Genomic DNA, 69,652 nt, shown 5'->3' on the forward strand with positions numbered 1-69,652 from the left:
GCAGTGTTCCCCACGGTTCCACACTTTTTTACAATCTGTACGCCCTGCTCCCTTTGGTTCCCCTCTGTCCTGCAGTGTCCTCCACGGTTCCCCACTTTTTCCAACCTGTACCTCCTGTTCCCTTTGGTTCCCCTCTGTCATGCAGTGTTTTCACAGTTCCCCAATTTTTTCCTATCTGTTCCCCCTGATCCCTTTGGTTCCCCTCTGTCATGCAGTGTGCCCCACGGTTGCCCACTTTTTCCAATCCGTTCCCTCTGCTCCCTTTGGTTCCCCTCTGTTCTGCAGTGTTCCCCACAGTTCTCCACCTTTTCCAATTCATTCCCCCTGCTCCCTTTGGTTCCCCACCTTTCTGCATTTTTCCACACGGTTCCCTACTTTTTCCAATTGGTTCCCCACTTTTTCCAATCTGTTCCCCCTGCTCCCTTTGGTTCTCCTCTGTTCTGCAGTGTTCCTCACGGTTCTCCACATTTTTTCCAACCTGTAGCCCCTGTTCCCTTTGTTTCCCCTCTGTCCTGCAGTGTTCCCCACGGTTCCCCACTTTTTCCAATCTGTTTCCCCTGCTACCTCTGGTTCCCCTCTGTTCTGTATTTTTCTACACTGTTCCCCACTTTTTCCAATCCGATCCCCCTGCTTCCTTTGGTTCACCTCTGTTCTGCAGAACTCCCCACGATTCCCCACTTTTTCCAATCTGTTCCCCCTGCTCCCTTTGGTTCCCCTCTGTTCTGCATTCTTCCACACGGTTCCCCACTTTTCCGAACAGTACCCCCTGCTCCCTTTGGTTCACCTCTGTTCTGCAGTGTTCCAAACGGTTCCCCACTTTTTCCAATCTGTTCCCCCTGCACCCTTTGATTCACCTCTGTTCTGCAGTGTTGCCCACTGTTCTCAACTTTTTCCAATCTGTTCCTCCTGCTCCCTTTGGTTCCTCACTGTTCTGCAGTGTTCCTCACGGTTCTCCACATTTTTTCCAACCTGTAGCCCCTGTTCCCTTTGTTACCCCTCTGTCCTGCAGTGGTCTGCACGATTCCCCACTTTTTCCAATCAGTTCCCCCTGCTCCCTTTGATTCCGCTCTGTCCTCCAGTGTTCCCCATGGGCCCCACTTTTTGCAATCCGTTACCCCTGCTCCTTTGGCTCCATTCTGTTCTGCAGTTTTCCCCATGGTTCCCCACATTATGCAATCCATTCCCCCTGCTCCGTTTGTTTCCCCTCTGTTCTGCAGTGATCCCCACAGTTCCCCACTTTTTCCAATCAGTTCCCCCTGCTCCCTTTGATTCCCCTCTGTCCTGCAGTGTTCCCCATGGGCCCCACTTTTTCCAATCCATTCCCCCTGCTTCCTTTGGTTCACCTCTGTTCTGCAGATCTCTCCACGAATCCCCACTTTTTCCAATCTGTTCCCCCTGCTCCCTTTGGTTCCTCACTGTTCTGCAGTGTTCCTCACGGTTCTCCACATTTTTTCCAACCTGTAGCCCCTGCTCCCTATGGTTCCCCTCTGCACTGCAGTATTCCCCATGGTTCCCCACTTTTACCAATACGTTCCCCCTGCTCCCTTTGGTTCCTCACTGTTCTGCAGGGTTCCTCACGGTTCTCCACATTTTTTCCAACCTGTACCCCCTGCTCCCTTTGCTTCGCCTCTGTTCTGCAGTGTTCTCCAGAGTTCTCTATCCTTTCCAATCCGTTCCCACTGCTCCCTTTGGTTCTTCACTGTTCTGCAGTGTTCCCCATGGTTCTCCAATTTTTTTTTAATCTGTTCCCCCTCCTCCCACTGGTTCGCCTCTGTTCTACATTTTTCCACAAGGTTCCCCAGTTTTTCCAATCCGTTCCCCCTACTTCCTTTTGTCCACCAGTTTTCTGCAGAGTTCCCCACGGTCCACTTTTTATAATTCTTTGCCCCTGATCCCTTTGGGTCCCCACTGTTCTGCAGAACTCCCCACGATTCCCCACTTTTTCCAATCTGTTCCCACTTCTCCCTTTGGTTCCTCTCTGTTCTGCATTGTTCCCCTCGGGTCCGCACTTTTCCGAGCTGTTCCCCCTGCTCCCTTTGGTTCTGCTCTGTTCTGTAGTTTTCCCCACAGTTCTCCAAACTTTTTCTAATCTGTTCTCATGCTCCCTTTGGTTCCCGTCTGCCCTGCAGTGTCCCCCATGGTACCCACTTTTTCCAATCCTTTCCCCCTGCTACCTTTGGTTTCCCTCTGTTCTGCAGTGTTCCCCACCGTTCCCAACTTTTTCCAATCGGTTCCCCCTGCTCCCTTTGATTGCCCTCTGTCATGCAGTGTTCGCCATGGGCCCCACTTTTTGCAATCCGTTTCCCCTGCTCACTTTTGTTCCCATCTGTGCTGCAGTGTTCTCCACGGTTCCCCACTTTTTCCAACCTGTACCTCCTGCTCCCTTTGGTTCCCCTCTGTCATGCAGTGTTCCCCACGGTTCCCCACTTTTTCCAACCTGTACCTCCTGCTCCCTTTGGTGCCCCTCTGTTCTGCAGTGTTGCCCACGGTTCCCCGCTTTTTCCAATCTGTTACCCCTGCTACCTCTGGTTCCCCTCTGTTCTGCATTTTTCTACAATGTTCCCCACTTTTTCCAATCCAATCCTCCTGCTTCCTTTGGTTCACCTCTGTTCTGCAGAACTCCCCTCTATTCCCCACTTTTTCCAATTTGTTTCCCCTGCTCCCTTTGGTTCCTCTCTGTTCTGCATTGTTCCCCACGATTCCCCACTTTTCCGAACTGTACCCCCTGCTCCCTTTGGTTCACCTCTGTTCTGCAGTGTTCCAAACGGTTCCCCACTTTTTCCAATCTGTTCCCCCTGCACCCTTTGATTCACCACTATTCTGCAGTGTTGCCCACTGTTCTCAACTTTTTCCAATCTGTTCCTCCTGCTCCCTTTGGTTCCCCACTGTTCTGCAGTGTTCCACACGGTTCTCCACATTTTTTCCAAACTGTAGCCCCTGCTCCCTATGGTTCCCCTCTGCCCTGCAGTATTCCCCATGGTTCCCCACTTTTTCCAATCAGTTCCCCCTGCTCCCTTTGATTCCGCTCTGTCCTCCAGTGTTCCCGATGGGCCCCACTTTTTCCAATCTGTTCCCCCTGCTCCCTTTGGTTCCCCTCTGTTCTGCATTCTTCCACACGGTTCCCCACTTTTCCGAACAGTACCCCCTGCTCCCTTTGGTTCACCTCTGTTCTGCAGTGTTCCAAACGGTACCCCTCTTTTTCCAATCTGTTCCCCCTGCACCCTTTGATTCACCTCTGTTCTGCAGTGTTGCCCACTGTTCTCAACTTTTTCCAATCTGTTCCTCCTGCTCCCTTTGGTTCCTCACTGTTCTGCAGTGTTCCACACGGTTCTCCACATTTTTTCCAACCTGTAGCCCCTGTTCCCTTTGTTTCCCCTCTGTCCTGCAGTGTTCTGCACGATTCCCCACTTTTTCCAATCAGTTCTCCCTGCTCCCTTTGATTCCGCTCTGTCCTCCAGTGTTCCCCATGTGCCCCACTTTTTGCAATCCGTTCCCCCTACTCCTTTGGCTCCACTCTGTTCTGCAGTTTTCCCCATGGTTCCCCACATTTTGCAATCCATTCCCCCTGCTCCGTTTGTTTCCCCTCTGTTCTGCACTGTTCCCCACAGTTCCCCACTTTTTCCAATCAGTTCCCCATGCTCCATTTGATTCCCCTCTGTCCTGCAGTGTTCCCCATGGGCCCCACTTTTTCCAATCCGTTCCCCCTGCTTCCTTTGGTTCACCTCTGTTCTGCAGATCTCTCCACGAATCCCCACTTTTTCCAATCTGTTCCCCCTGCTCCCTTTGGTTCCCCTCTGTTCTGCATTGTTCCCCACGGTTCCCCACTTTTCCAAACTGTACCCCCAGCTCCCTTTGGTGTCTCTCTGTTCTGCATTTTTCCACACGGTTCCCCACATTTTCCAATCCAATCCTCCTGCTTCCTTTGGTTCACCTCTGTTCTGCAGAACTCACCACGATTCCCCACTTTTTCCATCTGTTTCCCCTGCTCCCTTTGGTTCCCCTCTGTTCTGCATTGTTCCCCACGGTCACCCACTTTTCCGAACTGTACCCCCTGCTCCCTTTGGTTCACCTCTGTTCTGCAGTGTTCCAAACGTTTCCCCACTTTTTCCAATCTGTTCCCCCTGCACCCTTTGATTCACCTCTGTTCTGCAGTGTTGCCGACTGTTCTCAACTTCTTCCAATCTGTTCCTCCTGCTCCCTTTGGTTCCCCACTGTTCTGCATTTTTACACACGGTTCCCCACTTTTTCAAAACTGTTCCCCCTGCTCCCTTTGGTTCCTCACTCTTCTGCAGTTTTCCTCACGGTTCTCCACATTTTTCCAACCTGTACCCCCTGCTCCCTATGGTTCCCCTCTGCCCTGCAGTGTCCCCCATGGTTCCCCACTTTTTCCAATCCGTTCCCCCTGTTCCCTTTGGTTCGCCTCTGTTCTGCAGTGTTCCCGACGCTTCCCCACTTTTTCCAATCCGTTCCCTTTGCTCCCTTTGGTTCCCCTCTATTCTGCAGTGTTCCCCACGATTCTCCACATTCTTTTCCTTCCTGTCCCCCTGCTCCCTTTGGTTCCCCACTGTTGTGCATTTTTGCACACGGTACCCCACTTCTTCTAATCTGTACCTCATGCACCCTTTGTTTCCCCACTGTTGTGCATTTTTACACATGGTACCCCACTTTTTCCAATCCTTTCCCCCTGCTACCTTTGCTTTCCCTCTGTTCTGCAGTGTTTCCCACAGTTCCCAACTTTTTCCAATCGGTTCCCCCTGCTCCCTTTGATTGCCCTCTGTCATGCAGTGTTCGCCATGGGCCCCACTTTTTGCAATCCGTTTCCCCTGCTCACTTTTGTTCCCATCTGTGCTGCAGTGTTCTCCACGGTTCCCCACTTTTTCCAACCTGTACCTCCTGCTCCCTTTGGTTCCCCTCTGTCATGCAGTGTTCCTCACGGTTCCCCACTTTTTCCAACCTGTACCTCCTGCTTCCTTTGGTGCCCCTCCGTTCTGCAGTGTTGCCCACGGTTCCCCACTTTTTCCAATCTGTTACCCCTGCTACCTCTGTTTCCCCTCTGTTCTGCATTTTTCTACACTGTTCCCCACTTGATCCAATCCAATCCCCCTGCTTCCTTTGGTTCCCCTCTGTCATGCAGTGTCCCCCATGGTTCCCCACTTTTTCCAATCCGTTCCCCCGTTCCCTTTGGTTCGCCTCTGTTCTGCAGTGTTCCCGACGCTTCCCCACTTTTTCCAATCCGTTCCCTCTGCTCCCTTTGGTTCCCCTCTATTCTGCAGTGTTCCCCACGATTCTCCACATTCTTTTCCTTCCTGTCCCCCTGCTCCCTTTGGTTCCCCACTGTTGTGCATTTTTGCACACGGTACCCCACTTCTTCTAATCTGTACCTCCTGCACCCTTTGTTTCCCCACTGTTGTGCATTTTTACACACGGTACCCCACTTTTTCCAATCCTTTCCCCCTGCTACCTTTGGTTTCCCTCTGTTCTGCAGTGTTCCCCACAGTTCCCAACTTTTTCCAATCGGTTCCCCCTGCTCCCTTTGATTGCCCTCTGTCATGCAGTGTTCGCCATGGGCCCCACTTTTTGCAATCCGTTTCCCCTGCTCACTTTTGTTCCCATCTGTGCTGCAGTGTTCTCCACGGTTCCCCACTTTTTCCAACCTGTACCTCCTGCTCCCTTTGGTTCCCCTCTGTCATGCAGTGTTCCTCACGGTTCCCCACATTTTCCAACCTGTACCTCCTGCTCCCTTTGGTGCCCCTCCGTTCTGCAGTGTTGCCCACGGTTCTCCACTTTTTCCAATATGTTACCCCTGCTACCTCTGGTTCCCCTCTGTTCTGCATTTTTCTACACTGTTCCCCACTTTATCCAATCCAATCCCCCTGCTTCCTTTGGTTCACCTCTGTTCTGCAGAACTCCCCACGATTCCCCACTTTTTCCAATCTGTTTCCCCTGCTCCCTTTGGTTCCCCTCTGTTCTGCATTGTTCCCCACGATTCCTCACTTTTCTGAACTATACCCCCTGCTCCCTTTGTTTCACTTCTGTTCTGCAGTGTTCCAAACGGTTCCCCACTTTTTCCAATCTGTTCCCCCTGCACCCTTTGGTTCCCCTCTGTCCTGCAGTGTCCTCCACGGTTCCCCACTTTTTCCAACCTGTACCTCCTGTTCCCTTTGGTTCCCCTCTGTCATGCAGTGTTTTCACAGTTCCCCAATTTTTTCCTATCTGTTCCCCCTGCACCCTTTGGTTCCCCTCTGTCATGCAGTGTGCCCCACGGTTGCCCAGTTTTTCCAATCCGTTCCCTCTGCTCCCTTTGGTTCCCCTCTGTTCTGCAGTGTTCCCCACAGTTCTCCATCTTTTCCAATTCATGCCCCCTGCTCCCTTTGGTTCCCCACCTTTCTGCATTTTTCCACACGGTTCCCTACTTTTTCCAATCGGTTCCCCACTTTTTCCAATCTGTTCCCCCTGCTCCCTTTGGTTCTCCTCTGTTCTGCATTGTTCCTCACGGTTCTCCACATTTTTTCCAACCTGTAGCCCCTGTTCCCTTTGTTTCCCCTCTGTCCTGCAGTGTTCTGCACGATTCCCCACTTTTTCCAATCTGTTACCCCTGCTACATTTGGTTCCCCTCTGTTCTGCATTTTTCCACACTGTTCCCCACTTTTTCCAATCCAATCCCCCTGCTTCCTTTGGTTCACCTTTGTTCTGCAGAACTCCCCACGATTCCCCACTTTTTCCAATCTGTTTCCCCTGCTCCCTTTGGTTCCCCTCTGTTCTGCATTGTTCCCCACGATTCCCCACTTTTCCGAACTGTACCCCCTGCTCCCTTTGGTTCACCTCTGTTCTGCAGTGTTCCAAACGGTTCCCCACTTTTTCCAATCTGTTCCCCCTGCACCCTTTGATTCACCTCTGTTCTGCAGTGTTGCCCACTGTTCTCAACTTTTTCCAATCTGTTCCTCCTGCTCCCTTTGGTTCCCCACTGTTCTGCAGTGTTCCACACGGTTCTCCACATTTTTTCCAAACTGTAGCCCCTGCTCCCTATGGTTCCCCTCTGCCCTGCAGTATTCCCCATGGTTCCCCACTTTTTCCAATCAGTTCCCCCTGCTCACTTTGATTCCGCTCTGTCCTCCAGTGTTCCCGATGGGCCCCACTTTTTCCAATCTGTTCCCCCTGCTCCCTTTGGTTCCCCTCTGTTCTGCATTCTTCCACACGGTTCCCCACTTTTCCGAACAGTACCCCCTGCTCCCTTTGGTTCACCTCTGTTCTGCAGTGTTCCAAACGGTTCCCCACTTTTTCCAATCTGTTCCCCCTGCACCCTTTGATTCACCTCTGTTCTGCAGTGTTGCCCACTGTTCTCAACTTTTTCCAATCTGTTCCTCCTGCTCCCTTTGGTTCCTCACTGTTCTGCAGTGTTCCTCACGGTTCTCCACATTTTTTCCAACCTGTAGCCCCTGTTCCCTTTGTTTCCCCTCTGTCCTGCAGTGTTCTGCACGATTCCCCACTTTTTCCAATCAGTTCTCCCTGCTCCCTTTGATTCCGCTCTGTCATCCAGTGTTCCCCATGGGCCCCACTTTTTGCAATCCGTTCCCCCTACTCCTTTGGCTCCACTGTGTTCTGCAGTTTTCCCCATGGTTCGCCACATTTTGCAATCCATTCCCCCTGCTCCGTTTGTTTCCCCTCTGTTCTGCAGTGTTCCCCACAGTTTTCCACTTTTTCCAATCAGTTCCCCATGCTCCATTTGATTCCCCTCTGTCCTGCAGTGTTCCCCATAGGCCCCACTTTTTCCAATCCGTTCCCCCTGCTTCCTTTGGTTCACCACTGTTCTGCAGATCTCTCTACGAATCCCCACTTTTTCCAATCTGTTCCCCCTGATCCCTTTGGTTCCCCTCTGTTCTGCATTGTTCCCCACGGTTCCCCACTTTTCCAAACTGTACCCCCTGCTCCCTTTGGTGTCCCTCTGTTCTGCATTTTTCCACACGGTTCCCCACTTTTTCCAATCCAATCCCCCTGCTTCCTTTGGTTCACCTCTGTTCTGCAGAACTCCCCACGATTTCCCACTTTTTCCATCTGTTTCCCCTGCTCCCTTTGGTTCCCCTCTGTTCTGCATTGTTCCCCATGGTCACCCACTTTTTCCAATCTGTTCCTCCTGCACCCTTTGATTCACCTCTGTTCTGCAGTGTTCCCGACGCCTCCCCACTTTTTCCAATCCGTTCCCTGTGGTCCCTTTGGTTCCCCTCTATTCTGCAGTGTTCTCCACGATTCTCCACATTCTTTTCCTTCCTGTCCCCCTGCTCCCTTTGGTTCCCCACTGTTGTGCATTTTTGCACACGGTACCCCACTTCTTCTAATCTGTACCTCCTGCACCCTTTGTTTCCCCACTGTTGTGCATTTTTACACACGGTACCCCACTTTTTCCAATCCTTTCCCCCTGCTACCTTTGGTTTCCCTCTGTTCTGCAGTGTTCCCCACAGTTCCCAACTTTTTCCAATCGGTTCCCCCTGCTCCCTTTGATTGCCCTCTGTCATGCAGTGTTCGCCATGGGCCCCACTTTTTGCAATCCGTTTCCCCTGCTCACTTTTGTTCCCATCTGTGCTGCAGTGTTCTCCACGGTTCCCCACTTTTTCCAACCTGTACCTCCTGCTCCCTTTGGTTCCCCTCTGTCATGCACTGTTCCTCACGGTTCCCCACTTTTTCCAACCTGTACCTCCTGTTCCCTTTGGTGCCCCTCTGTTCTGCAGTGTTGCCCACGATTCCCCACTTTTTCCAATCTGTTACCCTGCTACCTCTGGTTCCCCTCTGTTCTGCATTTTTCTACACTGTTCCCAACTTTATCCAATCCAATCCCCCTGCTTCCTTTGGTTCACCTCTGTTCTGCAGTGTTCCAAACGGTTCCCCACTTTTTCCAATCTGTTCCCCCTGCACCCTTTGATTCACCTCTGTTCTGCAGTGTTGCCCACTGTTCTCAACTTTTTCCAATCTGTACCCCCTGCTCCCTTTGGTTCTCCTCTGTTCTGCAGGGTTCCTCACGGTTCTCTACATTTTTTCCAACCTGTAGCCCCTGTTCCCTTTGTTTCCCCTCTGTCCTGCAGTGTTCCCCACGGTTACCCACTTCTTCCAATCTGTTTCCCCTGCTACCTCTGGTTCCCCTCTGTTCTGCAGTGTTCCACACGGTTCCCCACTTTTCCGAACAGTACCCCCTGCTCCCTTTAGTTCACCTCTGTTCTGCAGTGTTCCAAACGGTTCCCCACTTTTTCCAATCTGTTCCCCCTGCACCCTTTGATTCACCTCTGTTCTGCAGTGTTGCCCACTGTTCTCAACTTTTTCCAATCTGTTCCTCCTGCTCCCTTTGGTTCCTCACTGTTCTGCAGTGTTCCTCACGATTCTCCACATTTTTTCCAACCTGTAGCCCCTGTTCCCTTTGTTTCCCCTCTGTCCTGCAGTGTTCTGCACGATTCCCCACTTTTTCCAATCAGTTCCCCCTGCTCCCTTTGATTCCGCTCTGTCCTCCAGTGTTCCCCATGGGCCCCACTTTTTGCAATCCGTTCCCCCTGCTCCTTTGGCTCCACTCTGTTCTGCAGTTTTCCCCATGGTTCCCCACATTATGCAATCCATTCCCCCTGCTCCGTTTGTTTCCCCTCTGTTCTGCAGTGTTCCCCACAGTTCCCCACTTTTTCCAATCAGTTCCCCCTGCTCCCTTTGATTCCCCTCTGTCCTGCAGTGTTCCCCATGGGCCCCACTTTTTGCAATCCGTTCCCCCTGCTTCCTTTGGCTCCACTCTGTTCTGCAGTTTTCCCCATGGTTCCCCACATTATGCAATCCATTCCCCCTGCTCCGTTTGTTTCCCCTCTGTTCTGCAGTGTTCCCCACAGTTCCCCACTTTTTCCAATCAGTTCCCCCTGCTCCCTTTGATTCCCCTCTGTCCTGCAGTGTTCCCCATGGGCCCCACTTTTTCCAATCCGTTCCCCCTGCTTCCTTTGGTTCCTCACTGTTCTGCAGTGTTCCTCACAGTTCTCCACATTTTTTCCAACCTGTACCCCCTGCTCCCTTTGCTTCCCCTCTGTTCTGCAGTGTTCCCCAGAGTTCTCTATCTTTTCCAATCCGTTCCCCCTGCTCCCTTTGGTTCCTCACTGTTCTGCATTGTTCCCCATGGTTCTCCAAATTTTTTTTAATCTGTTCCCCCTTCTCCCACTGGTTCGCCTCTGTTCTACATTTTTCCACAAGGTTCCCCAGTTTTTCCAATCCGTTCCACCTGCTTCCTTTTGTCCACCTGTTTTCTGCAGAGTTCCCCACGGTCCACTTTTTATAATTCTTTCCCCCTGATCCCTTTGGGTCCCCACTGTTCTGCAGAACTCCCCACGATTCCCTTCTTTTTCCAATCTGTTCCCACTTCTCCCTTTGATTCCTCTCTGTTCTGAATTGTTCCCCTCGGGTCCGCACTTTTCCGAGCTGTTCCCCCTGATCCCTTTGGTTCTGCTCTGTTCTGCAGTTTTCCCCACGGTTCTCCAAACCTTTTCTAATCTGTTCCCATGCTCCCTTTGGTTCCCGTCTGCCCTGCAGTGTCCCCAATGGTTCCCCACTTTTTCCAATCCTTTCCCCCTGCTACCTTTGGTTTTATACTCTTCTGCAGTGTTCCCCACGGTTCCACACTTTTTTACAATCTGTACGCCCTGCTCCCTTTGGTTCCCCTCTGTCCTGCAGTGTCCTCCACGGTTCCCCACTTTTTCCAACCTGTACCTCCTGTTCCCTTTGGTTCCCCTCTGTCATGCAGTGTTTTCACAGTTCCCCAATTTTTTCCTATCTGTTCCCCCTGATCCCTTTGGTTCCCCTCTGTCATGCAGTGTGCCCCACGGTTGCCCACTTTTTCCAATCCGTTCCCTCTGCTCCCTTTGGTTCCCCTCTGTTCTGCAGTGTTCCCCATAGTTCTCCACCTTTTCCAATTCATTCCCCCTGCTCCCTTTGGTTCCCCACCTTTCTGCATTTTTCCACACGGTTCCCTACTTTTTCCAATTGGTTCCCCACTTTTTCCAATCTGTACCCCCTGCTCCCTTTGGTTCTCCTCTGTTCTGCAGTGTTCCTCACGGTTCTCCACATTTTTTCCAACCTGTAGCCCCTGTTCCCTTTGTTTCCCCTCTGTCCTGCAGTGTTCCCCACGGTTACCCACTTCTTCCAATCTGTTTCCCCTGCTACCTCTGGTTCCCCTCTGTTCTGCATTGTTCCACACGGTTCCCCACTTTTCCGAACAGTACCCCCTGCTCCCTTTGGTTCACCTCTGTTCTGCAGTGTTCCAAACGGTTCCCCACTTTTTCCAATCTGTTCCCCTTGCACCCTTTGATTCACCTCTGTTCTGCAGTGTTGCCCACTGTTCTCAACTTTTTCCAATCTGTTCCTCCTGCTCCCTTTGGTTCCTCACTGTTCTGCAGTGTTCCTCACGATTCTCCACATTTTTTCCAACCTGTAGCCCCTGTTCCCTTTGTTTCCCCTCTGTCCTGCAGTGTTCTGCACGATTCCCCACTTTTTCCAATCAGTTCCCCCTGCTCCCTTTGATTCCGCTCTGTCCTCCAGTGTTCCCCATGGGCCCCACTTTTTGCAATCCGTTCCCCCTGCTCCTTTGGCTCCACTCTGTTCTGCAGTTTTCCCCATGGTTCCCCACATTATGCAATCCATTCCCCCTGCTCCGTTTGTTTCCCCTCTGTTCTGCAGTGTTCCCCACAGTTCCCCACTTTTTCCAATCAGTTCCCCCTGCTCCCTTTGATTCCCCTCTGTCCTGCAGTGTTCCCCATGGGCCCCACTTTTTCCAATCCGTTCCCCCTGCTTCCTTTGGTTCACCTCTGTTCTGCAGATCTCTCCACGAATCCCCACTTTTTCCAATCTGTTCCCCCTGCTCCCTTTGGTTCCTCACTGTTTTGCAGTGTTCCTCACGGTTCTCCACATTTTTTCCAACCTGTACCCCCTGCTCCCTTTGCTTCCCCTCTGTTCTGCAGTGTTCCCCAGAGTTCTCTATCTTTTCCAATCCGTTCCCCCTGCTCCCTTTGGTTCCTCACTGTTCTGCATTGTTCCCCATGGTTCTCCAATTTTTTTTTAATCTGTTCCCCCTTCTCCCACTGGTTCGCCTCTGTTCTACATTTTTCCACAAGGTTCCCCAGTTTTTCCAATCCGTTCCACCTGCTTCCTTTTGTCCACCTGTTTTCTGCAGAGTTCCCCACGGTCCACTTTTTATAATTCTTTCCCCCTGATCCCTTTGGGTCCCCACTGTTCTGCAGAACTCCCCACGATTTCCCACTTTTTCCAATCTGTTCCCACTTCTCCCTTTGATTCCTCTCTGTTCTGAATTGTTCCCCTCGGGTCCGCACTTTTCCGAGCTGTTCCCCCTGCTCCCTTTGGTTCTGCTCTGTTCTGTAGTTTTCCCCACGGTTCTCCAAACTTTTTCTAATCTGTTACCATGCTCCCTTTGGTTCCCGTCTGCCCTGCAGTGTCCCCCATGGTTCCCCACTTTTTCCAATCCTTTCCCCCTGCTACCTTTGGTTTCCCTCTGTTCTGCAGTGTTCCCCACAGTTCCCAACTTTTTCCAATCGGTTCCCCCTGCTCCTTTTGATTGCCCTCTGTCATGCAGTGTTCGCCATGGGCCCCACTTTTTACAATCCGTTTCCCCTGCTCACTTTTGTTCCCATCTGTGCTGCAGTGTTCTCCACGGTTCCCCACTTTTTCCAACCTGTACCTCCTGCTCCCTTTGGTTCCCCTCTGTCATGCAGTGTTCCTCACGGTTCCCCACTTTTTCCAACCTGTACCTCCTGCTCCCTTTGGTGCCCCTCTGTTCTGCAATGTTGCCCACGGTTCCCCGCTTTTTCCAATCTGTTACCCCTGCTACCTCTGGTTCCCCTCTGTTCTGCATTTTTCTACACTGTTCCCCACTTTTTCCAATCCAATCCCCCTGCTTCCTTTGGTTCACCTCTGTTCTGCAGAACTCCCCACGATTCCCCACTTTTCCGAACTGTACCCCCTGCTCCCTTTGGTTCACCTCTGTTCTACAGTGTTCCAAACGGTTCCCCACTTTTTCCAATCTGTTCCCCCTGCACCCTTTGATTCACCACTGTTCTGCAGTGTTGCCCACTGTTCTCAACTTTTTCCAATCTGTTCCTCCTGCTCCCTTTGGTTCCCCACTGTTCTGCAGTATTCCACACGGTTCTCCACATTTTTTCCAAACTTTAGCCCCTGCTCCCTATGGTTCCCCTCTGCCCTGCAGTATTCCCCATGGTTCCCCACGTTTTCCAATCAGTTCCCCCTGCTCCCTTTGATTCCGCTCTGTCCTCCAGTGTTCCCGATGGTCCCCACTTTTTCCAATCTGTTCCCCCTGCTCCCTTTGGTTCCCCTCTGTTCTGCATTCTTCCACACGGTTCCCCACTTTTCCGAACAGTACCCCCTGCTCCCTTTGGTTCACCTCTGTTCTGCAGTGTTCCAAATGGTTCCCCACTTTTTCCAATCTGTTCCCCCTGCACCCTTTGATTCACCTCTGTTCTGCAGTGTTGCCCACTGTTCTCAACTTTTTCCAATCTGTTCCTCCTGCTCCCTTTGGTTCCTCACCTTTCTGCAGTGTTCCACACGGTTCTCCACATTTTTTCCAACCTGTAGCCCCTGTTCCCTTTGTTTCCCCTCTGTCCTGCAGTGTTCTGCACGATTCCCCACTTTTTCCAATCAGTTCTCCCTGCTCCCTTTGATTCCGCTCTGTCCTCCAGTGTTCCCCATGGGCCCCACTTTTTGCAATCCGTTCCCCCTACTCCTTTGGCTCCACTCTGTTCTGCAGTTTTCCCCATGGTTCCCCACATTTTGCAATCCATTCCCCCTGCTCCGTTTGTTTCCCCTCTGTTCTGCACTGTTCCCCACAGTTCCCCACTTTTTCCAATCAGTTCCCCATGCTCCCTTTGATTCCCCTCTGTCCTGCAGTGTTCCCCATGGGCCCCACTTTTTCCAATCCGTTCCCCCTGCTTCCTTTGGTTCACCTCTGTTCTGCAGATCTCTCCACGAATCCCCACTTTTTCCAATCTGTTCCCCCTGCTCCCTTTGGTTCCTCACTGTTCTGCAGTGTTCCTCACGGTTCTCCACATTTTTTCCAACCTGTACCCCCTGCTCCCTTTGCTTCCCCTCTGTTCTGCAGTGTTCCCCAGAGTTCTCTATCTTTTCCAATCCGTTCCCCCTGCTCCCTTTGGTTCCTCACTGTTCTGCATTGTTCCCCATGGTTCTCCAATTTTTTTTTAATCTGTTCCCCCTTCTCCCACTGGTTCGCCTCTGTTCTACATTTTTCCACAAGGTTCCCCAGTTTTTCCAATCCGTTCCACCTGCTTCCTTTTGTCCACCTGTTTTCTGCAGAGTTCCCCACGGTCCACTTTTTATAATTCTTTCCCCCTGATCCCTTTGGGTCCCCACTGTTCTGCAGAACTCCCCACGATTCCCTTCTTTTTCCAATCTGTTCCCACTTCTCCCTTTGATTCCTCTCTGTTCTGCATTGTTCCCCTCGGGTCCGCACTTTTCTGAGCTGTTCCCCCTGCTCCCTTTGGTTCTGCTCTGTTCTGTAGTTTTCCCCACGGTTCTCCAAACTTTTTCTAATCTGTTACCATGCTCCCTTTGGTTCCCGTCTGCCCTGCAGTGTCCCCCATGGTACCCACTTTTTCCAATCCTTTCCCCCTGCTACCTTTGGTTTCCCTCTGTTCTGCAGTGTTCCCCACAGTTCCCAACTTTTTCCAATCGGTTCCCCCTGCTCCCTTTGATTGCCCTCTGTCATGCAGTGTTCGCCATGGGCCCCACTTTTTACAATCCGTTTCCCCTGCTCACTTTTGTTCCCATCTGTGCTGCAGTGTTCTCCACGGTTCCCCACTTTTTCCAACCTGTACCTCCTGCTCCCTTTGGTTCCCCTCTGTCATGCAGTGCTCCTCACGGTTCCCCACTTTTTCCAACCTGTACCTCCTGCTCCCTTTGGTGCCCCTCTGTTCTGCAGTGTTGCCCACGGTTCCCCGCTTTTTCCAATCTGTTACCCCTGCTACCTCTGGTTCCCCTCTGTTCTGCATTTTTCTACACTGTTCCCCACTTTTTCCAATCCAATCCCCCTGCTTCCTTTGGTTCACCTCTGTTCTGCAGAACTCCCCACGATTCCCCAATTTTCCGAACTGTACCCCCTGCTCCCTTTGGTTCACCTCTGTTCTGCAGTGTTCCAAACGGTTCCCCACTTTTTCCAATCTGTTCCCCCTGCACCCTTTGATTCACCACTGTTCTGCAGTGTTGCCCACTGTTCTCAACTTTTTCCAATCTGTTCCTCCTGCTCCCTTTGGTTCCCCACTGTTCTGCAGTGTTCCACACGGTTCTCCACATTTTTTCCAAACTTTAGCCCCTGCTCCCTATGGTTCCCCTCTGCCCTGCAGTATTCCCCATGGTTTCCCACGTTTTCCAATCAGTTCCCCCTGCTCCCTTTGATTCCGCTCTGTCCTCCAGTGTTCCCGATGGTCCCCACTTTTTCCAATCTGTTCCCCCTGCTCCCTTTGGTTCCCCTCTGTTCTGCATTCTTCCACACGGTTCCCCACTTTTCCGAACAGTACCCCCTGCTCCCTTTGGTTCACCTCTGTTCTGCAGTGTTCCAAATGGTTCCCCACTTTTTCCAATCTGTTCCCCCTGCACCCTTTGATTCACCTCTGTTCTGCAGTGTTGCCCACTGTTCTCAACTTTTTCCAATCAGTTCCTCCTGCTCCCTTTGGTTCCTCACCTTTCTGCAGTGTTCCACACGGTTCTCCACATTTTTTCCAACCTGTAGCCCCTGTTCCCTTTGTTTCCCCTCTGTCCTGCAGTGTTCTGCACGATTCCCCACTTTTTCCAATCAGTTCTCCCTGCTCCCTTTGATTCCGCTCTGTCCTCCAGTGTTCCCCATGGGCCCCACTTTTTGCAATCCGTTCCCCCTACTCCTTTGGCTCCACTCTGTTCTGCAGTTTTCCCCATGGTTCCCCACATTTTGCAATCCATTCCCCCTGCTCCGTTTGTTTCCCCTCTGTTCTGCACTGTTCCCCACAGTTCCCCACTTTTTCCAAGCAGTTCCCCATGCTCCATTTGATTTCCTTCTGTCCTGCAGTGTTCCCCATGGGCCCCACTTTTTCCAATCCGTTCCCCCTGCTTCCTTTGGTTCACCTCTGTTCTGCAGATCTCTCCACGAATCCCCACTTTTTCCAATCTGTACCCCCTGCTCCCTTTGGTTCCCCTCTGTTCTGCATTGTTCCCCTCGGTTCCCCACTTTTCCAAACTGTACCCCCAGCTCCCTTTGGTGTCCCTCTGTTCTGCATTTTTCCACACGGTTCCCCACTTTTTCCAATCCAATCCCCCTGCTTCCTTTGGTTCACCTCTGTTCCGCAGAACTCCCCACGATTCCCCACTTTTTCCATCTGTTTCCCCTGCTCCCTTTGGTTCCCCTCTGTTCTGCATTGTTCCCCACGGTCACCCACTTTTCCGAACTGTACCCCCTGCTCCCTGTGGTTCACCTCTGTTCTGCAGTGTTCCAAACGTTTCCCCACTTTTTCCAATCTGTTCCCCCTGCACCCTTTGATTCACCTCTGTTCTGCAGTGTTGCCCACTGTTCTCAACTTCTTCCAATCTGTTCCTCCTGCTCCCTTTGGTTCCCCACTGTTCTGCATTTTTACACACGGTTCCCCACTTTTTCAAAACTGTTCCCCCTGCTCCCTTTGGTTCCTCACTCTTCTGCAGTTTTCCTCACGGTTCTCCACATTTTTCCAACCTGTACCCCCTGCTCCCTATGGTTCCCCTCTGCCCTGCAGTGTCCCCCATGGTTCCCCACTTTTTCCAATCCGTTCCCCCTGTTCCCTTTGTTTCGCCTCTGTTCTGCAGTGTTCCCGACGCTTCCCCACTTTTTCCAATCCGTTCCCTCTGCTCCCTTTGGTTCCCCTCTATTCTGCAGTGTTCCCCACGATTCTCCACATTCTTTTCCTTCCTGTCCCCCTGCTCCCTTTGGTTCCCCACTGTTGTGCATTTTTGCACACGGTACCCCACTTCTTCTAATCTGTACCTCCTGCACCCTTTGTTTCCCCACTGTTGTGCATTTTTACACACGGTACCCCACTTTTTCCAATCCTTTCCCCCTGCTACCTTTGGTTTCCCTCTGTTCTGCAGTGTTCCCCACAGTTCCCAACTTTTTCCAATCGGTTCCCCCTGCTCCCTTTGATTGCTCTCTGTCATGCAGTGTTCGCCATGGGCCCCACTTTTTGCAATCCGTTTCCCCTGCTCACTTTTGTTCCCATCTGTGCTGCAGTGTTCTCCACGGTTCCCCACTTTTTCCAACCTGTACCTCCTGCCTCCTTTGGTTCCCCTCTGTCATGCAGTGTTCCTCACGGTTCCCCACTTTTTCCAACCTGTACCTCCTGCTCCCTTTGGTGCCCCTCCGTTCTGCTGTGTTGCCCACGGTTCCCCACTTTTTCCAATCTGTTACCCCTGCTACCTCTGGTTCCCCTCTGTTCTGCATTTTTCTACACTGTTCCCCACTTTATCCAATCCAATCCCCCTGCTTCCTTTGGTTCACCTCTGTTCTGCAGAACTCCCCACGATTCCCCACTTTTTCCAATCTGTTCCCCCTGCTCCCTTTGGTTCACCTCTGTTCTGCAGTGTTGCGCACTGTTCTCAACTTTTTCCAATCTGTTCCTCCTGCTCCCTTTGGTTCCCCACTGTTCTGCAGTGTTCCACACGGTTCTCCACATTTTTTCCAAACTGTAGCCCCTGCTCCCTATGGTTCCCCTCTGCCCTGCAGTATTCCCCATGGTTCCCCACTTTTTCCAATCAGTTCCCCCTGCTCCCTTTGATTCCGCTCTGTTCTCCAGTGTTCCCGATGTGCCCCACTTTTTCCAATCTGTTCCCCCTGCTCCCTTTGGTTCCCCTCTGTTCTGCATTCTTCCACACAGTTCCCCACTTTTCCGAACAGTACCCCCTGCTCCCTTTGGTTCACCTCTGTTTGCAGTGTTCCAAACTGTTCCCCACTTTTTCCAATCTGTTCCCCCTGCACCCTTTGATTCACCTCTGTTCTGCAGTGTTGCCCACTGTTCTCAACTTTTTCCAATCTGTTCCTCCTGCTCCCTTTGGTTCCTCACTGTTCTGCAGTGTTCCTCACGGTTCTCCACATTTTTTCCAACCTGTCGCCCCTGTTCCCTTTTTTTCCCCTCTGTCCTACAGTGTTCTGCACGATTCCCCACTTTTTCCAATCAGTTCTCCCTGCTCCCTTTGGTTCACCTCTGCCCTGCAGTGTCCCCCATGGTTCCCCACTTTTTCCAATCCGTCCCCCTGTTCCCTTTGGTTCCCCTCTGTTCAGCAGTGTTCCCGACGCTTCCCCACTTTTTCCAATCTGTTCCCCCTGCTCCCTTTGGTTCCCCTCTATTCTGCAGTGTTCCCCACGATTCTCCACATTCTTTTCCTTCCTGTACCCCCTGATCCCTTTGGTTCGCCGCTGTTGTGCATTTTTACACACGGTACCCCACTTTTTCCAATCTGTTCCCCCTGCTCCCTTTGGTTCCTCACTGTTCTGCAGTGTTCCCCACGGTTCCCCACTTTTTTACAATCTGTTCGCCCTGCTTCCTTTGGTTCCCCTCTGTCCTGCAGTGTCCTCCACGGTTCCCCACTTTTTCCAACCTGTACCTCCTGCTCCCTTTGGTTCCCCTCTGTCATGCAGTGTTTTCAAAGTTCCCCAATTTTTTTCCCAGCTGTTCCCCCTGATCCCTTTGGTTCCCCTCTGTCGTGCAGTGTTCCCCACGGTTCCCCACTTTTTTACAAACTGTTTGCCCTGCTCCCTTTGGTTTCCCCTGTTCTGCATTGTCCTCCACGGTTCCAAACATTTTGCAATCCATTCCCCCTGTTCCGTTTTGTTTGCCCTCTGTTCTGTAGTGTCCCCCACTGTTCCCCACTTTTTCCAATCAGTTCTCCCTGCTCCCTTTGATTCCCCTCTGTCCTACAGTATTCCCCATCGTGCAACATTTTACAATCCGTTCCCCCTTCTCCCTTTGGTTCCCCTCTGTCATGCAGTGTTCCCCAAGGTTCCCCACTTTTTACAATGCATTCCCTCTGCTCCCTTTGGTGCCCCTCTGGTCTGCAGTGTTCCCCACGGTTCCCCACTTTTTCCAATCTGTTTCCCCTGCTACCTCTGGTTCCCCTCTGTTCTGCATTTTTCTACACTGTTCCCCACTTTTTCCAATCCGATCCCCCTGCTTCCTTTGGTTCACCTCTGTTCTGCAGAACTCCCCACGATTCCCCACTTTTTCCAATCTGTTCCCCCTGCTCCCTTTGGTTCCCCTCTGTTCTGCATTCTTCCACACGGTTCCCCACTTTTCCGAACAGTACCCCCTGCTCCCTTTGGTTCACCTCTGTTCTGCAGTGTTCCAAACGGTTCCCCACTTTTTCCAATCTGTTTCCCCTGCACCCTTTGATTCACCTCTGTTCTGCAGTGTTGCCTACTGTTCTCAACTTTTTCCAATCTGTTCCTCCTGCTCCCTTTGGTTCCTCACTATTCTGCAGTGTTCCTCACGGTTCTCCACATTTTTTCCAACCTGTAGCCCCTTTTCCCTTTGTTTCCCCTCTGTTCTGCAGTGTTCTGCACGATTCCCCACTTTTTCCAATCAGTTCCCCCTGCTCCATTTGAATCCCCTCTGTCCTGCAGTGTTCCCCATGGGCCCCACTTTTTCCAATCCGTTCCCCCTGCTTCCTTTGGTTCACCTCTGTTCTGCAGATCTCTCCACGAATCCCCACTTTTTCCAATCTGTTTCCCCTGCTCCCTTTGGTTCCCCTCTGTTCTGCATTGTTCCCCACGGTTCCCCACTTTTCCAAACTGTACCCCCTGTTCCCTTTGGTGTCCCTCTGTTCTGCATTTTTCCACACGGTTCCCCACTTTTTCCAATCTGTTCCCCCTGCTCCCTTTGGTTCCCCTCTGTTCTGCATTGTTCCCCATGGTCACCCACTTTTCCGAACTGTACCCCCTGCTCCCTTTGGTTCACCTCTGTTCTGCAGTGTTCCAAACGTTTCCCCACTTTTTCCAATCTGTTCCCCCTGCACCCTTTGATTCACCTCTGTTCTGCAGTGTTGCCCACTGTTCTCAACTTTTTCCAATCTGTTCTTCCTGCCCCCTTTGGTTCCCCACTGTTCTGCATTTTTACACACGGTTCCCCACTTTTTCCAATCTGTTACCCCTGCTCCCTTTGGTTCCTCACTGTTCTGCAGTGTTCCTCACGGTTCTCCACAATTTTTCCTACCTGTACCCCCTGCTCCCTTTGCTTCCGCTCTGTTCTGCAGTATTCCCCAGAGTTCTCTATCTTTTCCAATCCGTTCCCCCTTCTCCCTCTGGTTCGCCTCTGTTCTACATTTTTCTACAAGGTTCCCCATTTTTTTCCAATCCGTTCCCCCTGCTTCCTTTGGTCCACCTGTTTTCTGCAGAGTTCCCCACGATCCACTTTTTCGAATCCTTTCCCCCTGATCCCTTTGGGTCCCCACTGTTCTGCAGAACTCCCCACGATTCCCCACTTTTTCCAATCTGTTCCCCCTTCTCCCTTTGGTTCCTCTCTGTTCTGCATTGTTCACCTCGGGTCTGCACTTTTCCGAGCTGTTCCCCCTGCTCCATTTGGTTCTGCTCTGTTCTGCAGTTTTCTCCACGGTTCTCCAAAATTTTTCTAATCTGTTCCCATGCTCCCTTTGGTTCCCGTCTGCCCTGCAGTGTCCCCCATGGTTCCCCACTTTTTCCAATCCGTTCCCCCTGCTACCTTTGGTTTCCCTCTGTTCTGCAGTGTTCCCCATAGTTCCCAAATTTTTCCAATCGGTTCCCCCTGCTCCCTTTGATTACCCTCTGTCATGCAGTGTTCGCCATGGTCCCCACTTTTTGCAATCCGTTTCCCCTGCTCTCTTTTGTTCCCATCTGTGCTGCAGTGTTCTCCACGGTTCCCCACTTTTTCCAACCTGTACCTCCTGCTCCCTTTGGTGCCCTTCTGTTCTGCAGTGTTGCCCACGGTTCCCCACTTTTTCCAATCTGTTCCCCCTGCACCCTTTGATTCACCTCTGTTCTGCAGTGTTGCCCACTGTTCTCAACTATTTCCAATCTGTTCCTCCGGCTCCCTTTGGTTCCCCACGGTTCTGCATTTTTGAACATGGTTCCCAACTTTTTAAAAACAGTTCCCCCTGCTCACTTTGGTTCCTCACTGTTCTGCAGCTGTCCTCACGGTTCTCCACATTTTTACAACCTGTACCCCCAGCTCCCTATGGTTCCCCTCTGCCCTGCAGTGTCCCCCATGGTTCCCCACTTTTTCCAATCCGTTCCCCCTGTTCCCTTTGGTTCGCCTCTGTTCTGCAGTGTTCCCGACGCTTCCCCACTTTTTCCAATCCGTTCCCCCTGCTCCCTTTGGTTCCCCTCTATTCTGCAGTGTTCCCCACGATTCTCCACATTCTTTTCCTTCCTGTACCCCCTGCTCCCTTTGGTTCCCCACTGTTGTGCATTTTTGCACACGGTACCCCACTTCTTCTAATCTGTTCCTCCTGCACCCTTTGTTTCCCCACTGTTGTGCATTTTTACACACGGTACCCCACTTTTTCCAATCTGTTCCCCCTGCTCCCTTTGGTTCCTCACTGTTCTGAAGTGTTCCCCACGGTTCCCCACTTTTTCCAATGCGTTCCCCTGCTCCCTTTGGTTCCCCTCTGTTCTGCAGTGATCCCCACGGTTCCCCACATTTTCCAAACTGTTCCCCCTGCCTGCTTTGGTTTCATACTGTTCTGCAGTGTCCCCCACTTTTTTACAATCTGTTCGCCCTGCTCCCTTTGGTTCCCCTCTGTCCTGCAGTGTCCTCCACGGTTCCCCACTTTTTCCAACCTGTACCACCTGCTCCCTTTGGTTCCCCTCTGTCATGCAGTGTTTTCACAGTTCCCCAATTTTTTCCTATCTGTTCCCCCTGATCCCTTTGGTTCCCCTCTGTCGTGCAGTATTCCCCACGGTTCCCCACTTTTTCCAATCCGTTCCCTCTGCTCCCTTTGGTTCCCCTCTGTTCTGCAGTGTTCCCCACAGTTCTGCACCTTTTCCAATTCGTTCCCCCTGCTCCCTTTGGTTCCCCACCTTTCTGCATTTTTCCGCACGGTTCCCTACTTTTTCCAATCGGTTCCCCACTTTTTCCAATCTGTTCCCCCTGCTCCGTTTGGTTCTGCTGTGTTCTGCAGTGTTCCCCACAGTTCCCCACTTTTTCCAATCTGTTCCCCCTGCTCCTTTGGCTCCACTCTGTTCTGCAGTTTTCCACACGGTTCCCCACATTTTCCAAACCATTCCCTCGGCTCGCTTTGGTTTCATACTGTTCTGCAGCGTTCCCCACGATTACCAACTATTTTACAATCTATTCGCCTTGCTACCTTTGGTTCCCCTCTGTTCTGCAGTGTCCTCCACGCTTCCCAACTTTTTGCAATCCATTCCCTCTGCTCTGTTTGTTTCCCCACTGTTCTGCATTTTTCCACACGGTTCCCCACTTTTTCCAATCTGTTCCCCCTGCTCCCTTTGGTTCATCAGTGTTCTGCAGTGTTCCTCATGGTTCTCCACATTTTTTCCAACCTGTAGCCCCTGCTCCCTATGGTTCCCCTCTGCCCTGCAGTATTCCCCATGGTTCCCCACTATTTCCAATCCGTTCCCCTTGTTCCCTTTGGTTCCCCTCTGTCCTTCCATGTTCTCCACGGATCCCAACTTTTTGCAATCCGTTGCCCCTGCTCCGTTTGGTTCCCCTCTGTTCTGCAGTGTTCCCCACGGTTCCCCACTTTTTCCAATCTGTTCCCCCTGCTCCTTTGTCTCCACTCTGTCCTGCAGTGTTCCCCACAGTTCCCCACTTTTTCCAATCAGTTCCCCCTGCTCCCTTTGATTCCCCTCTGTCCTACAGTGTTCCCCATCGGTGCAACATTTTACAATCCGTTCCCCCTGCTTCCTTTGGTTCCCCTCTGTCGTGCAGTGTTCCCCACGGTTCCCAACTTTTCCCAATGCATTCCCTCTGCTCCCTTTGGTGCCCCTCTGTTCTGCAGTGTTCCCCACGGTTCCCCACTTTTTCAAATTTGTTTCCCCTGCTACCTCTGGTTCCCCTCTCTTCTGCATTTTTCTACACTGTTCCCCACTTTTTCCAATCCGATCCCCCTGCTTCCTTTGGTTCACCTCTGTTCTGCAAAACTCCCCACGATTCCCCACTTTTTCCAATCTGTTCCCCCTGCTCCCTTTGGTTCCCCTCTGTTCTGCATTGTTCCACACGGTTCCCCACTTTTCTGAACAGTACCCCCTGCTCCCTTTGGTTCACCTCTGTTCTGCAGTGTTCCAAATGGTTCCCCACTTTTTCCAATCTGTTCCCCCTGCACCCTTTGATTCACCTCTGTTCTGCAGTGTTGCCCACTGTTCTCTACTTTTTCCAATCTGTTCCTCCTGCTCCCTTTGGTTCCTCACTGTTCTGCAGTGTTCCTCACGGTTCTCCACATTTTTTCCAACCTGTAGCCCCTGCTCCCTATGGTTCCCCTCTGCCCTGCAGTATTCCCCATGGTTCCCCACTTTTTCCAATCCGTTCCCACTGTTCCCTTTGTTTCCCCTCTGTCCTGCAGTGTTCTGCACGATTCCCCACTTTTTCCAATCAGTTCCCCCTGCTCCCTTTGATTCCGCTCTGTCCTCCAGTGTTCCCCACGGGCCCCACTTTTTGCAATCCGTTACCCCTGCTCCTTTGGCTCCACTCTGTTCTGCAGTTTTCCCCATGGTTCCCCACATTTTGCAATCCATTCCCCCTGCTCCGTTTGTTTCCCCTCTGTTCTGCAGTGTTCCCCACAGTTCCCCACTTTTTCCAATCAGTTCCCCCTGCTCCCTTTGATTCCCCTCTGTCCTGCAGTGTTCCCCATGGGCCCCAATTTTTCCAATCCGTTCCCCCTGATTCCTTTGGTTCTCCTCTGTTCTGCAGATCTCTCCACGAATCCCCACTTTTTCCAATCTGTTCCCCTTCCTCCCTTTGGTTCCCCTCTGTTCTGCATTGTTCCCCACGGTTCCCCACTTTTCCAAACTGTACCCCCTGCTCCCTTTGGTGTCCCTCTGTTCTGCAGTATTCCTCACGGTTCCCCACTTTTTCCAATCTGTTCTTCCTGCCCCCTTTGGTTCCCCACTGTTCTGCATTTTTACACACGGTTCCCCACTTTTTCCAATCTGTTACCCCTGCTCCCTTTGGTTCCTCACTGTTCTGCATTGTTCCTCACGGTTCTCCACATTTTTTCCAACCTGTACCCCCTGCTCCCTTTGCTTCCCTTCTATTATGCAGTGTTCCCCAGAGTACTCTTTCTTTTCCAATCCACACCCCTGCTCCCTTTGGTTCCTCACTGTTCTGCAGTGTTCTCCACAGTTCTCCAAATTTTTTCTAATCCGTTCCCCCTTCTCCCTCTGGTTCGCCTCTGTTCTACATTTTTCTACAAGGTTCCCCATTTTTTTCCAATCCGTTCCCCCTGCTTCCTTTGGTCCACCTGTTTTCTGCAGAGTTCCCCACGGTCCACTTTTTCGAATCCTTTCCCCCTGATCCCTTTGGGTCCCCACTGTTCTGCAGAACTCCCCACGATTCCCCACTTTTTCCAATCTGTTCCCCCTTCTGCCTTTGGTTCCTCTCTGTTCTGCATTGTTCCCCTCGGGTCCACACTTTTCCGAGCTGTTCCCCCTGCTCCCTTTGGTTCTGCTCTGTTCTGCAGTTTTCCCCACGGTTCTCCAAACTTTTTCTAATCTGTTCCCATGCTCCCTTTGGTTCCCGTCTGCCCTGCAGTGTCCCCCATGGTTCCCCACTTTTTCCAATCCGTTCCCCCTGCTACCTTTGGTTTCCCTCTGTTCTGCAGTGTTCCCCACAGTTCCCAACTTTTTCAAATCGGTTCCCCCTGCTCCCTTTGATTACCCTTTGTCATGCAGTGTTCGCCATGGGCCCCACTTTTTGCAATCCGTTTCCCCTGCCCACTTTTGTTCCCATCTGTGCTGCAGTGTTCTCCACGGTTCCCCACTTTTTCCAACCTGTACCTCCTGCTCCCTTTGGTTCCCCTCTGTCATGCAGTGTTCCCCACGGTTCCCCACTTTTTTCAACCTGTACCTCTTGCTCCCTTTGGTGCCCCTCTGTTCTGCAGTGTTGCCCACGGTTCCCCACTTTTTCCAATCTGTTACCCCTGCTTCCTCTGGTTCCCCTCTGTTCTGCATTTTTCTACACTGTTCCCCACTTTTTTCAATCCAATCCCCCTGCTTCCTTTGGTTCACCTCTGTTCTGCAGAACTCCCCACGATTCCCCACTTTTTCCAATCTGTTTCCCCTGCTCCCTTTGGTTCCCCTCTGTTCTGCATTGTTCCCCACGGTTCCCCACTTTTCCGAACTGTACCCCCTTCTCCCTTTGGTTCACCTCTGTTCTGCAGTGTTCCAAACGGTTCTCCACTTTTTCCAATCTGTTCCCCCTGCACCCTTTGATTCACCTCTGTTCTGCAGTGTTGCCCACTGTTCTCAACTTTTTCCAATCTGTTCCTCCTGCTCCCTTTGGTTCCCCACTGTTCTCCATTTTTGCACACAGTTCCCCACTTTTTAAAAACTGTTCCCCCTGCTCACTTTGGTTCCTCACTGTTCTGCAGTTTTCCTCACGGTTCTCCACATTTTTCCAACCTGTACGCCCAGCTCCCTATGGTTCCCCTCTTCCCTGCAGTGTCCCCAATGGTTCCCCACTTTTTCCAATCCGTTCCCCGTGTTCCCTTTGGTTCGCCTCTGTTCTGCAGTGTTCCCGACGCCTCCCCACTTTTTCCAATCCGTTCCCCCTGCTCCCTTTGGTTCCCCTCTATTCTGCAGTGTTCCCCACGATTCTCCACATTCTTTTCCTTCCTGTACCCCCTGCTCCCTTTGGTTCCCCACTGTTGTGCATTTTTGCACATGGTACCCCACTTCTTCTAATCTGTTCCTCCTGCACCCTTTGTTTCCCCACTGTTGTGCATTTTTACACACGGTACCCCACTTTTTCCAATCTGTTCCCCCTGCTCCCTTTGGTTTCTCACTGTTCTGCAGTGTTCCCCACGGTTCCCCACTTTTTCCAATGCGTTCCCCTGCTCCCTTTGGTTCCCATCTGTTCTGCAGTGATCCCCACGGTTCCCCACATTTTCCAAACTGTTCCCCCTGCCTGCTTTGGTTTCATACTGTTCTGCAGTGTTCCCCACGGTTCCCCACTTTTTTACAATCTGTTCGCCCTGCTCCCTTTGGTTCCCCTCTGTCCTGGAGTGTCCTCCACGGTTCCCCACTTTTTCCAACCTGTACCTCCTGCGCCCTTTGGTTCCCCTCTGTCATGCAGTGTTTTCAAAGTTCCCCAATTTTTTCCTATCTGTTCCCCATGATCCCTTTGGTTCCCCTCTGTCGTGCAGTGTTCCCCACGGTTCCCCACTTTTTTTAAACTGTTTGCCCTGCTCCCTTTGGTTTCCCCTGTTCTGCATTGTCCTCCACGGTTCCAAACTTTTTGCAATCGAATTCCCCCTGTTCCGTTTGTTTGCCCTCTGTTCTGCAGTGTCCCCCGCTGTTCCCCACTTTTTCCAATCAGTTCCCCCTGCTCCCTTTGATTCCCCTCTGTCCTACAGTGTTCCCCATCGGTGCAACATTTTACAATCCGTTCCCCCTGCTTCCTTTGGTTCCCCTCTGTCGTGCAGTGTTCCCCACGGTTCCCCACTTTTTCCATCTGTTTCCCCTGCTCCCTTTGGTTCCCCTCTGTTCTGCATTGTTCCCCACGGTCACCCACTTTTCCGAACTGTACCCCCTGCTCCCTTTGGTTCACCTCTGTTCTGCAGTGTTCCAAACGTTTCCCCACTTTTTCCAATCTGTTCCCCCTGCACCCTTTGATTCACCTCTGTTCTGCAGTGTTGCCCACTGTTCTCAACTTCTTCCAATCTGTTCCTCCTGCTCCCTTTGGTTCCCCACTGTTCTGCATTTTTGCACACGGTTCCCCACTTTTTCAAAACTGTTCCCCCTGCTCCCTTTGGTTCCTCACTGTTCTGCAGTTTTCCTCACGGTTCTCCACATTTTTCCAACCTGTACCCCCTGCTCCCTATGGTTCCCCTCTGCCCTGCAGTGTCCCCCATGGTTCCCCACTTTTTCCAATCCGTTCCCCCTGTTCCCTTTGGTTCGCCTCTGTTCTGCAGTGTTCCCGACGCTTCCCCACTTTTTCCAATCCGTTCCCTCTGCTCCCTTTGGTTCCCCTCTATTCTGCAGTGTTCCCCACGATTCTCCACATTCTTTTCCTTCCTGTCCCCCTGCTCCCTTTGGTTCCCCACTGTTGTGCATTTTTGCACACGGTACCCCACTTCTTCTAATCTGTTCCTCCTACACCCTTTGTTTCCCCACTGTTGTGCATTTTTACACACGGTACCCCACTTTTTCCAATCTGTTCCCCCTGCTCCCTTTGGTTCCTCACTGTTCTGCAGTGTTCCCCACGGTTCCCCACTTTTTCCAATGCGTTCCCCTGCTCCCTTTGTTTCCCCTCTGTTCTGCAGTGATCCCCACGGTTCCCCACATTTTCCAAACTGTTCCCCCTGCCTGCTTTGGTTTCATACTGTTCTGCAGTGTTCCCCACGGTTCCACACATTTTTACAATCTGTTCGCCCTGCTCCCTTTGGTTCCCCTCTGTCCTGCAGTGTCCTCCATGGTTCCCCACTTTTTCCACCCTGTACCTCCTGCTCCCTTTGGTTCCTCTCTGTCATGCAGTGTTTTCACAGTTCCCCAATTTTTTCCTGTCTGTTCCCCCTGATCCCTTTGGTTCACCTCTGTCGTGCAGTGTTCCCCACGGTTCCCAACTTTTTCCAATCCGTTCCCTCTGCTCCCTTTGGTTCCCCTCTCTTCTGCAGTGTTCCCCACAGTTCTCCACCTTTTCCAACTCGTTCCCCCTGCTCCCTTTGGTTCCCCACCTTTCTGCATTTTTCCACACGGTTCCCTACTTTTTCCAATCGGTTCCCCACTTTTTCCAATCTGTTCCCCCTGCTCCGTTTGGTTCTGCTCTGTTCTGCAGTGTTCCCCACAGTTCCCCACTTTTTCCAATCTGTTCCCCCTGCTCCTTTGGCTCCACTCTGTTCTGCAGTTTTCCCCACAGTTCCCCACATTTTCCAAACCATTCCCTCGGCTTACTGTTCCCTCATACTGTTCTGCAGCGTTCCCCACGATTACCGACTATTTTACAATCTATTCGCCCTGCTCCCTTTGGTTCCCCTCTGTTCTGCAGTGTCCTCCACGCTTCCCAACTTTTTGCAATCCATTCCCTCTGTTCTGTTTGTTTCCCCACTGTTCTGCATTTTTCCACACGGTTCCCCACTTTTTCCAATCTGTTCCCCCTGCTCCCTTTGGTTCCTCACTGTTCTGCAGTGTTCCTCACGGTTCTCCACATTTTTTCCAACCTGTAGCCCCTGCTCCCTATGGTTCCCCTCTGCACTGCAGTATTCCCCATGGTTCCCCACTTTTACCAATCCGTTCCCCTTGTTCCCTTTGGTTCCGCTCTGTCCTTCCGTGTTCTCCACGGTTCCCAACTTTTTGCATTCCATTACCCCTGCTCCGTTTGGTTCCCCTCTGTTCTGCAGTGTTCCCCACGGTTCCCCACTTTTTCCAATTTGTTCACCCTGCTCCTTTGTCTCCACTCTGTCCTGCAGTGTTCCCCACAGTTCCCCACTTTTTCCAATCAGTTCCCCCTGCTCCCTTTGATTCCCCTCTGTCCTACAGTGTTCCCATCGGTGCAACTTTTTACAATCCGTTCCCCCTGCTTCCTTTGGTTCCCCTCTGTTGTGCAGTGTTCCCCACGGTTCCCCACTTTTCCCAATGCATTCCCTCTGCTCCCTTTGGTGCCCCTCTGTTCTGCAATGTTCCCCACGATTCCCCACATTTTTCCAATCTGTTTCCCCTGCTACCTCTGGTTCCCCTCTGTTCTGCATTTTTCTACGCTGTTCCCCACTTTTTCCAATCCAATCCCCCGCTTCCTTTGGTTGACATCTGTTCTGCAGAACTCCCCACGATTCCCCACTTTTTCCAATCTGTTCCCCCTGCTCCCTTTGGTTCACCTCTGTTCTGCAGTGTTCCAAACGGTTCCCCACTTTTTCCAATCTGTTCCCCCTGCACCCTTTGATTCACCTCTGTTCTGCAGTGTTGCCCACTGTTCTCAACTTTTTCCAATCTGTTCCTCCTGCTCCCTTTGGTTCCTCACTGTTCTGCAGTGTTCCTCACGGTTCTCCACATTTTTTCCAACCTGTAGCCCCTGCTCCCTATGGTTCCCCTCTGTCCTACAGTATTCCCCATGGTTCCCCACTTTTTCCAATCCGTTCCCACTGTTCCCTTTGTTTCCCCTCTGTCCTGCAGTGTTCTGCACGATTCCCCACTTTTTCCAATCAGTTCCCCCTGCTCCCTTTGATTCCGCTCTGTCCTCCAGTGTTCCCCATGGGCCCCACTTTTTGCAATCCGTTACCCCTGCTCCTTTAGCTCCACTCTGTTCTGCAGTTTTCCCCATGGTTCCCCACATTTTGCAATCCATTCCCCCTGCTCCGTTTGTTTCCCCTCTGTTCTGCAGTGTTCCCCACAGTTCCCCACTTTTTCCAATCAGTTCCCCCTGCTCCCTTTGATTCCCCTCTGTCCTGCAGTGTTCCCCATGGGCCCCACTTTTTCCAATCCGTTCCCCCTGCTTCCTTTGGTTCACCTCTGTTCTGCAGTGTTCCCGACGCTTCCCCACTTTTCCCAATCCGTTCCCCCTGCTCCCTTTGGTTCCCCTCTATTCTGCAGTGTTCCCCACGATTCTCCACATTCTTTTCCTTCCTGTACCCCCTGCTCCCTTTGGTTCCCCACTGTTGTGCATTTTTGCACACGGTACCCCACTTCTTCTAATCTGTTCCTCCTGCACCCTTTGTTTCCCCACTGTTGTGCATTTTTACACACGGTACCCCACTTTTTCCAATCTGTTCCCCCTGCTCCCTTTGGTTCCTCACTGTTCTGCAGTGTTCCCCACGGTTCCCCACTTTTTCCAATGTGTTCCCCTGCTCCCTTTGGTTCCCCTCTGTTCTGCAGTGATCCCCACGGTTCCCCACATTTTCCAAACTGTTCCCCCTGCCTGCTTTGGTTTCATACTGTTCTGCAGTGTTCCCCACGGTTCCCCACTTTTTTACAATCTGTTCGCCCTGCTCCCTTTGGTTCCCCAATGTCCTGCAGTGTCCTCCACTGTTCCCCACTTTTTCCAACCTGTATCTCCTGCTCCCTTTGGTTCCCCTCTGTCATGCAGTGTTTTCACAGTTCCCCAATTTTTTCCTATCTGTTCCCCCTGATCCCTTTGGTTCCCCTCTGTCGTGCAGTGTTCCCCACGGTTCCCCACTTTTTTACAAACTTTTTGCCCTGCTCCCTTTGGTTTCCCCTGTTCTGCATTGTCCTCCACGGTTCCAAACTTTTTGCAATCCATTCCCCCTCTTCCGTTTGTTTGCCCTCTGTTCTGCAGTGTCCCCCACTGTTCCCCACTTTTTCCAATCAGTTCCCCCTGCTCCCTTTGATTCCCCTCTGTCCTACAGTGTTCCCCATCAGTGCAACTTTTTACAATCCGTTCCCCCTGCTTCCTTTGGTTCCCCTCTGTCGTGCAGTGTTCCCCACGGTTCCCCACTTTTTCCAATGCATTCTCTCTGCTCCCTTTGGTTCCTCTCTGTTCTGCATTGTTCCCCTCGGGTCCGCACTTTTCCGAGCTGTTCCCCCTGCTCTCTTTGTTTCTGCTCTGTTCTGCAGTTTTCCCCACGGTTCTCCAAACTTTTTCTAATCTGTTCCCATGCTCCCTTTGGTTCCCGTCCGCCCTGCAGTGTCCCCCATGGTTCCCCACTTTTTCCAATCCGTTCCCCCTGCTACCTTTGGTTTCCATCTGTTCTGCAGTGTTCCCCACAGTTCCCAACTTTTTCCATTCGGTTCCCCCTGCTCCCTTTGATTACCCTCTGTCATGCAGTGTTCGCCATGGGCCCCACTTTTTGCAATCCGTTTCCCCTGCTCACTTTTGTTCCCATCTGTGCTGCAGTGTTCTCCATGGTTCCCCACTTTTTCCAACCTGTACCTCCTGCTCCCTTTGGTGCCCCTCTGTTCTGCAGTGTTGTCCACGGTTCCCCACTTTTTCCAATCTGTTACCCCTGCTACCTCTGGTTCCTCTCTGTTCTGCATTTTTCTGCACTGTTCCCCAATTTTTCCAATCCTATCCCCCTGCTTCTTTTGGTTCACCTCTCTTCTGCAGAACTCCCCACGATTCCCCACTTTTTCCAATCTGTTACCCCTGCTCCCTTTGGTTCCCCTCTGTCATGCAGTGTTCCCCACGGTTCCCCACTTTTTCCAACCTGTACCTCCTGCTCCCTTTGGTGCCCCTCTGTTCTGCAGTGTTGTCCACGGTTCCCCACTTTTTCCAATCTGTTACCCCTGCTACCTCTGGTTCCCCTCTGTTCTGCATTTTTCTGCACTGTTCCCCAATTTTTCCAATCCTATTCCCCTGCTTCTTTTGGTTCACCTCTCTTCTGCAGAACTCCCCACGATTCCCCACTTTTTCCAATCTGTTACCCCTGCTCCCTTTGGTTCCTCACTGTTCTGCAGTGTTCCTCACGGTTCTCCACATTTTTTCCAACCTGTACCCACTGCTCCCTTTGCTTCCCCTCTGTTCTGCAGTATTCCCCAGAGTTCTCTATCTTTTCCAATCCGTTCCCCCTGCTCCCTTTGGTTCATCACTGTTCTGCAGTGTTCTCCACGGTTCTCCAAATTTTTTCTAATCTGTTCCCACTTCTCCCTCTGGTTCGCCTCTGTTCTACATTTTTCCACAAGGTTCCCTATTTTTTACCAATCCGTTCCCCCTGCTTCGTTTGGTCCACCTGTTTTCTGCAGAGTTCCCCACGATCCACTTTTTCGAATCCTTTCCCCCTGATCCCTTTGGGTCCCCGCTGTTCTGCAGAACTCCCCACGATTCCCCACTTTTTCCAATCTGTTCCACCTTCTCACTTTGGTTCCTCTCTGTTCTGCATTGTTCCCCTCGGGTCCGCACTTTTACGAGCTGTTCCCCCTGATCCCTTTGGTCCTGCTCTGTTCTGCAGTTTTCCCCATGGTTCTCCAAAATTTTTCTAATCTGTTCCCATGCTCCCTTTGGTTCCCGTCTGCCCTGCAGTGTCCCCCACAGTTCCCAACTTTTTCCAATCGGTTCCCCCTGCTCCCTTTGATTACCCTCTGTCATGCAGTGTTTGCCATGGGCCCCACTTTTTGCAATCCGTTTCCCCTGCTCACTTTTGTTCCCATCTGTGCTGCAGTGTTCTCCACGGTTCCCCACTTTTTCCAACCTGTACCTCCTGCTCCCTTTGGTTCCCCTCTGTCATGCAGTGTTCCCCACGGTTCCCCACTTTTTCCAACCTGTACCTCCTGCTCCCTTTGGTGCCCCTCTGTTCTGCAGTGTTGCCCACGGTTCCCCACTTTTTCCAATCTGTTACCCCTGCTACCTCTGGTTCCCCTCTGTTCTGCACTTTTCTACACTGTTCCCCACTTTTTCCAATCCAATCCCCCTGCTTCCTTTGGTTCACCTCTGTTCTGCAGAACTCCCCACGATTCCCCACTTTTTCCATCTGTTTCCCCTGCTCCCTTTGGTTCCCCTCTGTTCTGCATTGTTCCCCACGGTCACCCACTTTTCCGAACTGTACCCCCTGCTCCCTTTGGTTCACCTCTATTCTGCAGTGTTCCAAACGTTTCCCCACTTTTTCCAATCTGTTCCCCCTGCACCCTTTGATTCACCTCTGTTCTGCAGTGTTGCCCACTGTTCTCAACTTCTTCCAATCTGTTCCTCCTGCTCCCTTTGGTTCCCCACTGTTCTGCATTTTTGCACACGTTTCCCCACTTTTTCAAAACTGTTCCCCCTGCTCCCTTTGGTTCCTCACTGTTCTGCAGAACTCCCCACGATTCCCCACTTTTTCCATCTGTTTCCCCTGCTCCCTTTGGTTCCCCTCTGTTCTGCATTGTTCCCCATGGTCACCCACTTTTCCGAACTGTACCCCCTGCTCCCTTTGGTTCACCTCTGTTCTGCAGTGTTCCAAACGTTTCCCCACTTTTTCCAATCTGTTCCCCCTGCACCCTTTGATTCACCTCTGTTCTGCAGTGTTGCCCACTGTTCTCAACTTCTTCCAATCTGTTCCTCCTGCTCCCTTTGGTTCCCCACTGTTCTGCATTTTTGCACACGTTTCCCCACTTTTTCAAAACTGTTCCCCCTGCTCCCTTTGGTTCCTCACTGTTCTGCAGTTTTCCTCACGGTTCTCCAAGTTTTTCCAACCTGTACCCACTGCTCCCTATGGTTCCACTCTGCCCTGCAGTGTCCCCCATGGTTCCCCACTTTTTCTAATCCGTTCCCCCTGTTCCCTTTGGTTCGCCTCTGTTCTGCAGTGTTCCCGACGCTTCCCCACTTTTCCCAATCCGTTCCCCCTGCTCCCTTTGGTTCCCCTCTATCCTGCAGTGTTCCCCACGATTCTCCACAATCTTTTCCTTCCTGTACCCCCTGCTCCCTTTGGTTCCCCACTGTTGTGCATTTTTGCACACGGTACCCCACTTCTTCTAATCTGTTCCTCCTGCACCCTTTGTTTCCCCACTGTTGTGCATTTTTACACACGGTACCCCACTTTTTCCAATGTGTTCCCCTGCTCCCTTTGATTCCCCTCTGTCCTACAGTGTTCCCCATCGGTGTAACTTTTTACAATCCGTTCCCCCTGCTTCGTTTGGTTCCCCTCTGTCGTGCAGTGTTCCCCACGGTTCCCCACTTTTTCCAATGCATTCCCTCTGCTCCCTTTGGTTCCTCTCTGTTCTGCATTGTTCCCCTCGGGTCCGCACTTTTCCGAGCTGTTCCCCTTGCTCCCTTTGTTTCTGCTCTGTTCTGCAGTTTTCCCCACGGTTCTCCAAACTTTTTCTAATCTGTTCCCATGCTCCCTTTGGTTCCCGTCCGCCCTGCAGTGTCCCCCATGGTTCCCCACTTTTTCCAATCCGTTCCCCCTGCTACCTTTGGTTTCCATCTGTTCTGCAGTGTTCCCCACAGTTCCCAACTTTTTCCATTCGGTTCCCCCTGCTCCCTTTGATTACCCTCTGTCATGCAGTGTTCGCCATGGGCCCCACTTTTTGCAATCCGTTTCCCCTGCTCACTTTTGTTCCCCTCTGTTCTGCATTGTTCCCCACGATTCCCCACTTTTCCGAACTGTACCCCCTGTTCCCTTTGGTTCCCCTCTGTCATGCAGTGTTCCCCACGGTTCCCCACTTTTTCCAACCTGTACCTCCTGCTCCCTTTGGTGCCCCTCTGTTCTGCAGTGTTGTCCACGGTTCCCCACTTTTTCCAATCTGTTACCCCTGCTACCTCTGGTTCCCCTCTGTTCTGCATTTTTCTGCACTGTTCCCCAATTTTTCCAATCCTATCCCCCTGCTTCTTTTGGTTCACCTCTCTTCTGCAGAACTCCCCACGATTCCCCACTTTTTCCAATCTGTTTCCCCTGTTCCTTTGGTTCCCCTCTGTTCTGCATTGTTCCCCACGGTTCCCCACTTTTCCAAACTGTACCCCCTGCTCCCTTTGGTGTCCCTCTGTTCTGCATTTTTCCACACGGTTCCCCACTTTTTCCAATCTGTTACCCCTGCTCCCTTTGGTTCCTCACTGTTCTGCAGTGTTCCTCACGGTTCTCCACATTTTTTCCAACCTGTACCCACTGCTCCCTTTGCTTCCCCTCTGTTCTGCAGTATTCCCCAGAGTTCTCTATCTTTTCCAATCCGTTCCCCCTGCTCCCTTTGGTTCATCACTGTTCTGCAGTGTTCTCCACGGTTCTCCAAATTTTTTCGAATCTGTTCCCACTTCTCCCTCTGGTTCGCCTCTGTTCTACATTTTTCCACAAGGTTCCCCATTTTTTACCAATCCGTTCCCCCTGCTTCGTTTGGTCCACTTGTTTTCTGCAGAGTTCCCCACGGTCCACTTTTTCGAATCCTTTCCCCCTGATCCCTTTGGGTCCCCGCTGTTCTGCAGAACTCCCCACGATTCCCCACTTTTTCCAATCTGTTTCCCCTGCTCCCTTTGGTTCCCCTCTGTTCTGAATTGTTCCCCACGGTTCCCCACTTTTCCGAACTGTACCCCCTTCTCCCTTTGGTTCACCTCTGTTCTGCAGTGTTCCAAATGGTTCTCCACTTTTTCCAATCTGTTCCCCCTGCACCCTTTGATTCACCTCTGTTCTGCAGTGTTGCCCACTGTTCTCAACTTTTTCCAATCTGTTCCTCCTGCTCCCTTTGGTTCCCCACTGTTCTCCATTTTTGCACACGGTTCCCCACTTTTTAAAAACTGTTCCCCCTGCTCCCTTTGGTTCCTCACTGTTCTGCAGTTTTCCTCACGGTTCTCCACATTTTTCCAACCTGTACCCCCAGCTCCCTATGGTTCCCCTCTTCCCTGCATTGTCCCCAATGGTTCCCCACTTTTTCCAATCCGTTCCCCGTGTTCCCTTTGGTTTACCTCTGTTCTGCAGTGTTCCAAACGGTTCCCCACTTTTTCCAATCTGTTTCCCCTGCACCCTTTGATTCACCTCTGTTCTGCAGTGTTGCCTACTGTTCTCAACTTTTTCCAATCTGTTCCTCCTGCTCCCTTTGGTTCCTCACTATTCTGCAGTGTTCCTCACGGTTCTCCACATTTTTTCCAACCTGTAGCCCCTTTTCCCTTTGTTTCCCCTCTGTTCTGCAGTGTTCTGCACGATTCCCCACTTTTTCCAATCAGTTCCCCCTGCTCCATTTGAATCCCCTCTGTCCTGCAGTGTTCCCCATGGGCCCCACTTTTTCCAATCCGTTCCCCCTGCTTCCTTTGGTTCACCTCTGTTCTGCAGATCTCTCCACGAATCCCCACTTTTTCCAATCTGTTCCCCCTGCTCCCTTTGGTTCCCCTCTGTTCTGCATTGTTCCCCACGGTTCCCCACTTTTCCAAACTGTACCCCCTGTTCCCTTTGGTGTCCCTCTGTTCTGCATTTTTCCACACGGTTCCCCACTTTTTCCAATCTGTTCCCCCTGCTCCCTTTGGTTCCCCTCTGTTCTGCATTGTTCCCCATGGTCACCCACTTTTCCGAACTGTACCCCCTGCTCCCTTTGGTTCACCTCTGTTCTGCAGTGTTCCAAACGTTTCCCCACTTTTTCCAATCTGTTCCCCCTGCACCCTTTGATTCACCGCTGTTCTGCAGTGTTGCCCACTGTTCTCAACTTTTTCCAATCTGTTCTTCCTGCCCCCTTTGGTTCCCCACTGTTCTGCATTTTTACACACGGTTCCCCACTTTTTCCAATCTGTTACCCCTGCTCCCTTTGGTTCCTCACTGTTCTGCAGTGTTCCTCACGGTTCTCCACATTTTTTCCTACCTGTACCCCCTGCTCCCTTTGCTTCCGCTCTGTTCTGCAGTATTCCCCAGAGTTCTCTATCTTTTCCAATCCGTTCCCCCTTCTCCCTCTGGTTCGCCTCTGTTCTACATTTTTCTACAAGGTTCCCCATTTTTTTCCAATCCGTTCCCCCTGCTTCCTTTGGTCCACCTGTTTTCTGCAGAGTTCCCCACGATCCACTTTTTCGAATCCTTTCCCCCTGATCCCTTTGGGTCCCCACTGTTCTGCAGAACTCCCCACGATTCCCCACTTTTTCCAATCTGTTCCCCCTTCTCCCTTTGGTTCCTCTCTGTTCTGCATTGTTCACCTCGGGTCTGCACTTTTCCGAGCTGTTCCCCCTGCTCCATTTGGTTCTGCTCTGTTCTGCAGTTTTCTCCACGGTTCTCCAAAATTTTTCTAATCTGTTCCCATGCTCCCTTTGGTTCCCCTCTGTTCTGCAGTGTCCCCCATGGTTCCCCACTTTTTCTAATCCGTTCCCCCTGCTACCTTTGGTTTCCCTCTGTTCTGCAGTGTTCCCCACAGTTCCCAAATTTTTCCAATCGGTTCCCCCTGCTCCCTTTGATTACCCTCTGTCATGCAGTGTTCGCCATGGTCCCCACTTTTTGCAATCCGTTTCCCCTGCTCTCTTTTGTTCCCATCTGTGCTGCAGTGTTCTCCACGGTTCCCCACTTTTTCCAACCTGTACCTCCTGCTCCCTTTGGTGCCCTTCTGTTCTGCAGTGTTGCCCACGGTTCCCCACTTTTTCCAATCTGTTCCCCCTGCACCCTTTGATTCACCTCTGTTCTGCAGTGTTGCCCACTGTTCTCAACTATTTCCAATCTGTTCCTCCGGCTCCCTTTGGTTCCCCTCGGTTCTGCATTTTTGCATATGGTTCCCCACTTTTTAAAAACAGTTCCCCCTGCTCACTTTGGTTCCTCACTGTTCTGCAGTTTTCCTCACGGTTCTCCACATTTTTACAACCTGTACCCCCAGCTCCCTATGGTTCCCCTCTGCCCTGCAGTGTCCCCCACGGTTCCCCACTTTTTCCAATCCGTTCCCCCTGTTCCCTTTGGTTCGCCTCTGTTCTGCAGTGTTCCCGACGCTTCCCCACTTTTTCCAATCCGTTCCCCCTGCTCCCTTTGGTTCCCCTCTATTCTGCAGTGTTCCCCACGATTCTCCACATTCTTTTCCTTCCTGTACCCCCTGCTCCCTTTGGTTCCCCACTGTTGTGCATTTTTGCACACGGTACCCCACTTCTTCTAATCTGTTCCTCCTGCACCCTTTATTTCCCCACTGTTGTGCATTTTTACACACGGTACCCCACTTTTTCCAATCTGTTCCCCCTGCTCCCTTTGGTTCCCCTCTGTTCTGCAGTGATCCCCACGGTTCCCCACATTTTCCAAACTGTTCCCCCTGCCTGCTTTGGTTTCATACTGTTCTGCAGTGTCCCCCACGGTTCCCCACTTTTTTACAATCTGTTCGCCCTGCTCCCTTTGGTTCCCCTCTGTCCTGCAGTGTCCTCCACGGTTCCACACTTTTTCCAACCTGTACCTCCTGCTCCCTTTGGTTCCCCTCTGTCATGCAGTGTTTTCACAGTTCCCCAATTTTTTCCTATCTGTTCCCCCTGATCCCTTTGGTTCCCCTCTGTCGTGCAGTATTCCCCACGGTTCCCCACTTTTTCCAATCCATTCCCTCTGCTCCCTTTGGTTCCCCTCTGTTCTGCATTGTTCCCCATGGTCACCCACTTTTCCGAACTGTACCCCCTGCTCCCTTTGGTTCACCTCTGTTCTGCAGTGTTCCAAACGTTTCCCCACTTTTTCCAATCTGTTCCCCCTGCACCCTTTGATTCACCTCTGTTCTGCAGTGTTGCCCACTGTTCTCAACTTTTTCCAATCTGTTCCTCCTGCCCCCTTTGGTTCCCCACTGTTCTGCATTTTTAGACACGGTTCCCCACTTTTTCCAATCTGTTACCCCTGCTCCCTTTGGTTCCTCATTGTTCTGCAGTGTTCCTCACGGTTCTCCACATTTTTTCCTACCTGTACCCCCTGCTCCCTTTGCTTCCGCTCTGTTCTGCAGTATTCCCCAGAGTTCTCTATCTTTTCCAATCCGTTCCCCCTTCTCCCTCTGGTTCGCCTCTGTTCTACATTTTTCTACAAGGTTCCCCATTTTTTTCCAATCCGTTCCCCCTGCTTCCTTTGGTCCACCTGTTTTCTGCAGAGTTCCCCACGATCCACTTTTTCGAATCCTTTCCCCCTGATCCCTTTGGGTCCCCACTGTTCTGCAGAACTCCCCACGATTCCCCACTTTTTCCAATCTGTTCCCCCTTCTCCCTTTGGTTCCTCTCTGTTCTGCATTGTTCACCTCGGGTCTGCACTTTTCCGAGCTGTTCCCCCTGCTCCATTTGGTTCTGCTCTGTTCTGCAGTTTTCTCCACGGTTCTCCAAAATTTTTCTAATCTGTTCCCATGCTCCCTTTGGTTCCCCTCTGTTCTGCAGTGTCCCCCATGGTTCCCCACTTTTTCCAATCCGTTCCCCCTGCTACCTTTGGTTTCCCTCTGTTCTGCAGTGTTCCCCACAGTTCCCAAATTTTTCCAATCGGTTCCCCCTGCTCCCTTTGATTACCCTCTGTCATGCAGTGTTCGCCATGGTCCCCACTTTTTGCAATCCGTTTCCCCTGCTCTCTTTTGTTCCCATCTGTGCTGCAGTGTTCTCCACGGTTCCCCACTTTTTCCAACCTGTACCTCCTGCTCCCTTTGGTGCCCTTCTGTTCTGCAGTGTTGCCCACGGTTCCCCACTTTTTCCAATCTGTTCCCCCTGCACCCTTTGATTCACCTCTGTTCTGCAGTGTTGCCCATTGTTCTCAACTATTTCCAATCTGTTCCTCCGGCTCCCTTTGGTTCCCCACGGTTCTGAATTTTTGCACATGGTTCCCCACTTTTTAAAAACAGTTCCCCCTGCTCACTTTGGTTCCTCACTGTTCTGCAGTTTTCCTCACGGTTCTCCACATTTTTACAACCTGTACCCCCAGCTCCCTATGGTTCCCCTCTGCCCTGCAGTGTCCCCCATGGTTCCCCACTTTTTCCAATCCGTTCCCCCTGTTCCCTTTGGTTCGCCTCTGTTCTGCAGTGTTCCCGACGCTTCCCCACTTTTTCCAATCCGTTCCCCCTGCTCCCTTTGGTTCCCCACTGTTGTGCATTTTTGCACACGGTACCCCACTTCTTCTAATCTGTTCCTCCTGCACCCTTTGTTTCCCCACTGTTGTGCATTTTTACACACGGTACCCCACTTTTTCCAATCTGTTCCCCCTGCTCCCTTTGGTTCCCCTCTGTTCTGCAGTGATCCCCACGGTTCCCCACATTTTCCAAACTGTTCCCCCTGCCTGCTTTGGTTTCATACTGTTCTGCAGTGTCCCCCACGGTTCCCCACTTTTTTACAATCTGTTCGCCCTGCTCCCTTTGGTTCCCCTCTGTCCTGCAGTGTCCTCCACGGTTCCCCACTTTTTCCAACCTGTACCTCCTGCTCCCTTTGGTTCCCCTCTGTCATGCAGTGTTTTCACAGTTCCCCAATTTTTTCCTATCTGTTCCCCCTGATCCCTTTGGTTCCCCTCTGTCGTGCAGTATTCCCCACGGTTCCCCACTTTTTCCAATCCGTTCCCTCTGCTCCCTTTGGTTCCCCTCTGTTCTGCAGTGTTCCCCACAGTTCTGCACCTTTTCCAATTCGTTCCCCCTGCTCCCTTTGGTTCCCCACCTTTCTGCATTTTTCCGCACGGTTCCCTACTTTTTCCAATCGGTTCCCCACTTTTTCCAATCTGTTCCCCCTGCTCCGTTTGGTTCTGCTGTGTTCTGCAGTGTTCCCCACAGTTCCCCACTTTTTCCAATCTGTTCCCCCTGCTCCTTTGGCTCCACTCTGTTCTGCAGTTTTCCACACGGTTCCCCACATTTTCCAAACCATTCCCTCGGCTCGCTTTGGTTTCATACTGTTCTGCAGCGTTCCCCACGATTACCAACTATTTTACAATCTATTCGCCTTGCTACCTTTGGTTCCCCTCTGTTCTGCAGTGTCCTCCACGCTTCCCAACTTTTTGCAATCCATTCCCTCTGCTCTGTTTGTTTCCCCACTGTTCTGCATTTTTCCACACGGTTCCCCACTTTTTCCAATCTGTTCCCCCTGCTCCCTTTGGTTCATCAGTGTTCTGCAGTGTTCCTCATGGTTCTCCACATTTTTTCCAACCTGTAGCCCCTGCTCCCTATGGTTCCCCTCTGCCCTGCAGTATTCCCCATGGTTCCCCACTATTTCCAATCCGTTCCCCTTGTTCCCTTTGGTTCCCCTCTGTCCTTCCATGTTCTCCACGGTTCCCAACTTTTTGCAATCCGTTGCCCCTGCTCCGTTTGGTTCCCCTCTGTTCTGCAGTGTTCCCCACGGTTCCCCACTTTTTCCAATCTGTTCCCCCTGCTCCTTTGTCTCCACTCTGTCCTGCAGTGTTCCCCACAGTTCCCCACTTTTTCCAATCAGTTCCCCCTGCTCCCTTTGATTCCCCTCTGTCCTACAGTGTTCCCCATCGGTGCAACATTTTACAATCCGGTCCCCCTGCTTCCTTTGGTTCCCCTCTGTCGTGCAGTGTTCCCCACGGTTCCCAACTTTTCCCAATGCATTCCCTCTGCTCCCTTTGGTGCCCCTCTGTTCTGCAGTGTTCCCCACGATTCCCCACTTTTTCAAATTTGTTTCCCCTGCTACCTCTTGTTCCCCTCTCTTCTGCATTTTTCTACACTGTTCCCCACTTTTTCCAATCCGATCCCCCTGCTTCCTTTGGTTCACCTCTGTTCTGCAAAACTCCCCACGATTCCCCACTTTTTCCAATCTGTTCCCCCTGCTCCCTTTGGTTCCCCTCTGTTCTGCATTGTTCCACACGGTTCCCCACTTTTCTGAACAGTACCCCCTGCTCCCTTTGGTTCACCTCTGTTCTGCAGTGTTCCAAATGGTTCCCCACTTTTTCCAATCTGTTCCCCCTGCACCCTTTGATTCACCTCTGTTCTGCAGTGTTGCCCACTGTTCTCTACTTTTTCCAATCTGTTCCTCCTGCTCCCTTTGGTTCCTCACTGTTCTGCAGTGTTCCTCACGGTTCTCCACATTTTTTTCCAACCTGTAGCCCCTGCTCCCTATGGTTCCCCTCTGCCCTGCAGTATTCCCCATGGTTCCCCACTTTTTCCAATCCGTTCCCACTGTTCCCTTTGTTTCCCCTCTGTCCTCCAGTGTTCTGCACGATTCCCCACTTTTTCCAATCCGTTACCCCTGCTCCTTTGGCTCCACTCTGTTCTGCAGTTTTCCCCATGGTTCCCCACATTTTGCAATCCATTCCCCCTGCTCCGTTTGTTTCCCCTCTGTTCTGCAGTGTTCCCCACAGTTCCCCACTTTTTCCAATCAGTTCCCCCTGCTCCCTTTGATTCCCCTCTGTCCTGCAGTGTTCCCCATGGGCCCCACTTTTTCCAATCCGTTCCCCCTGATTCCTTTGGTTCTCCTCTGTTCTGCAGATCTCTCCACGAATCCCCACTTTTTCCAATCTGTTCCCCTTCCTCCCTTTGGTTCCCCTCTGTTCTGCATTGTTCCCCACGGTTCCCCACTTTTCCAAACTGTACCCCCTGCTCCCTTTGGTGTCCCTCTGTTCTGCAGTATTCCTCACGGTTCCCCACTTTTTCCAATCTGTTCTTCCTGCCCCCTTTGGTTCCCCACTGTTCTGCATTTTTACACACGGTTCCCCACTTTTTCCAATCTGTTACCCCTGCTCCCTTTGGTTCCTCACTGTTCTGCATTGTTCCTCACGGTTCTCCACATTTTTTCCAACCTGTACCCCCTGCTCCCTTTGCTTCCCTTCTATTGTGCAGTGTTCCCCAGAGTACTCTTTCTTTTCCAATCCACACCCCTGCTCCCTTTGGTTCCTCACTGTTCTGCAGTGTTCCCCTCGGGTCCGCACTTTTCCGAGCTGTTCCCCCTGCTCCCTTTGTTTCTGCTCTGTTCTGCAGTTTTCCCCACGGTTCTCCAAACTTTTTCTAATCTGTTCCCATGCTCCCTTTGGTTCCCGTCCGCCCTGCAGTGTCCCCCATGGTTCCCCACTTTTTCCAATCCGTTCCCCCTGCTACCTTTGGTTTCCATCTGTTCTGCAGTGTTCCCCACAGTTCCCAACTTTTTCCATTCGGTTCCCCCTGCTCCCTTTGATTACCCTCTGTCATGCAGTGTTCGCCATGGGCCCCACTTTTTGCAATCCGTTTCCCCTGCTCACTTTTGTTCCCCTCTGTTCTGCATTGTTCCTCACGATTCCCCACTTTTCCGAACTGTACCCCCTGTTCCCTTTGGTTCCCCTCTGTCATGCAGTGTTCCCCACGGTTCCCCACTTTTTCCAACCTGTACCTCCTGCTCTCTTTGGTGCCCCTCTGTTCTGCAGTGTTGTCCACGGTTCCCCACTTTTTCCAATCTGTTACCCCTGCTACCTCTGGTTCCCCTCTGTTCTGCATTTTTCTGCACTGTTCCCCAATTTTTCCAATCCTATCCCCCTGCTTCTTTTGGTTCACCTCTCTTCTGCAGAACTCCCCACGATTCCCCACTTTTTCCAATCTGTTTCCCCTGTTCCTTTGGTTCCCCTCTGTTCTGCATTGTTCCCCATGGTTCCCCACTTTTCCAAACTGTACCCCCTGCTCCCTTTGGTGTCCCTCTGTTCTGCATTTTTCCACACGGTTCCCCACTTTTTCCAATCTGTTACCCCTGCTCGCTTTGGTTCCTCACTGTTCTGCAGTGATCCTCACGGTTCTCCACACTTTTTCCAACCTGTACCCACTGCTCCCTTTGCTTCCCCTCTGTTCTGCAGTATTCCCCAGAGTTCTCTATCTTTTCCAATCCGTTCCCCCTGCTCCCTTTGGTTCATCACTGTTCTGCAGTGTTCTCCACGGTTCTCCAAATTTTTTCTAATCTGTTCCCACTTTCCCTCTGGTTCGCCTCTGTTCTACATTTTTCCACAAGGTTCCCCATTTTTTACCAATCCGTTCCCCCTGCTGCGTTTGGTCCACTTGTTTTCTGCAGAGTTCCCCACGGTCCACTTTTTCGAATCCTTTCCCCCTGATCCCTTTGGGTCCCCGCTGTTCTGCAGAACTCGCCACGATTCCCCACTTTTTCCAATCTGTTTCCCCTGCTCCCTTTGGTTCCCCTCTGTTCTGAATTGTTCCCCACGGTTCCCCACTTTTCCGAACTGTACCCCCTTCTCCCTTTGGTTCACCTCTGTTCTGCAGTGTTCCAAACGGTTCTCCACTTTTTCCAATCTGTTCCCCCTGCACCCTTTGATTCACCTCTGTTCTGCAGTGTTGCCCACTGTTCTCAACTTTTTCCAATCTGTTCCTCCTGCTCCCTTTGGTTCCCCACTGTTCTCCATTTTTGCACACGGTTCCCCACTTTTTAAAAACTGTTCCCCCTGCTCACTTTGGTTCCTCACTGTTCTGCAGTTTTCCTCACGGTTCTCCACATTTTTCCAACCTGTACCCCCAGCTCCCTATGGTTCCCCTCTTCCCTGCAGTGTCCCCAATGGTTCCCCACTTTTTCCAATCCGTTCCCCGTGTTCCCTTTGGTTCACCTCTGTTCTGCAGTGTTCCAAACGGTTCCCCACTTTTTCCAATCTGTTTCCCCTGCACCCTTTGATTCACCTCTGTTCTGCAGTGTTGCCTACTGTTCTCAACTTTTTCCAATCTGTTCCTCCTGCTCCCTTTGGTTCCTCACTATTCTGCAGTGTTCCTCACGGTTCTCCACATTTTTTCCAACCTGTAGCCCCTTTTCCCTTTGTTTCCCCTCTGTTCTGCAGTGTTCTGCACGATTCCCCACTTTTTCCAATCAGTTCCCCCTGCTCCATTTGAATCCCCTCTGTCCTGCAGTGTTCCCCATGGGCCCCACTTTTTCCAATCCGTTCCCCCTGCTTCCTTTGGTTCACCTCTGTTCTGCAGATCTCTCCACGAATCCCCACTTTTTCCAATCTGTTCCCCCTGCTCCCTTTGGTTCCCCTCTGTTCTGCATTGTTCCCCACGGTTCCCCACTTTTCCAAACTGTACCCCCTGTTCCCTTTGGTGTCCCTCTGTTCTGCATTTTTCCACACGGTTCCCCACTTTTTCCAATCTGTTCCCCCTGCTCCCTTTGGTTCCCCTCTGTTCTGCATTGTTCCCCATGGTCACCCACTTTTCCGAACTGTACCCCCTGCTCCCTTTGGTTCACCTCTGTTCTGCAGTGTTCCAAACGTTTCCCCACTTTTTCCAATCTGTTCCCCCTGCACCCTTTGATTCACCTCTGTTCTGCAGTGTTGCCCACTGTTCTCAACTTTTTCCAATCTGTTCTTCCTGCCCCCTTTGGTTCCCCACTGTTCTGCATTTTTACACACGGTTCCCCACTTTTTCCAATCTGTTACCCCTGCTCCCTTTGGTTCCTCACTGTTCTGCAGTGTTCCTCACGGTTCTCCACATTTTTTCCTACCTGTACCCCCTGCTCCCTTTGCTTCCGCTCTGTTCTGCAGTATTCCCCAGAGTTCTCTATCTTTTCCAATCCGTTCCCCCTTCTCCCTCTGGTTCGCCTCTGTTCTACATTTTTCTACAAGGTTCCCCATTTTTTTCCAATCCGTTCCCCCTGCTTCCTTTGGTCCACCTGTTTTCTGCAGAGTTCCCCACGATCCACTTTTTCGAATCCTTTCCCCCTGATCCCTTTGGGTCCCCAGGTCCCCACTGTTCTGCAGAACTCCCCACGATTCCCCACTTTTTCCAATCTGTTCCCCCTTCTCCCTTTGGTTCCTCTCTGTTCTGCATTGTTCACCTCGGGTCTGCACTTTTCCGAGCTGTTCCCCCTGCTCCATTTGGTTCTGCTCTGTTCTGCAGTTTTCTCCACGGTTCTCCAAAATTATTCTAATCTGTTCCCATGCTCCCTTTGGTTCCCGTCTGCCCTGCAGTGTCCCCCATGGTTCCCCACTTTTTCCAATCCGTTCCCCCTGCTACCTTTGGTTTCCCTCTGTTCTGCAGTGTTCCCCACAGTTCCCAAATTTTTCCAATCGGTTCCCCCTGCTCCCTTTGATTACCCTCTGTCATGCAGTGTTCGCCATGGTCCCCACTTTTTGCAATCCGTTTCCCCTGCTCTCTTTTGTTCCCATCTGTGCTGCAGTGTTCTCCACGGTTCCCCACTTTTTCCAACCTGTACCTCCTGCTCCCTTTGGTGCCCTTCTGTTCTGCAGTGTTGCCCACGGTTCCCCACTTTTTCCAATCTGTTCCCCCTGCACCCTTTGATTCACCTCTGTTCTGCAGTGTTGCCCACTGTTCTCAACTATTTCCAATCTGTTCCTCCGGCTCCCTTTGGTTCCCCACGGTTCTGCATTTTTGCACATGGTTCCCCACTTTTTAAAAACAGTTCCCCCTGCTCACTTTGGTTCCTCACTGTTCTGCAGTTTTCCTCACGGTTCTCCACATTTTTACAACCTGTACCCCCAGCTCCCTATGGTTCCCCTCTGCCCTGCTGTGTCCCCCATGGTTCCCCACTTTTTCCAATCCGTTCCCCCTGTTCCCTTTGGTTCGCCTCTGTTCTGCAGTGTTCCCGACGCTTCCCCACTTTTTCCAATCCGTTCCCCCTGCTCCCTTTGGTTCCCCTCTATTCTGCAGTGTTCCCCACGATTCTCCACATTCTTTTCCTTCCTGTACCCCCTGCTCCCTTTGGTTCCCCACTGTTGTGCATTTTTGCACACGGTACCCCACTTCTTCTAATCTGTTCCTCCTGCACCCTTTGTTTCCCCACTGTTGTGCATTTTTACACACGGTACCCCACTTTTTCCAATCTGTTCCCCCTGCTTCCTTTGGTTCCCCTCTGTTCTGCAGTGATCCCCACGGTTCCCCACATTTTCCAAACTGTTCCCCCTGCCTGCTTTGGTTTCATACTGTTCTGCAGTGTCCCCCACGGTTCCCCACTTTTTTACAATCTGTTCGCCCTGCTCCCTTTGGTTCCCCTCTGTCCTGCAGTGTCCTCCACGGTTCCACACTTTTTCCAACCTGTACCTCCTGCTCCCTTTGGTTCCCCTCTGTCATGCAGTGTTTTCACAGTTCCCCAATTTTTTTCCTATCTGTTCCCCCTGATCCCTTTGGTTCCCCTCTGTCGTGCAGTATTCCCCACGGTTCCCCACTTTTTCCAATCCGTTCCCTCTGCTCCCTTTGGTTCCCCTCTGTTCTGCATTGTTCCCCATGGTCACCCACTTTTCCGAACTGTACCCCCTGCTCCCTTTGGTTCACCTCTGTTCTGCAGTGTTCCAAACGTTTCCCCACTTTTTCCAATCTGTTCCCCCTGCACCCTTTGATTCACCTCTGTTCTGCAGTGTTGCCCACTGTTCTCAACTTTTTCCAATCTGTTCTTCCTGCCCCCTTTGGTTCCCCACTGTTCTGCATTTTTACACACGGTTCCCCACTTTTTCAATCTGTTACCCCTGCTCCCTTTGGTTCCTCACTGTTCTGCAGTGTTCCTCACGGTTCTCCACATTTTTTCCTACCTGTACCCCCTGCTCCCTTTGCTTCCGCTCTGTTCTGCAGTATTCCCCAGAGTTCTCTATCTTTTCCAATCCGTTCCCCCTTCTCCCTCTGGTTCGCCTCTGTTCTACATTTTTCTACAAGGTTCCCCATTTTTTTCCAATCCGTTCCCCCTGCTTCCTTTGGTCCACCTGTTTTCTGCAGAGTTCCCCACGATCCACTTTTTCGAATCCTTTCCCCCTGATCCCTTTGGGTCCCCACTGTTCTGCAGAACTCCCCACGATTCCCCACTTTTTCCAATCTGTTCCCCCTTCTCCCTTTGGTTCCTCTCTGTTCTGCATTGTTCACCTCGGGTCTGCACTTTTCCGAGCTGTTCCCCCTGCTCCATTTGGTTCTGCTCTGTTCTGCAGTTTTCTCCACGGTTCTCCAAAATTTTTCTAATCTGTTCCCATGCTCCCTTTGGTTCCCGTCTGCCCTGCAGTGTCCCCCATGGTTCCCCACTTTTTCCAATCCGTTCCCCCTGCTACCTTTGGTTTCCCTCTGTTCTGCAGTGTTCCCCACAGTTCCCAAATTTTTCCAATCGGTTCCCCCTGCTCCCTTTGATTACCCTCTGTCATGCAGTGTTCGCCATGGTCCCCACTTTTTGCAATCCGTTTCCCCTGCTCTCTTTTGTTCCCATCTGTGCTGCAGTGTTCTCCACGGTTCCCCACTTTTTCCAACCTGTACCTCCTGCTCCCTTTGGTGCCCTTCTGTTCTGCAGTGTTGCCCACGGTTCCCCACTTTTTCCAATCTGTTCCCCCTGCACCCTTTGATTCACCTCTGTTCTGCAGTGTTGCCCACTGTTCTCAACTATTTCCAATCTGTTCCTCCGGCTCCCTTTGGTTCCCCACGGTTCTGCATTTTTGCACATGGTTCCCCACTTTTTAAAAACAGTTCCCCCTGCTCACTTTGGTTCCTCACTGTTCTGCAGTTTTCCTCACGGTTCTCCACATTTTTACAACCTGTACCCCCTGCTCCCTTTGGTTCCCCACTGTTGTGCATTTTTGCACACGGTACCCCACTTCTTCTAATCTGTTCCTCCTGCACCCTTTGTTTCCCCACTGTTGTGCATTTTTACACACGGTACCCCACTTTTTCCAATCTGTTCCCCCTGCTCCCTTTGGTTCCCCTCTGTTCTGCAGTGATCCCCACGGTTCCCCACATTTTCCAAACTGTTCCCCCTGCCTGCTTTGGTTTCATACTGTTCTGCAGTGTCCCCCACGGTTCCCCACTTTTTTACAATCTGTTCGCCCTGCTCCCTTTGGTTCCCCTCTGTCCTGCAGTGTCCTCCACTGTTCCCCACTTTTTCCAACCTGTACCTCCTGCTCCCTTTGGTTCCCCTCTGTCATGCAGTGTTTTCACGGTTCTCCAAATTTTTTCTAATCTGTTCCCCCTTCTCCCTCTGGTTCGCCTCTGTTCTACATTTTTCTACAAGGTTCCCCATTTTTTTCCAATCCGTTCCCCCTGCTTCCTTTGGTCCACCTGTTTTCTGCAGAGTTCCCCACGGTCCACTTTTTCGAATCCTTTCCCCCTGATCCCTTTGGGTCCCCAGTGTTCTGCAGAACTCCCCACGATTCCCCACTTTTTCCAATCTGTTCCCCCTTCTGCCTTTGGTTCCTCTCTGTTCTGCATTGTTCCCCTCGGGTCCACACTTTTCCGAGCTGTTCCCCCTGCTCCCTTTGGTTCTGCTCTGTTCTGCAGTTTTCCCCACGGTTCTCCAAACTTTTTCTAATCTGTTCCCATGCTCCCTTTGGTTCCCGTCTGCCCTGCAGTGTCCCCCATGGTTCCCCACTTTTTCCAATCCGTTCCCCCTGCTACCTTTGGTTTCCCTCTGTTCTGCAGTGTTCCCCACAGTTCCCAACTTTTTCAAATCGGTTCCCCCTGCTCCCTTTGATTACCCTTTGTCATGCAGTGTTCTCCACGGTTCCCCACTTTTTCCAACCTGTACCTCCTGCTCCCTTTTGTTCCCCTCTGTCATGCAGTGTTCCCCACGGTTCCCCACTTTTTCCAACCTGTACCTCTTGCTCCCTTTGGTGCCCCTCTCTTCTGCAGTGTTGCCCACGGTTCCCCACTTTTTCCAATCTGTTACCCCTGCTTCCTCTGGTTCCCCTCTGTTCTGCATTTTTCTACACTGTTCCCCACTTTTTCCAATCCAATCCCCCTGCTTCCTTTGGTTCACCTCTGTTCTGCAGAACTCCCCACGATTCCCCACTTTTTCCAATCTGTTTCCCCTGCTCCCTTTGGTTCCCCTCTGTTCTGCATTGTTCCCCACGGTTCCCCACTTTTCCGAACTGTACCCCCTTCTCCCTTTGGTTCACCTCTGTTCTGCAGTGTTCCAAACGGTTCTCCACTTTTTCCAATCTGTTCCCCCTGCACCCTTTGATTCACCTCTGTTCTGCAGTGTTGCCCACTGTTCTCAACTTTTTCCAATCTGTTCCTCCTGCTCCCTTTGGTTCCCCACTGTTCTCCATTTTTGCACACAGTTCCCCACTTTTTAAAAACTGTTCCCCCTGCTCACTTTGGTTCCTCACTGTTCTGCAGTTTTCCTCACGGTTCTCCACATTTTTCCAACCTGTACCCCCAGCTCCCTATGGTTCCCCTCTTCCCTGCAGTGTCCCCAATGGTTCCCCACTTTTTCCAATCCGTTCCCCGTGTTCCCTTTGGTTCGCCTCTGTTCTGCAGTGTTCCCGACGCCTCCCCACTTTTTCCAATCCGTTCCCCCTGCTCCCTTTGGTTCCCCTCTATTCTGCAGTGTTCCCCACGATTCTCCACATTCTTTTCCTTCCTGTACCCCCTGCTCCCTTTGGTTCCCCACTGTTGTGCATTTTTGCACATGGTACCCCACTTCTTCTAATCTGTTCCTCCTGCACCCTTTGTTTCCCCACTGTTGTGCATTTTTACACACGGTACCCCACTTTTTCCAATCTGTTCCCCCTGCTCCCTTTGGTTCCCATCTGTTCTGCAGTGATCCCCACGGTTCCCCACATTTTCCAAACTGTTCCCCCTGCCTGCTTTGGTTTCATACTGTTCTGCAGTGTTCCCCACGGTTCCCCACTTTTTTACAATCTGTTCGCCCTGCTCCCTTTGGTTCCCCTCTGTCCTGCAGTGTCCTCCACGGTTCCCTTCTTTTTCCAACCTGTACCTCCTGCTCCCTTTGGTTCCCCTCTGTCATGCAGTGTTTTCAAAGTTCCCCAATTTTTTCCTATCTGTTCCCCATGATCCCTTTGGTTCCCCTCTGTCGTGCAGTGTTCCCCACGGTTCCCCACTTTTTTTAAACTGTTTGCCCTGCTCCCTTTGGTTTCCCCTGTTCTGCATTGTCCTCCACGGTTCCAAACTTTTTGCAATCGAATTCCCCCTGTTCCGTTTGTTTGCCCTCTGTTCTGCAGTGTCCCCCGCTGTTCCCCACTTTTTCCAATCAGTTCCCCCTGCTCCCTTTGATTCCCCTCTGTCCTACAGTGTTCCCCATCGGTGCAACATTTTACAATCCGTTCCCCCTGCTTCCTTTGGTTCCCCTCTGTCGTGCAGTGTTCCCCACGGTTCCCCACTTTTTCCATCTGTTTCCCCTGCTCCCTTTGGTTCCCCTCTGTTCTGCATTGTTCCCCACGGTCACCCACTTTTCCGAACTGTACCCCCTGCTCCCTTTGGTTCACCTCTGTTCTGCAGTGTTCCAAACGTTTCCCCACTTTTTCCAATCTGTTCCCCCTGCACCCTTTGATTCACCTCTGTTCTGCAGTGTTGCCCACTGTTCTCAACTTCTTCCAATCTGTTCCTCCTGCTCCCTTTGGTTCCCCACTGTTCTGCATTTTTGCACACGGTTCCCCACTTTTTCAAAACTGTTCCGCCTGCTCCCTTTGGTTCCTCACTGTTCTGCAGTTTTCCTCACGGTTCTCCACATTTTTCCAACCTGTACCCCCTGCTCCCTATGGTTCCCCTCTGCCCTGCAGTGTCCCCCATGGTACCCCACTTTTTCCAATCCGTTCCCCCTGTTCCCTTTGGTTCGCCTCTGTTCTGCAGTGTTCCCGACGCTTCCCCACTTTTTCCAATCCGTTCCCTCTGCTCCCTTTGGTTCCCCTCTATTCTGCAGTGTTCCCCACGATTCTCCACATTCTTTTCCTTCCTGTCCCCCTGCTCCCTTTGGTTCCCCACTGTTGTGCATTTTTGCACACGGTACCCCACTTCTTCTAATCTGTTCCTCCTGCACCCTTTGTTTCCCCACTGTTGTGCATTTTTACACACGGTACCCCACTTTTTCCAATCTGTTCCCCCTGCTTCCTTTGGTTCCCCTCTGTTCTGCAGTGATCCCCACGGTTCCCCACATTTTCCAAACTGTTCCCCCTGCCTGCTTTGGTTTCATACTGTTCTGCAGTGTCCCCCACGGTTCCCCACTTTTTTACAATCTGTTCGCCCTGCTCCCTTTGGTTCCCCTCTGTCCTGCAGTGTCCTCCACGGTTCCACACTTTTTCCAACCTGTACCTCCTGCTCCCTTTGGTTCCCCTCTGTCATGCAGTGTTTTCACAGTTCCCCAATTTTTTTCCTATCTGTTCCCCCTGATCCCTTTGGTTCCCCTCTGTCGTGCAGTATTCCCCACGGTTCCCCACTTTTTCCAATCCGTTCCCTCTGCTCCCTTTGGTTCCCCTCTGTTCTGCATTGTTCCCCATGGTCACCCACTTTTCCGAACTGTACCCCCTGCTCCCTTTGGTTCACCTCTGTTCTGCAGTGTTCCAAACGTTTCCCCACTTTTTCCAATCTGTTCCCCCTGCACCCTTTGATTCACCTCTGTTCTGCAGTGTTGCCCACTGTTCTCAACTTTTTCCAATCTGTTCTTCCTGCCCCCTTTGGTTCCCCACTGTTCTGCATTTTTACACACGGTTCCCCACTTTTACCAATCCGTTCCCCTTGTTCCCTTTGGTTCCCCTCTGTCCTTCCGTGTTCTCCACGGTTCCCAACTTTTTGCATTCCGTTACCCCTGCTCCGTTTGGTTCCCCTCTGTTCTGCAGTGTTCCCCACGGTTCCCCACTTTTTCCAATTTGTTCCCCCTGCTCCTTTGTCTCCACTCTGTCCTGCAGTGTTCCCCACAGTTCCCCACTTTTTCCAATCAGTTCCCCCTGCTCCCTTTGATTCCCCTCTGTCCTACAGTGTTCCCATCGGTGCAACTTTTTACAATCCGTTCCCCCTGCTTCCTTTGGTTCCCCTCTGTTGTGCAGTGTTCCCCACGGTTCCCCACTTTTCCCAATGCATTCCCTCTCCTCCCTTTGGTGCCCCTCTGTTCTGCAATGTTCCCCACGATTCCCCACATTTTTCCAATCTGTTTCCCCTGCTACCTCTGGTTCCCCTCTGTTCTGCATTTTTCTACACTGTTCCCCACTTTTTCCAATCCAATCCCCCGCTTCCTTTGGTTGACATCTGTTCTGCAGAACTCCCCACGATTCCCCACTTTTTTCAATCTGTTCCCCCTGCTCCCTTTGGTTCACCTCTGTTCTGCAGTGTTCCAAACGGTTCCCCACTTTTTCCAATCTGTTCCCCCTGCACCCTTTGATTCACCTCTGTTCTGCAGTGTTGCCCACTGTTCTCAACTTTTTCCAATCTGTTCCTCCTTCTCCCTTTGGTTCCTCACTGTTCTGCAGTGTTCCTCACGGTTCTCCACATTTTTTCCAACCTGTAGCCCCTGCTCCCTATGGTTCCCCTCTGTCCTACAGTATTCCCCATGGTTCCCCACTTTTTCCAATCCGTTCCCACTGTTCCCTTTGTTTCCCCTCTGTCCTGCAGTGTTCTGCACGATTCCCCACTTTTTCCAATCAGTTCCCCCTGCTCCCTTTGATTCCGCTCTGTCCTCCAGTGTTCCCCATGGGCCCCACTTTTTGCAATCCGTTACCCCTGCTCCTTTAGCTCCACTCTGTTCTGCAGTTTTCCACATGGTTCCCCACATTTTGCAATCCATTCCCCCTGCTCCGTTTGTTTCCCCTCTGTTCTGCAGTGTTCCCCACAGTTCCCCACTTTTTCCAATCAGTTCCCCCTGCTCCCTTTGATTCCCCTCTGTCCTGCAGTGTTCCCCATGGGCCCCACTTTTTCCAATCCGTTCCCCCTGCTTCCTTTGGTTCACCTGTGTTCTGCAGTGTTCCCGACGCTTCCCCACTTTTCCCAATCCGTTCCCCCTGCTACCTTTGGTTCCCCTCTATTCTGCAGTGTTCCCCACGATTCTCCACATTCTTTTCCTTCCTGTACCCCCTGCTCCCTTTGGTTCCCCACTGTTGTGCATTTTTGCACACGGTACCCCACTTCTTCTAATCTTTTCCTCCTGCACCCTTTGTTTCCCCACTGTTGTGCATTTTTACACACGGTACCCCACTTTTTCCAATCTGTTCCCCCTGCCTGCTTTGGTTTCATACTGTTCTGCAGTGTTCCCCACGGTTCCCCACTTTTTTACAATCTGTTCGCCCTGCTCCCTTTGATTCCCCTCTGTCCTACAGTGTTCCCCATCAGTGCAACTTTTTACAATCCGTTCCCCCTGGTTCCTTTGGTTCCCCTCTGTCCTGCAGTGTCCTCCACTGTTCCCCACTTTTTCCAACCTGTATCTCCTGCTCCCTTTGGTTCCCCTCTGTCATGCAGTGTTTTCACAGTTCCCCAATTTTTTCCTATCTGTTCCCCCTGATCCCTTTGGTTCCCCTCTGTCGTGCAGTGTTCCCCACGGTTCCCCACTTTTTTACAAACTTTTTGCCCTGCTCCCTTTGGTTTCCCCTGTTCTGCATTGTCCTCCACGGTTCCAAACTTTTTGCAATCCATTCCCCCTGTTCCGTTTGTTTGCCCTCTGTTCTGCAGTGTCCCCCACTGTTCCCCACTTTTTCCAATCAGTTCCCCCTGCTCCCTTTGATTCCCCTCTGTCCTACAGTGTTCCCCATCAGTGCAACTTTTTACAATCCGTTCCCCCTGCTTCCTTTGGTTCCCCTCTGTCGTGCAGTGTTCCCCACGGTTCCCCACTTTTTCCAATGCATTCTCTCTGCTCCCTTTGGTTCCTCTCTGTTCTGCATTGTTCCCCTCGGGTCCGCACTTTTCCGAGCTGTTCCCCCTGCTCTCTTTGTTTCTGCTCTGTTCTGCAGTTTTCCCCACGGTTCTCCAAACTTTTTCTAATCTGTTCCCATGCTCCCTTTGGTTCCCGTCCGCCCTGCAGTGTCCCCCATGGTTCCCCACTTTTTCCAATCCGTTCCCCCTGCTACCTTTGGTTTCCATCTGTTCTGCAGTGTTCCCCACAGTTCCCAACTTTTTCCATTCGGTTCCCCCTGCTCCCTTTGATTACCCTCTGTCATGCAGTGTTCGCCATGGGCCCCACTTTTTGCAATCCGTTTCCCCTGCTCACTTTTGTTCCCATCTGTGCTGCAGTGTTCTCCATGGTTCCCCACTTTTTCCAACCTGTACCTCCTGCTCCCTTTGGTGCCCCTCTGTTCTGCAGTGTTGTCCACGGTTTCCCACTTTTTCCAATCTGTTACCCCTGCTACCTCTGGTTCCTCTCTGTTCTGCATTTTTCTGCACTGTTCCCCAATTTTTCCAATCCTATCCCCCTGCTTCTTTTGGTTCACCTCTCTTCTGCAGAACTCCCCACGATTCCCCACTTTTTCCAATCTGTTACCCCTGCTCCCTTTGGTTCCCCTCTGTCATGCAGTGTTCCCCACGGTTCCCCACTTTTTCCAACCTGTACCTCCTGCTCCCTTTGGTGCCCCTCTGTTCTGCAGTGTTGTTCACGGTTCCCCACTTTTTCCAATCTGTTACCCCTGCTACCTCTGGTTCCCCTCTGTTCTGCATTTTTCTGCACTGTTCCCCAATTTTTCCAATCCTATTCCCCTGCTTCTTTTGGTTCACCTCTCTTCTGCAGAACTCCCCACGATTCCCCACTTTTTCCAATCTGTTTCCCCTGCTCCTTTGGTTCCCCTCTGTTCTGCATTGTTCCCCACGGTTCCCCACTTTTCCAACCTGAACCCCCTGCTCCCTTTGGTGTCCCTCTGTTCTGCATTTTTCCACACTGTTCCCCACTTTTTCCAATCTGTTACCCCTTCTCCCTTTGGTTCCTCACTGTTCTGCAGTGTTCCTCACGGTTCTCCACATTTTTTCCAACCTGTACCCACTGCTCCCTTTGCTTCCCCTCTGTTCTGCAGTATTCCCCAGAGTTCTCTATCTTTTCCAATCCGTTCCCCCTGCTCCCTTTGGTTCATCACTGTTCTGCAGTGTACTCCACGGTTCTCCAAATTTTTTCTACTCTGTTCCCACTTCTCCCTCTGGTTCGCCTCTGTTCTACATTTTTCCACAAGGTTCCCCATTTTTTACCAATCCGTTCCCCCTGCTTCGTTTGGTCCACCTGTTTTCTGCAGAGTTCCCCACGGTCCACTTTTTCGAATCCTTTCCCCCTGATCCCTTTGGGTCCCCGCTGTTCTGCAGAACTCCCCACGATTCCCCACTTTTTCCAATCTGTTCCACCTTCTCACTTTGGTTCCTCTCTGTTCTGCATTGTTCCCCTCGGGTCCGCACTTTTCCGAGCTGTTCCCCCTGATCCCTTTGGTCCTGCTCTGTTCTGCAGTTTTCCCCACGGTTCTCCAAAATTTTTCTAATCTGTTCCCATGCTCCCTTTGGTTCCCGTCTGCCCTGCAGTGTCCCCCACAGTTCCCAACTTTTTCCAATCGGTTCCCCCTGCTCCCTTTGATTACCCTCTGTCATGCAGTGTTTGCCATGGGCCCCACTTTTTGCAATCCGTTTCCCCTGCTCACTTTTGTTCCCATCTGTGCTGCAGTGTTCTCCACGGTTCCCCACTTTTTCCAACCTGTACCTCCTGCTCCCTTTGGTTCCCCTCTGTCATGCAGTGTTCCCCACGGTTCCCCACTTTTTCCAACCTGTACCTCCTGCTCCCTTTGGTGCCCCTCTGTTCTGCAGTGTTGCCCACGGTTCCCCACTTTTTCCAATCTGTTACCCCTGCTACCTCTGGTTCCCCTCTGTTCTGCACTTTTCTACACTGTTCCCCACTTTTTCCAATCCAATCCCCCTGCTTCCTTTGGTTCACCTCTGTTCTGCAGAACTCCCCACGATTCCCCACTTTTTCCATCTGTTTCCCCTGCTCCCTTTGGTTCCCCTCTGTTCTGCATTGTTCCCCACGGTCACCCACTTTTCCGAACTGTACCCCCTGCTCCCTTTGGTTCACCTCTGTTCTGCAGTGTTCCAAACGTTTCCCCACTTTTTCCGATCTGTTCCCCCTGCACCCTTTGATTCACCTCTGTTCTGCAGTGTTGCCCACTGTTCTCAACTTCTTCCAATCTGTTCCTCCTGCTCCCTTTGGTTCCCCACTGTTCTGCATTTTTGCACACGTTTCCCCACTTTTTCAAAACTGTTCCCCCTGCTCCCTTTGGTTCCTCACTGTTCTGCAGTTTTCCTCACGGTTCTCCAAGTTTTTCCAACCTGTACCCCCTGCTCCCTATGGTTCCCCTCTGCCCTGCAGTGTCCCCCATGGTTCCCCACTTTTTCCAATCCGTTCCCCCTGTTCCCTTTGGTTCGCCTCTGTTCTGCAGTGTTCCCGACGCTTCCCCACTTTTCCCAATCCGTTCCCCCTGCTCCCTTTGGTTCCCCTCTATTCTGCAGTGTTCCCCATGATTCTCCACATTCTTTTCCTTCCTGTACCCCCTGCTCCCTTTGGTTCCCCACTGTTGTGCATTTTTGCACACGGTACCCCACTTCTTCTAATCTGTTCCTCCTGCACCCTTTGTTTCCCCACTGTTGTGCATTTTTACACACGGTACCCCACTTTTTCCAATCTGTTCCCCCTGCTCCCTTTGGTTCCTCACTGTTCTGCAGAACTCCCCACGATTCCCCACTTTTTCCATCTGTTTCCCCTGCTCCCTTTGGTTCCCCTCTGTTCTGCATTATTCCCCATGGTCACCCACTTTTCCGAACTGTACCCCCTGCTCCCTTTGGTTCACCTCTGTTCTGCAGTGTTCCAAACGTTTCCCCAGTTTTTCCAATCTGTTCCCCCTGCACCCTTTGATTCACCTCTGTTCTGCAGTGTTGCCCACTGTTCTCAACTTCTTCCAATCTGTTCCTCCTGCTCCCTTTGGTTCCCCACTGTTCTGCATTTTTGCACACGTTTCCCCACTTTTTCAAAACTGTTCCCCCTGCTCCCTTTGGTTCCTCACTGTTCTGCAGTTTTCCTCACGGTTCTCCAAGTTTTTCCAACCTGTACCCACTGCTCCCTATGGTTCCCCTCTGCCCTGCAGTGTCCCCCATGGTTCCCCACTTTTTCTAATCCGTTCCCCCTGTTCCCTTTGGTTCGCCTCTGTTCTGCAGTGTTCCCGACGCTTCCCCACTTTTCCCAATCCGTTCCCCCTGCTCCCTTTGGTTCCCCTCTATCCTGCAGTGTTCCCCACGATTCTCCACATTCTTTTCCTTCCTGTACCCCCTGCTCCCTTTGGTTCCCCACTGTTGTGCATTTTTGCACACGGTACCCCACTTCTTCTAATCTGTTCCTCCTGCACCCTTTGTTTCCCCACTGTTGTGCATTTTTACACACGGTACCCCACTTTTTCGAATCTGTTCCCCCTGCTCCCTTTGGTTCCTCACTGTTCTGCAGTGTTCCCCACGGTTCCCCACTTTTTCCAATGTGTTCCCCTGCTCCCTTTGATTCCCCTCTGTCCTACAGTGTTCCCCATCGGTGCAACTTTTTACAATCCGTTCCCCCTGCTTCGTTTGGTTCCCCTCTGTCGTGCAGTGTTCCCCACGGTTCCCCACTTTTTCCAATGCTTTCCCTCTGCTCCCTTTGGTTCCTCTCTGTTCTGCATTGCTCCCCTCGGGTCCGCACTTTTCCGAGCTGTTCCCCCTGCTCCCTTTGTTTCTGCTCTGTTCTGCAGTTTTCCCCACGGTTCTCCAAACTTTTTCTAATCTGTTCCCATGCTCCCTTTGGTTCCCGTCCGCCCTGCAGTGTCCCCCATGGTTCCCCACTTTTTCCAATCCGTTCCCCCTGCTACCTTTGGTTTCCATCTGTTCTGCAGTGTTCCCCACAGTTCCCAACTTTTTCCATTCGGTTCCCCCTGCTCCCTTTGATTACCCTCTGTCATGCAGTTTTCGCCATGGGCCCCACTTTTTGCAATCCGTTTCCCCTGCTCACTTTTGTTCCCCTCTGTTCTGCATTGTTCCCCACGATTCCCCACTTTTCCGAACTGTACCCCCTGTTCCCTTTGGTTCCCCTCTGTCATGCAGTGTTCCCCACGGTTCCCCACTTTTTCCAACCTGTACCTCCTGCTCCCTTTGGTGCCCCTCTGTTCTGCAGTGTTGTCCACGGTTCCCCACTTTTTCCAATCTGTTACCCCTGCTACCTCTGGTTCCCCTCTGTTCTGCATTTTTCTGCACTGTTCCCCAATTTTTCCAATCCTATCCCCCTGCTTCTTTTGGTTCACCTCTCTTCTGCAGAACTCCCCACGATTCCCCACTTTTTCCAACCTGTTTCCCCTGTTCCTTTGGTTCCCCTCTGTTCTGCATTGTTCCCCACGGTTCCCCACTTTTCCAAACTCTACCCCCTGCTCCCTTTGGTGTCCCTCTGTTCTGCATTTTTCCACACGGTTCCCCACTTTTTCCAATCAGTTACCCCTGCTCCATTTGGTTCCTCACTGTTCTGCAGTGTTCCTCACGGTTCTCCACATTTTTTCCAACCTGTACCCACTGCTCCCTTTGCTTCCCCTCTGTTCTGCAGTATTCCCCAGAGTTCTCTATCTTTTCCAATCCGTTCCCCCTGCTCCCTTTGGTTCATCACTGTTCTGCAGTGTTCTCCACGGTTCTCCAAATTTTTTCTAATCTGTTCCCACTTCTCCCTCTGGTTCGCCTCTGTTCTACATTTTTCCACAAGGTTCCCCATTTTTTACCAATCCGTTCCCCCTGCTTCGTTTGGTCCACTTGTTTTCTGCAGAGTTCCCCACGGTCCACTTTTTCGAATCCTTTCCCCCTGATCCCTTTGGGTCCCCGCTGTTCTGCAGAACTCCCCACGATTCCCCACTTTTTCCAATCTGTTTCCCCTGCTCCCTTTGGTTCCCCTCTGTTCTGAATTGTTCCCCACGGTTCCCCACTTTTCCGAACTGTACCCCCTTCTCCCTTTGGTTCACCTCTGTTCTGCAGTGTTCCAAACGGTTCTCCACTTTTTCCAATCTGTTCCCCCTGCACCCTTTGATTCACCTCTGTTCTGCAGTGTTGCCCACTGTTCTCAACTTTTTCCAATCTGTTCCTCCTGCTCCCTTTGGTTCCCCACTGTTCTCCATTTTTGCAGACGGTTCCCCACTTTTTAAAAACTGTTCCCCCTGCTCACTTTGGTTCCTCACTGTTCTGCAGTTTTCCTCACGGTTCTCCACATTTTTCCAACCTGTACCCCCAGCTCCCTATGGTTCCCCTCTTCCCTGCAGTGTCCCCAATTGTTCCCCACTTTTTCCAATCCGTTCCCCGTGTTCCCTTTGGTTCGCCTCTGTTCTGCAGTGTTCCCGACGCCTCCCCACTTTTTCCAATCCGTTCCCCCTGCTCCCTTTGGTTCCCCTCTATTCTGCAGTGTTCCCCACGATTCTCCACATTCTTTTCCTTCCTGTACCCCCTGCTCCCTTTGGTTCCCCACTGTTGTACATTTTTGCACATGGTACCCCACTTCTTCTAATCTGTTCCTCCTGCACCCTTTGTTTCCCCACTGTTGTGCATTTTTACACACGGTACCCCACTTTTTCCAATCTGTTCCCCCTGCTCCCTTTGGTTTCTCACTGTTCTGCAGTGTTCCCCACGGTTCCCCACTTTTTCCAATGCGTTCCCCTGCTCCCTTTGGTTCCCATCTGTTCTGCAGTGATCCCCACGGTTCCCCACATTTTCCAAACTGTTCCCCCTGCCTGCTTTGGTTTCATACTGTTCTGCAGTGTTCCCCACGGTTCCCCACTTTTTTACAATCTGTTCGCCCTGCTCCCTTTGGTTCCCCTCTGTCCTGCAGTGTCCTCCACGGTTCCCCACTTTTTCCAACCTGTACCTCCTGCTCCCTTTGGTTCCCCTCTGTCATGCAGTGTTTTCAAAGTTCCCCAATTTTTTCCTATCTGTTCCTCCTGCACCCTTTGTTTCCCCACTGTTGTGCATTTTTACACACGGTACCCCACTTTTTCCAATCTGTTCCCCCTGCTCCCTTTGGTTCCTCACTGTTCTGCAGTGTTCCCCACGGTTCCCCACTTTTTCCAATGTGTTCCCCTGCTCCCTTTGATTCCCCTCTGTCCTACAGTGTTCCCCATCGGTGCAACTTTTTACAATCCGTTCCCCCTGCTTCGTTTGGTTCCCCTCTGTCGTGCAGTGTTCCCCACGGTTCCCCACTTTTTCCAATGCTTTCCCTCTGCTCCCTTTGGTTCCTCTCTGTTCTGCATTGTTCCCCTCGGGTCCGCACTTTTCCGAGCTGTTCCCCCTGCTCCCTTTGTTTCTGCTCTGTTCTGCAGTTTTCCCCACGGTTCTCCAAACTTTTTCTAATCTGTTCCCATGCTCCCTTTGGTTCCCGTCCGCCCTGCAGTGTCCCCCATGGTTCCCCACTTTTTCCAATCCGTTCCCCCTGCTACCTTTGGTTTCCATCTGTTCTGCAGTGTTCCCCACAGTTCCCAACTTTTTCCATTCGGTTCCCCCTGCTCCCTTTGATTACCCTCTGTCATGCAGTTTTCGCCATGGGCCCCACTTTTTGCAATCCGTTTCCCCTGCTCACTTTTGTTCCCCTCTGTTCTTCATTGTTCCCCACGATTCCCCACTTTTCCGAACTGTACCCCCTGTTCCCTTTGGTTCCCCTCTGTCATGCAGTGTTCCCCACGGTTCCCCACTTTTTCCAACCTGTACCTCCTGCTCCCTTTGGTGCCCCTCTGTTCTGCAGTGTTGTCCACGGTTCCCTACTTTTTCCAATCTGTTACCCCTGCTACCTCTGGTTCCCCTCTGTTCTGCATTTTTCTGCACTGTTCCCCAATTTTTCCAATCCTATCCCCCTGCTTCTTTTGGTTCACCTCTCTTCTGCAGAACTCCCCACGATTCCCCACTTTTTCCAATCTGTTTCCCCTGTTCCTTTGGTTCCCCTCTGTTCTGCATTGTTCCCCACGGTTCCCCACTTTTCCAAACTCTACCCCCTGCTCCCTTTGGTGTCCCTCTGTTCTGCATTTTTCCACACGGTTCCCCACTTTTTCCAATCAGTTACCCCTGCTCCATTTGGTTCCTCACTGTTCTGCAGTGTTCCTCACGGTTCTCCACATTTTTTCCAACCTGTACCCACTGCTCCCTTTGCTTCCCCTCTGTTCTGCAGTATTCCCCAGAGTTCTCTATCTTTTCCAATCCGTTCCCCCTGCTCCCTTTGGTTCATCACTGTTCTGCAGTGTTCTCCACGGTTCTCCAAATTTTTTCTAATCTGTTCCCACTTCTCCCTCTGGTTCGCCTCTGTTCTACATTTTTCCACAAGGTTCCCCATTTTTTACCAATCCGTTCCCCCTGCTTCGTTTGGTCCACTTGTTTTCTGCAGAGTTCCCCACGGTCCACTTTTTCGAATCCTTTCCCCCTGATCCCTTTGGGTCCCCGCTGTTCTGCAGAACTCCCCATGATTCCCCACTTTTTCCAATCTGTTTCCCCTGCTCCCTTTGGTTCCCTCTGTTCTGCATTGTTCCCCACGGTTCCCCACTTTTCCGAACTGTACCCCCTTCTCCCTTTGGTTCACCTCTGTTCTGCAGTGTTCCAAACGGTTCTCCACTTTTTCCAATCTGTTCCCCCTGCACCCTTTGATTCACCTCTGTTCTGCAGTGTTGCCCACTGTTCTCAACTTTTTCCAATCTGTTCCTCCTGCTCCCTTTGGTTCCCCACTGTTCTCCATTTTTGCACACGGTTCCCCACTTTTTAAAAACTGTTCCCCCTGCTCACTTTGGTTCCTCACTGTTCTGGAGTGATCCCCACGGTTCCCCACATTTTCCAAACTGTTCCCCCTGCCTGCTTTGGTTTCATACTGTTCTGCAGTGTTCCCCACGGTTCCCCACTTTTTTACAATCTGTTCGCCCTGCTCCGTTTGGTTCCCCTCTGTCCTGCAGTTTCCTCCACGGTTCCCCACTTTTTCCAACCTGTACCTCCTGCTCCCTTTGGTTCATCACTCTTCTGCAGTGTAATCCACGGTTCTCCAAATTTTTTCTAATCTGTTCCCACTTCTCCCTCTGGTTCGCCTCTGTTCTACATTTTTCCACAAGGTTCCCCATTTTTTACCAATCCGTTCCCCCTGCTTCGTTTGGTCCACCTGTTTTCTGCAGAGTTCCCCACGGTCCACTTTTTCGAATCCTTTCCCCCTGATCCCTTTGGGTCCCCGCTATTCTGCAGAACTCCCCACGATTCCCCACTTTTTCCAATCTGTTCCACCTTCTCACTTTGGTTCCTCTCTGTTCTGCATTGTTCCCCTCGGGTCCGCACTTTTCCGAGCTGTTCCCCCTGATCCCTTTGGTCCTGCTCTGTTCTGCAGTTTTCCCCACGGTTCTCCAAAATTTTTCTAATCTGTTCCCATGCTCCCTTTGGTTCCCGTCTGCCCTGCAGTGTCCCCCACAGTTCCCAACTTTTTCCAATCGGTTCCCCCTGCTCCCTTTGATTACCCTCTGTCATGCAGTGTCTGCCATGGGCCCCACTTTTTGCAATCCGTTTCTCCTGCTCACTTTTGTTCCCATCTGTGCTGCAGTGTTCTCCACGGTTCCCCACTTTTTCCAACCTGTACCTCCTGCTCCCTTTGGTTCCCCTCTGTCATGCAGTGTTCCCCACGGTTCCCCACTTTTTCCAACCTGTACCTCCTGCTCCCTTTGGTGCCCCTCTGTTCTGCAGTGTTGCCCACGGTTCCCCACTTTTTCCAATCCGTTACCCCTGCTACCTCTGGTTCCCCGCTGTTCTGCACTTTTCTACACTGTTCCCCACTTTTTCCAATCCAATCCCCCTGCTTCCTTTGGTTCACCTCTGTTCTGCAGAACTCCCCACGATTCCCCACTTTTTCCATCTGTTTCCCCTGCTCCCTTTGGTTCCCCTCTGTTCTGCATTGTTCCCCACGGTCACCCACTTTTCCGAACTGTACCCCCTGCTCCCTTTGGTTCACCTCTGTTCTGCAGTGTTCCAAACGTTTCCCCACTTTTTCCAATCTGTTCCCCCTGCACCCTTTGATTCACCTCTGTTCTGCAGTGTTGCCCACTGTTCTCAACTTCTTCCAATCTGTTCCTCCTGCTCCCTTTGGTTCCCCACTGTTCTGCATTTTTGCACACGTTTCCCCACTTTTTCAAAACTGTTCCCCCTGCTCCCTTTGGTTCCTCACTGTTCTGCAGTTTTCCTCACGGTTCTCCAAGTTTTTCCAACCTGTACCCCCTGCTCCCTATGGTTCCCCTCTGCCCTGCAGTGTCCCCCATGGTTCCCCACTTTTTCCAATCTGTTCCCCCTGCTCCGTTTGGTTCTGCTCTGTTCTGCAGTGTTCCCCACAGTTCCCCACTTTTTCCAATCTGTTCCCCCTGCTCCTTTGGCTCCACTCTGTTCTGCAGTTTTCCCCACAGTTCCCCACATTTTCCAAACCATTCCCTCGGCTTACTGTTCCCTCATACTGTTCTGCAGCGTTCCCCACGATTACCAACTATTTTACAATCTATTCGCCCTGCTCCCTTTGGTTCCCCTCTGTTCTGCAGTGTCCTCCACGCTTCCCAACTTTTTGCAATCCATTCCCTCTGTTCTGTTTGTTTCCCCACTGTTCTGCATTTTTCCACACGGTTCCCCACTTTTTCCAATCTGTTCCCCCTGCTCCCTTTGGTTCCTCACTGTTCTGCAGTGTTCCTCACGGTTCTCCACATTTTTTCCAACCTGTAGCCCCTGCTCCCTATGGTTCCCCTCTGCACTGCAGTTTTCCCCATGGTTCCCCACTTTTACCAATCCGTTCCCCTTGTTCCCTTTGGTTCCCCTCTGTCCTTCCGTGTTCTCCACGGTTCCCAACTTTTTGCATTCCGTGACCCCTGCTCCGTTTGGTTCCCCTCTGTTCTGCAGTGTTCCCCACGGTTCCCCACTTTTTCCAATGTGTTCCCCCTGCTCCTTTGTCTCCACTCTGTCCTGCAGTGTTCCCCACAGTTCCCCACTTTTTCCAATCAGTTCCCCCTGCTCCCTTTGATTCCCCTCTGTCCTACAGTGTTCCCATCGGTGCAACTTTTTACAATCCGTTCCCCCTGCTTCCTTTGGTTCCCCTCTGTTGTGCAGTGTTCCCCACGGTTCCCCACTTTTTCCAATGCTTTCCCTCTGCTCCCTTTGGTTCCTCTCTGTTCTGCATTGTTCCCCTCGGGTCCGCACTTTTCCGAGCTGTTCCCCCTGCTCCCTTTGTTTCTGCTCTGTTCTGCAGTTTTCCCCACGGTTCTCCAAACTTTTTCTAATCTGTTCCCATGCTCCCTTTGGTTCCCGTCCGCCCTGCAGTGTCCCCCATGGTTCCCCACTTTTTCCAATCCGTTCCCCCTGCTACCTTTGGTTTCCATCTGTTCTGCAGTGTTCCGCACAGTTCCCAACTTTTTCCATTCGGTTCCCCCTGCTCCCTTTGATTACCCTCTGTCATGCAGTTTTCGCCATGGGCCCCACTTTTTGCAATCCGTTTCCCCTGCTCACTTTTGTTCCCCTCTGTTCTGCATTGTTCCCCACGATTCCCCACTTTTCCGAACTGTACCCCCTGTTCCCTTTGGTTCCCCTCTGTCATGCAGTGTTCCCCACGGTTCCCCACTTTTTCCAACCTGTACCTCCTGCTCCCTTTGGTGCCCCTCTGTTCTGCAGTGTTGTCCACGGTTCCCCACTTTTTCCAATCTGTTACCCCTGCTACCTCTGGTTCCCCTCTGTTCTGCATTTTTCTGCACTGTTCCCCAATTTTTCCAATCCTATCCCCCTGCTTCTTTTGGTTCACCTCTCTTCTGCAGAACTCCCCACGATTCCCCACTTTTTCCAACCTGTTTCCCCTGTTCCTTTGGTTCCCCTCTGTTCTGCATTGTTCCCCCCGGTTCCCCACTTTTCCAAACTCTACCCCCTGCTCCCTTTGGTGTCCCTCTGTTCTGCATTTTTCCACACGGTTCCCCACTTTTTCCAATCAGTTACCCCTGCTCCATTTGGTTCCTCACTGTTCTGCAGTGTTCCTCACGGTTCTCCACATTTTTTCCAACCTGTACCCACTGCTCCCTTTGCTTCCCCTCTGTTCTGCAGTATTCCCCAGAGTTCTCTATCTTTTCCAATCCGTTCCCCCTGCTCCCTTTGGTTCATCACTGTTCTGCAGTGTTCTCCACGGTTCTCCAAATTTTTTCTAATCTGTTCCCACTTCTCCCTCTGGTTCGCCTCTGTTCTACATTTTTCCACAAGGTTCCCCATTTTTTACCAATCCGTTCCCCCTGCTTCGTTTGGTCCACTTGTTTTCTGCAGAGTTCCCCACGGTCCACTTTTTCGAATCCTTTCCCCCTGATCCCTTTGGGTCCCCGCTGTTCTGCAGAACTCCCCACGATTCCCCACTTTTTCCAATCTGTTTCCCCTGCTCCCTTTGGTTCCCCTCTGTTCTGAATTGTTCCCCACGGTTCCCCACTTTTCCGAACTGTACCCCCTTCTCCCTTTGGTTCACCTCTGTTCTGCAGTGTTCCAAACGGTTCTCCACTTTTTCCAATCTGTTCCCCCTGCACCCTTTGATTCACCTCTGTTCTGCAGTGTTGCCCACTGTTCTCAACTTTTTCCAATCTGTTCCTCCTGCTCCCTTTGGTTCCCCACTGTTCTCCATTTTTGCAGACGGTTCCCCACTTTTTAAAAACTGTTCCCCCTGCTCACTTTGGTTCCTCACTGTTCTGCAGTTTTCCTCACGGTTCTCCACATTTTTCCAACCTGTACCCCCAGCTCCCTATGGTTCCCCTCTTCCCTGCAGTGTCCCCAATTGTTCCCCACTTTTTCCAATCCGTTCCCCGTGTTCCCTTTGGTTCGCCTCTGTTCTGCAGTGTTCCCGACGCCTCCCCACTTTTTCCAATCCGTTCCCCCTGCTCCCTTTGGTTCCCCTCTATTCTGCAGTGTTCCCCACGATTCTCCACATTCTTTTCCTTCCTGTACCCCCTGCTCCCTTTGGTTCCCCACTGTTGTACATTTTTGCACATGGTACCCCACTTCTTCTAATCTGTTCCTCCTGCACCCTTTGTTTCCCCACTGTTGTGCATTTTTACACACGGTACCCCACTTTTTCCAATCTGTTCCCCCTGCTCCCTTTGGTTTCTCACTGTTCTGCAGTGTTCCCCACGGTTCCCCACTTTTTCCAATGCGTTCCCCTGCTCCCTTTGGTTCCCATCTGTTCTGCAGTGATCCCCACGGTTCCCCACATTTTCCAAACTGTTCCCCCTGCCTGCTTTGGTTTCATACTGTTCTGCAGTGTTCCCCACGGTTCCCCACTTTTTTACAATCTGTTCGCCCTGCTCCCTTTGGTTCCCCTCTGTCCTGCAGTGTCCTCCACGGTTCCCCACTTTTTCCAACCTGTACCTCCTGCTCCCTTTGGTTCCCCTCTGTCATGCAGTGTTTTCAAAGTTCCCCAATTTTTTCCTATCTGTTCCTCCTGCACCCTTTGTTTCCCCACTGTTGTGCATTTTTACACACGGTACCCCACTTTTTCCAATCTGTTCCCCCTGCTCCCTTTGGTTCCTCACTGTTCTGCAGTGTTCCCCACGGTTCCCCACTTTTTCCAATGTGTTCCCCTGCTCCCTTTGATTCCCCTCTGTCCTACAGTGTTCCCCATCGGTGCAACTTTTTACAATCCGTTCCCCCTGCTTCGTTTGGTTCCCCTCTGTCGTGCAGTGTTCCCCACGGTTCCCCACTTTTTCCAATGTTTTCCCTCTGCTCCCTTTGGTTCCTCTCTGTTCTGCATTGTTCCCCTCGGGTCCGCACTTTTCCGAGCTGTTCCCCCTGCTCCCTTTGTTTCTGCTCTGTTCTGCAGTTTTCCCCACGGTTCTCCAAACTTTTTCTAATCTGTTCCCATGCTCCCTTTGGTTCCCGTCCGCCCTGCAGTGTCCCCCATGGTTCCCCACTTTTTCCAATCCGTTCCCCCTGCTACCTTTGGTTTCCATCTGTTCTGCAGTGTTCCCCACAGTTCCCAACTTTTTCCATTCGGTTCCCCCTGCTCCCTTTGATTACCCTCTGTCATGCAGTTTTCGCCATGGGCCCCACTTTTTGCAATCCGTTTCCCCTGCTCACTTTTGTACCCCTCTGTTCTGCATTGTTCCCCACGATTCCCCACTTTTCCGAACTGTACCCCCTGTTCCCTTTGGTTCCCCTCTGTCATGCAGTGTTCCCCACGGTTCCCCACTTTTTCCAACCTGTACCTCCTGCTCCCTTTGGTGCCCCTCTGTTCTGCAGTGTTGTCCACGGTTCCCCACTTTTTCCAATCTGTTACCCCTGCTACCTCTGGTTCCCCTCTGTTCTGCATTTTTCTGCACTGTTCCCCAATTTTTCCAATCCTATCCCCCTGCTTCTTTTGGTTCACCTCTCTTCTGCAGAACTCCCCACGATTCCCCACTTTTTCCAATCTGTTTCCCCTGTTCCTTTGGTTCCCCTCTGTTGTGCATTGTTCCCCACGGTTCCCCACTTTTCCAAACTCTACCCCCTGCTCCCTTTGGTGTCCCTCTGTTCTGCATTTTTCCACACGGTTCCCCACTTTTTCCAATCAGTTACCCCTGCTCCATTTGGTTCCTCACTGTTCTGCAGTGTTCCTCACGGTTCTCCACATTTTTTCCAACCTGTACCCACTGCTCCCTTTGCTTCCCCTCTGTTCTGCAGTATTCCCCAGAGTTCTCTTTCTTTTCCAATCCGTTCCCCCTGCTCCCTTTGGTTCATCACTGTTCTGCAGTGTTCTCCACGGTTCTCCAAATTTTTTCTAATCTGTTCCCACTTCTCCCTCTGGTTCGCCTCTGTTTTACATTTTTCCACAAGGTTCCCCATTTTTTACCAATCCGTTCCCCCTGCTTCGTTTGGTCCACTTGTTTTCTGCAGAGTTCCCCACGGTCCACTTTTTCGAATCCTTTCCCCCTGATCCCTTTGGGTCCCCGCTGTTCTGCAGAACTCCCCATGATTCCCCACTTTTTCCAATCTGTTTCCCCTGCTCCCTTTGGTTCCCCTCTGTTCTGCATTGTTCCCCACGGTTCCCCACTTTTCCGAACTGTACCCCCTTCTCCCTTTGGTTCACCTCTGTTCTGCAGTGTTCCAAACGGTTCTCCACTTTTTCCAATCTGTTCCCCCTGCACCCTTTGATTCACCTCTGTTCTGCAGTGTTGCCCACTGTTCTCAACTTTTTCCAATCTGTTCCTCCTGCTCCCTTTGGTTCCCCACTGTTCTCCATTTTTGCACACGGTTCCCCACTTTTTAAAAACTGTTCCCCCTGCTCACTTTGGTTCCTCACTGTTCTGCAGTGATCCCCACGGTTCCCCACATTTTCCAAACTGTTCCCCCTGCCTGCTTTGGTTTCATACTGTTCTGCAGTGTTCCCCACGGTTCCCCACTTTTTTACAATCTGTTCGCCCTGCTCCGTTTGGTTCCCCTCTGTCCTGCAGTTTCCTCCACGGTTCCCCACTTTTTCCAACCTGTACCTCCTGCTCCCTTTGGTTCATCACTCTTCTGCAGTGTAATCCACGGTTCTCCAAATTTTTTCTAATCTGTTCCCACTTCTCCCTCTGGTTCGCCTCTGTTCTACATTTTTCCACAAGGTTCCCCATTTTTTACCAATCCGTTCCCCCTGCTTCGTTTGGTCCACCTGTTTTCTGCAGAGTTCCCCACGGTCCACTTTTTCGAATCCTTTCCCCCTGATCCCTTTGGGTCCCCGCTATTCTGCAGAACTCCCCACGATTCCCCACTTTTTCCAATCTGTTCCACCTTCTCACTTTGGTTCCTCTCTGTTCTGCATTGTTCCCCTCGGGTCCGCACTTTTCCGAGCTGTTCCCCCTGATCCCTTTGGTCCTGCTCTGTTCTGCAGTTTTCCCCACGGTTCTCCAAAATTTTTCTAATCTGTTCCCATGCTCCCTTTGGTTCCCGTCTGCCCTGCAGTGTCCCCCACAGTTCCCAACTTTTTCCAATCGGTTCCCCCTGCTCCCTTTGATTACCCTCTGTCATGCAGTGTCTGCCATGGGCCCCACTTTTTGCAATCCGTTTCTCCTGCTCACTTTTGTTCCCATCTGTGCTGCAGTGTTCTCCACGGTTCCCCACTTTTTCCAACCTGTACCTCCTGTTCCCTTTGGTTCCCCTCTGTCATGCAGTGTTCCCCACGGTTCCCCACTTTTTCCAACCTGTACCTCCTGCTCCCTTTGGTGCCCCTCTGTTCTGCAGTGTTGCCCACGGTTCCCCACTTTTTCCAATCCGTTACCCCTGCTACCTCTGGTTCCCCGCTGTTCTGCACTTTTCTACACTGTTCCCCACTTTTTCCAATCCAATCCCCCTGCTTCCTTTGGTTCACCTCTGTTCTGCAGAACTCCCCACGATTCCCCACTTTTTCCATCTGTTTCCCCTGCTCCCTTTGGTTCCCCTCTGTTCTGCATTGTTCCCCACGGTCACCCACTTTTCCGAACTGTACCCCCTGCTCCCTTTGGTTCACCTCTGTTCTGCAGTGTTCCAAACGTTTCCCCACTTTTTCCAATCTGTTCCCCCTGCACCCTTTGATTCACCTCTGTTCTGCAGTGTTGCCCACTGTTCTCAACTTCTTCCAAT

This window comes from Narcine bancroftii, unplaced genomic scaffold (assembly GCF_036971445.1).
Source record: "Narcine bancroftii isolate sNarBan1 unplaced genomic scaffold, sNarBan1.hap1 Scaffold_157, whole genome shotgun sequence".
Taxonomy (NCBI): domain Eukaryota; kingdom Metazoa; phylum Chordata; class Chondrichthyes; order Torpediniformes; family Narcinidae; genus Narcine; species Narcine bancroftii.